Below are 72,089 nucleotides of genomic sequence, written 5' to 3'. Positions count from 1 at the left end.
GCTCGTGACCTTGGCACCATTTCGCTTAAACAAGAGGGCACCACTTCCCACACATTGCATCAATCAATGGATTTATTGAGAGAACATTAAGGTGAGCAGATAATTTCACGTTTTGGGCCGATCGATTGGCCACCAAGATCGTTTGCTATCAAACCGTTAGACTTCTTCCTGTGGAGATATGTATAGTCTAAAGTCTATGCGGACAATCCCGCTCCGATTTGGGCCTTGGAACGAAACAGCTTGAATGTCATTCGACAGTTACCAGTCGAAATGCTCAAACGAATCATCGAAAATTGTACTCAACGGATGGACAATCTGAAACGCTGACGCGGCCAACATTTGAAAGAGATAATCGTCAAAAAATAAATGCCAAAGAATGTTCTTTCTAATGATAATGAATTACAATTAAATTTGAAGTTTCAGTGTTTTTTTCTTTAAAAAAGATGGGAACCTCGAAATGGATCACCCCTTACAAGGAATAAAAAGAATTTTTTCTTTCAAGCCTTGTATGTATTAAATCGATCTATAAGATCTTTATAAAAAATAACTCCTTTCCAGCGAATTTTAGATTCCCTGAATTTGAAATGAGGATGTTCAGAATGCAGTGTTGCCATCTAGTTTATAAGAGCAGTTCACGAAACTACGGCGCTATGCTCACGTTCTAAGTATTTTAGCCCTCCCATACATATGTACCTTCTTCAAAACTTATTTTTCGAAACCTGCAGCCATTTTACTTAAAGTGAAATAATTTAATCAAGCACCGTTATTTAAGAAACAAAAACATTCAGTATCTCACAGAAATAGAAAAATTAAATTTCCAACGCCTGACTTCAAAGAAAGCAAAGCGGGCAGCCACTCGCAGCGTGGCAATCAGTAGAGGCAGCGCGAGAATCATTGATGCAAGTGAAGTGTCTTTTAATTGGATTCATTTATCAATGTGCAACTTAGAGGAAAAATTGATGGAAACAACAACAACAGCAGCAGCAACAGCAACTATAACGGTAAAAACGGTGAAAACATAAACAATGAGACGGGCAACAACAAGAACAATAAAATGTAATTTTTCTGCAGCAATCGAGAAAATGAGGGAAAAAAGCTTAGAAATTTGCTTGGATTTGTTGTTGTTGTTGCTTGTTGTACTTGTTGGCAGTTTTTTATTCCGATATTTGCTGTACACGCTGCCATGGACGCCACATATGAGCGCCGAAGCGCATATTCAAATATTCAATACACTTTAGTGCACCACAACAATAACAACAACAACAATAACAACAGCAAGAACAACTAGTATGAGCACGAAACTATAACTGACATGCAAATGAAAGCATAAAAATATGTGAAATTGCAAGCGCCTGTGTGGGTGTGAGAGTATTGGCGTATTGGTATGTGTGTGTGTGTGTGTTAATGCATGTCCTGCCTTCAGTGCACTCAACATCAGAAGCATGTCCTGTTTAATTACGATATTTTTTCCGAAGTGTTGTAAATGAGAGTAAAAGAAAAATATTTACAATAACAAATAAAACAACAAGAAAAATACGAAACTAAAAAAATAAAAAAAAAAACTAAAACATTGAAGGCAGCCATAAAACATTTTCTGCGCTTCACTTTGTACTTTCCAATTCAATTATTTTGCCGCAAAACATGCACATGCAAATAGGGAGTGGCGGGGGCGTGAGTGGACCTGGTGTGAGTTAGCTGTGCTAACAGGTGGGGGTAGTGCAGCGCGGTGCAGGCTGTTTGAAAATTAAAACAAACAAACAACAAGAAACATACTTTTAATAAAAAGTGAAAAATGGCAAACTTGAAAGTGAGCGAATCAAGCGCAGTGGACATCCCCTCCCCCCGCACACAGACCAGGTGCATTTGAGGTAGGTATATCTGTGTGTATACCTGGATAGTACAAGCATGAACCACTATATTTTACTACCACCCTCAAGTGTTCTTGCAACTGTTGTTGTTTGTTTAGAAAAATAATATAAAAACAGAAAAAAATTTGTTACATCGAAGTTTGACACCGATACCTTTTACTTTTCAACGCCAGAATATCTGATACAAAAAAAAAACTAAAGACACATTTGTAATCTTATTTTATCTGAAAATTTCGATAACATAAAGACCAAGTTGCATCATTAGACATCCATCGTGCCTACCCATTTATGGTACAGGGTGTTTTCATATACCACAAAATGGGCTGAAAATCCTTTCGTCTGACCTGAAAATTCACACTATCGAAACGGTAACGAAATGTATTCGGTCTAAGTAGTTCATATATGAACATTTTTCTCTCTCTTTTTCTCTGAACAATTTTCTCCACACAAGAGTTTCAGAGCTTTAACGGAACTAATTATTTTTCTTCGCCTTTATTGGTGTAGACATCGCTTACGCGGTTATAGCCGATTTTACAACAGCGCGCCAGTCGTTCTTTCTTTTCGCTGTTTGGCGCCAATTAAAAATTCCAAGTGTAGCCAGATCCTTCTCCACCTGGTCTTTCCAAAGGAATGGAGGTCTTCTTCTTGCTCTGCTCCCTGCGGTGGGTACTGCGTCGAATACTCTCAGAGCTGTAGTGTTTTCATCCATTCGGACGAAATGACCTAGCCAGCGTAGCTGTCTTTTCGTAATTCGCTGAACTATGTCAATGTCGTCGTATATCTCATACAGCTTATCCTTCCCTCGACTGCGGTACTCGCCGTTGCCAATACACAAAAGACCAAAACCTTCCGCAGAACCTTTCTCTCGAAAACTCATACTACCGACTCATCAAATGTTGTCATCGTCCTTGCCTCTGCACCATATTGCAGGACGGGGTTGATGAGTGAATTTTAGAGTTTGGTCATTGCTTGTCCACAGAGGACTTTACTTCTCAATTGCCTACTCAGTCCAAAGTAGCACCTGTTTGCAAGAGTTATTATGCGTTGAATTTATTGTTGGTGTTAACGCTTGTTTCGAGATAGGCGAAATTATGTTTGTTTGATGACAGGAGATATTTCGTCTTGCCCTCGCTCACCACCAGAACCATTTGTGCACTCTTGTAGAATATTGTACTTTCTTTAATCAGATCTGCAGCTCGAATTATTTTCTCTAGGAGAAGAAGTTGCATGATGGCTCAGAGAGGTCCCTCACCATGCTGATGGGGCTTTTGGTGTTGCTCAACGTCAGTTTACGCAGCCGTATTAGTTTTGCGGGAATACCAAATTCACACATAGCGGCATAAAAGTAGCTCCTTTTCGTGCTGTCAAAAGCAACTTTGAGATCAAGGAAGGGCTTATGTATGTCGATTCTATTTCCACGGGCCGTTTCCAAGGTTTGGTGCATAGTGAATATCTGGTCGGTTGTTGATTTTCCAGTCATAAATCAACACTGATAAGGTCCAATCGGTTTGTTGACGGTGGGCTTTAATCTTTCACATAATACGCTCGATGGAACCTTATATGCGATGTTGAGGGGGCTTATTCCACGGTAGTTAGCGCAGATTGTGGGGTCTACTTTTTTATGGATTGGGCATAGCACACTTAAATTCCAATCGTTGGGCATGCTTTCGTCCGACCATATTCTACAAAGAAGCTGATACATGTTCCTTATCAGTTCTTCCCCGCCGTATTTGAGTAACTCGGCCTCTAACTTATAATAAGCTCGTATGATATATGAAACTAGATGAGCTGAACTAGGTTTTCTGTTCGATGCACATATTATATTGTATAAGTACACTAATGCATTTATCCAGGCAGCAGAAAATCAATGTACGATCCGCATCGCTAGCCAAAGACCCCTTATGATAGTAGTCTTACTTTGATGAATTTCATGACATGTACATCAACGTCGAAGATAGTTGTGCTGCGGAGATCGCAAATTGACTAATAATAAACTTCAACGGGTTATCATAGTATTGATGAAACATCTAGCTATACATGTTATACTGTCTCACACGGAACAATCTTTTTCCGAAGTCGTGACCCTACAAAGCTTTTCAATCATTTTCATAAAAAGAAAATGTATTTTTAAAGATATTTAATGATTTAAGAATTTCACGACATTGTGAGTTTGCTGTATATTTGACCACCAGTTGTTACATCCTGAGTGGTCTCAGATTTTGAAAGTGGAGACCCTTATGTATTCCAAATTAAAAGAGACCGAGGAAGCTTTTCGCCTCCGGCAAGGTTAGACTTTTCTTAATTGTAATAGTTCACTAACCTATTGGTATCCAAAATTAAGAAAGCTTGCCGGTTGCCAGTTGTAAACGCGGCTTGGTTAGAAAATTTCCAAACATTCTTCTTGACTGAAACACATTTGTGAGATCAGGGCTAATACACCTCCGATGTTATACTTTTAGAAATCAGGCTAAACTGGCAAGTGTAGAAATAAAAGCAGACCTCTAAAGGGCTCAAGGCGGATTGTCGACATTTAAGATCTAAACACAGGACTCCTTTTTCTGGCTTCGCAAAGGTCTGTACTTATCAATTCTGTGCGATCCCCATCATTTTTGTGATCAGACGTGGAACCTAGTCTAAACTAATCTGAGCCAACCTCTCTGCAAATAATGTCATAACTACAATTATATTGAAAACAGTTAAGTTCTTTGTTGGTTGCACTACTATAATGGGCATAGAAGTAACTAATTATACCATAATAAGAACTATCAACAGTTTACGCTCTAACCCAAGGGTATCGAAATACCTTGTGGGCAGAGAGAATTGGTTTAGCCATAAATACAAATAAATCTTAGCTGGTTTTATTTACTAGAAATTAAAACATCCTGAGGTTACTCTCCCCTAGTTGAGAGGTTTTATTCTTCAACCGACAGACAGGGTCATGGAAGCCCATCAGTCGCCTTAATCGGTTGTAGAGGAGCCATTGGAAAGAGGTGGGTTCTCTAACCAAAAGTGGTGTTCCGACTCTATGAAACCGTGTTTAAGCCTAGAATGTTTTGTGGGATCTTTGTCTGGTGGAGGGCGTTCGAGAAAACCACACTTGCTAAGCAGCTCGAGCATGTTCAAAGAAAGGATCTCGTCGGTACCTATGTTGCACTAAGGACAATCGCAATAATGGCACTCACTGTCATTCTACATGTAGAATTTGAAGACATAGCTGAAAGGTGCTTGAACACGAAGGCTTCTATGAGACCTAGGAAGATTGGGCAAATGAGTGGCCTCGGACAGGGACGCACTGAAATTCTCCACTGCGTCGATTGCATTCCTGCATCGCAGAATCTACTCCTGGACGTTCCACCTTAGCTCAAACACCTGCTAGGGTCTTGTCAGTGGGGCGAAGCCGTTGGGAAGGGGTGCAGTGAATGTTTTCACTGAGGGAGACTATTCATCCATCAACTCTAGTTTCTGAATACCAAACCGCTGTAGTGTCTTTCAAGCCGTATGAGAAAATGTATTGCTCTCCGATAGCCGAGCGGATATACTGGCTTTAAACTTGCTGACTGTGCGCTCAAAACTAGTCAATGGGTGAATGACCTCATTAGCAATAGCTTCAAACTTCTTCCATATTAGACTGGTACAAGCGGACTGTCACAGCGGAACTGACGGAAACTACAAAGCCGATATGCTTGCTGAGAAGGGCGGCTTTCCCCAATTTCATCCCATTAGAAGCGAGTCGGTTTTCCAATGTCTTCTTGCATTCTTGCGTTAAAGCTTCGGACAGCCTGTGAACTCAGCAAGAAAATTCTGTGCGATTGCAAGATCCTTCTAGCGCAGAGTGAACCCCGAATTACTGACTCTTAACAAAGCTATTTTCTCTGTTATTACAAGTGTACTGACCCTCCTATAGGTGTAGGCGCCGTAGGACTAAATATTCTCTCGGACGCTGTTATCCAAAGCTGTATGGAGGAAGGCGCTTGTGCCTTCCTTCTCTATTGCACGACTTTTGCCAGACTGATATTGAAATATCTCGTTAGACACACCTTTGTTGGACCTAGTGAAGTGGCTTGGCTGATATTAACCGAATTAATAAATTGTGATAATTTCAAAACGCCTCGTCGATTTTTAAGTATCTTGTGGTTAACTTTTAAGAGTTTATAAGTAACATAAAGATGCTCAGAGCATTCTAAAATAATGGCGGGAACACTTCAGCCTGCTGAATGGCAGTGAAAGCTTAACAGAAAGTAGATGATGAACCCGATTCCACAACCGATGAGGATGGAACAGACGTTCCATTGCCCGACCAAGAAGAAGTTCGAATAGCAATTACCCGTCTGAAGAACAACAAAGCGGCGGAGGCCGATGGATTGTCTTCCGAGTTATTCAAATACATAGGATCCACACACACCACCACTTCGTCGATTTTAAAGCTGCTGTTAACAGCACGAAAAGGAGCAGCTTTAATGTCGCTACGTTTGAATTTGATATCCCCGCAAAACTAATACGGCTGTGTAAACTGACGGTGAGCAATACCGAAAGCTCCATCAGAATCGAGAAGAACCTCTCCGAGCCGTTCAGTATCAAACAAGGTTTCAGACAAGGCGAATATTGCATTCGATAGAAAGATGATCTGTGTGAGATATACGACGATATTGACATACATAGTTCACCTAAGAGTCAGCGGCTACGCTGGCTAGAACATGTCGTTCGAATAGACGAAAAGGCTCCAGCTCTGAAAGTATTTCGACGCGGTACCACGGATGAAGCAGAGGAAAAGGAAAACCTCCATGCCGTTGGAAAGACCACGTGGAGAAGGACCTGTCCTCGCTTGGAATGTCCAATTGGCAACACGTAGCGAAAAGAAATACGACTGTCCCGCTGTTGTTAACTCAGCTATAACCGCCGAAGCGGTGTGTACGTTAGTACAGAAGAAGAAGAGTACCATAAACTACCTATATTTGTCCAAGTGAGATCAATCGATTATTTAAGAATCGAAAAAAGCAAAGCTTGAAAATAAAATGATACTGCATATAGCATAAATATATTTAAGTATATAACACTTATTAATACATTATATAATTAAAAGTTTTCACACTTTAAGCCCACTGCTCTCGTGAGCTATTTTAAAGCCACTCGTATAAACTTTATTACCGAACACACTTCCGTAATTTTAATACTATTTTCTGCGCTTTATTTTTACTTCCTCGAGAAAAAACTGACGCCGCTTAGGATTTTACGAAAAAACAACGAAACAACTCGATGTGAAAGGACATGTTTCCATATGCAACATCGGTTATGGGTGCCTATAGTATGTTCGAAATGGAGTGTGGGTCAAAGTATGGGAAATGAAATGAAGATATTGGTAAATAAGCGCACTGAAAGCCGCTCAACCATTCCACATGTGGCAATCTTTGCCGTATACAGCACATGCCACATTTTTCGTTTGATGCTTGTGTTGTTGTACATAGTTTGTGTCTTTATACCCAGTTACACTCCGCCTCCAAAGATTTTATGGAAGTAATAAGATTTTTTCCCAATTTTTTCCATTTTTTCTGCAATTTTTTTATTTTTTCTGCAAATTTTTTTTCTATTTTTTTCGGCAATTTTTTTCCAGTTTTTTGCAAAATTGCTTTTTCCATTTTTTTCTGCAATTTTTTTATTTTTCCTGCAAATTTTTTATCTATTTTTTTCTGCAAAATTTTTCCATTTTTTATTTCAGTCATTTTTTAATTTCAACCGTTACTTGCTGTTGTTTTAATTTTTTTCCACATTCCTGATAGAGATTTCCGAATTGATGAACATTCGCTTGTATCGAATATTTAGTCAAAGCGCAGCAACTCTCTTGGCTGCGGTGAGGGCGCCCCAACGCAAGCTGCAGTGGTCAGTTGCCACAGCGACAACGACTGTGGATGCCACCGAAGAGGTGGCGAGTGTAGGGAGCAACGAAAAAACTCAAAGTGCAGCAGATAAAAAACAAGCTTGCGCCCACATTTTTTCCGACCAAACCGTGTGTTGCATACGCTGCTGTTGTTGCCTCTTTGCCGTTATCGGTTATTGGATATTGCTGCCGCTGCCGCCTCGTTGTGGACAAGCATAAAAAGCATGCAGCAAATGGCAAAAAAAAACGAAAGGAATAAAAATTAAGCGAAAAGGACGACCAGCAGCGCGCATATCCCTTTGTGTGGGCTACAGTAATTAACGTGCAACACCGCAGCAACGGCAGCACCAGCAGCGGGGGCAGCGCACACATGCCTCGGAAAACGCCCACATGCATGCACATGTGATTGATGAAAAATGTGGCGGGGAGCAGGCAGCGCGATGTGGCGGCGGAGCAGCGGCAGCAGTGCATGTCCTTGCCGCTTTGGCGCTACACTTGCCACATACAACAAAATATTGCTTCCGCCAAAGAAGTGTATGAGTGCAAGTGTGAGTATATATGTGTGTGTGTGCGTGTGCCTTGCACCCAACGCTGCTATTGGTTAGTGCGGCTTTTATCGATGAGCGTTTGGCAAACAACAACAACAATAAGAACAAGCAAAAAAATGCCAATGTTTTGCATATTAAACGAACGTGAGCAGCAACGAATTGGATGCAGGACGCTACGCACGCACACACATACATGCATGCAAACACACACATACATTCAAACACTCAAATACATATGCAAACACACACACATACACGAAAATATAAAAAACACAGCAAATGCAGTTAACGGTTAAAGACAAATGAGGGAACGAGCAAGCGAACGTCTCTGCCGCATACGAGATGAAGTGGTGCGGTGCGGCAGGCAGGAGGGGTCGGGTGCTTGCAATTCGAAAGCAGCGGAAATGAAACGGCCGCATGGCGCACAAGGTGTATTTGGTCAGTGTCGCAACAAAGTTAATACGAGCCAGCGAAAAAAAAGTATTATGCAACAACCAACATACGCGCAACATAACCTATCAGCATGCACACAGCCACTCACACACACACACGCCAACACATACAAATGCATATGCATAAGCTCTTGTATCGAAGCTTAAATGAATAAAAAGTTTGATGCGCTTAATGGCATGCCTCCCCCAAATGTATGCCGTGTTGCAGCAACCAACACACCACCACATACATATATACATACAAATATGCATGCACAGACGCCCATATATGCACGGCATGCAGGCATCTCGAGGATAGGCTGGTTATATGCGCCCACATCGTTAACATCCTGGTCGCCAAACTAACGAGCTTCGAGTGTTGCTGCGCTAGCCAGCCAACAACGGTACAATTCCACACATGCACACCCATGTATGTGAGTGTGGCTGCTGTACTTTCATTTGTAGTTATTTATTCATGCACCAATGTACCGTTGTATGTTGACTTTATGCGCATCATATCGCATTCGCTTCGTATTTGGTTGTGCAGCAGTGGAGGCAAGTGACTGGCCAGCCTGCATTATTTGTTTTCTAATGAGTTTGGTACCGAATACTGTCGAATAATTGGTGTTTTTAAGTTTTTTGCATGTTTGTTTTACTGATGGATTGTAGATCACGATTTGTATAAGGATATGAGGGATAAATATTGGCGAGATTTCATAATCTTTCCTTATTAATTCATCATAAGTATCATATTCTAGAAATAATATGGTTAGGATGCGCTGTAGTAATATAAGAAAATATTATAATTTTCGAGTAGGTGACAACCTACAAAACCTGTTTCGCTTGATATCTGCAAATTACTAATCTGTAATTTCAATTTAAAACTACACTGCAAGCCACCTACCAGTTAAATAACCGATTAATTACCTAATAGTGCTACCAAAGATTTCAGTTAAAGTTTCTATGAGTTTCTTGATGTCCAATTGACAATTCTAACAGAAACTCTTGTGTTCACTGTAAGCCACTTATCAGTTAAATAACCCGTTAACTACCTCATAGTGCTACCAAAGATTTCAGTAAAAGTTTCTATGAGTTTCTTGATGTCCAATTGACAATTCTAACAGAAACTCTTGTGTTCACTGTAAGCCACTTATCAGTTAAATAACCCGTTAACTACTTCATAGTGCTACCAGAAATTTCAGTTAAAGTTTCTTGATGTCGAGTAGACAATTCTAACAGAAACTCTTGCGTACGTGTAATCGTACTTCTTATTACTAAATATGCATATGTGTATAGGTATTCGAATGATGGTGAACAAATACAGTATTCATCACCGAGAAATTCTCTTCCAAATCGATTAGAAAACTGGTATAAATTGAGTCTCAGTTGCCTTTGAACCCGACTTTTGCGATATTTTATTCTAATGTATTGCCTTTTGACTTTTTATCTCATTTTTATCCTTTCTGACTCCCAAAAGTTACGTTTTCCTTCGAGATCCGTGGAGGACACGCCGTCTCAACAACCCTTCCCATCCTCGCTCAATTTGTATTCCCTTTGTATGATAATTTCTTTCTCGATTTCAAAAGACAGCCTCAAAAACGACCAAATGAAAAAAAAGAGTTAGTTGATTCCATTCAGACGCCGTATCGCAACCTCTTCTTCTTCTTTACTGGCTTAAAAACCACTTACGCGGTTATTATAGCCGAGTTAACAACAACGCGCCGCTCGTTTCTTTATTTTGAAATGTGGCGCCAATGGGAGATTCCAAAGGAAACCAGGTCCTTCTCCCCCTGGTCTTTACACCGGAATGGAGGTCTTCCTCTTCCACTGCTTCCCCCGTTCGTTTCCTCGAATGGGATATTCGCCGAGGCCAACGCGTAATGTCGACTCATCCGGTGTTGTCATCGTCCATACCTCTGCACCATTTAGCAGGACGAGAGTAATGAGTGACTTATAAAGTTTGGTTTCTGTTAGACGAGAGAGGACTATACTTCTCAATTTCTTACTAACTCCTAAGTAGTACTGTTGGCAAGAGTGCTTCTGCGTATTGGTATTAACACCAAGGTTCCAAGATGGAAGCAATTATCTACGACTGCAAAGATATGATGTGCGAGTCAAGTCGCGAATGCCATGACTGTTTGATGACAGGAGAAATTTTGTCTTGTCCTCGTTCACCACCAGACCCATTAGCTTCGCTTACTTATCCATTGTGGAGAAAGCAGAACTAACGGCGCGGTATCGCAACCAGTCGATTTTAATTCATAAATATAGATTGAAGTAAAGAAATAATTTTGTTTCTCTAACCAACTTGGAAAAGCCATATAATGTAGATTCCATTACATGATCAGCTAACTCGGCTCGTCTCATGGATTGGATGAGTCTAGTCTTCACCTCTAGATGATCAAAATATAATATAAAAGGGTTTTCATGGTAGTTCGGATATTCTATTGAATGAGTTATGAAGATATCCTCTCCTCCTAAATATCGAAAGGTGTATGGCCGTGAAAGTTGCTATCAGAGTTAGAGAGTGAATGATTCAAAGTTTGGAGGGAAGGTTGATGGCGGAGTATACCGCAAAGAACTGTCTATCGACAGCAACTATCCAGGCTTTCAAACTACTAGCCAAAGCTGTTGCCATGAAGGTAGCATTACATCTAATGCCTGTGAGTGGTGCTTCCTTCTGAGCAGTGACTATCCGCTCTGAATGTAGGGTGGAAATACTAGCGTTGATTGTGAGTTCTTAACCTCGCTATACACGGCATCGAGTCACTGCGTGATTAGACTAGTATGAGCGCCAGGCCACATCGTAATCGCAGGCAACTGCTAAGCTGACGAGCCGGTATGGAAACGGCACTTTAGCCTTGCCATCAATAGGAAGGGAACGGGTCGAAGCTCATTCCCTTCTTTCTTTCTACTATTGCTTTCTATAGCTGGAATTCGTGGGAGTATGGTCAGTGCTGAGTTACCATAAATTCTTGTGCTATCCCAAGATTCTTTTAGAACAAAGTGGATGGCTATAGATCTAGTAAGCTCTTCGCTTTCAGCAAGGTTTGCCTTTCCTTAATTGTAGGAGTTCTAACTAGTCATTGCCGAATTGGTGTTTACGGGGTAAGTTTGAGAATCTTATCGGATACCAGTTGTAGGAGTTGTGCTGAAGAAGCTGAGGTAGAAACATATCAACAATTCTTTCTGGGTTGAGCCGCTTTGGCGGGATTAAGATTTAAAAACTTAGGAATTCATAGTTTCAGACATCCTGGAGAGTTGGTGAGAAATAAAATGAAAGGCCGAAGCAGATTTTTATTTACTTCAATGCGTTGGCAAAGAATTCAAAGAATAAAGTCAGATTCCACATTTTTTCATAAACAACCAAATTCAAAGCCACAACCAAGCTTCTGTTTGACAATTCTGGAATGTCTGAACTTTAGTCTCTCCAACGCGCCGAAAAGACAAGCTTATACTTAACTTTACAGTAACTTTAAGAGCTTACTTTTGCAACCGATTACCCACTACCCATCTGGAAATCAGTTGACAACTCTAGGAATGCATAAAACATTGCGACATGCACCCTTGTGGCATCCACACACAAACGCGAACGTACATCCATACGTGCCACAGCAGATATGGTCGTATGCAAAAAAGGCGCAATAACGGCACCAATGAGTGCCAGCGACGGGCAATACGAGCCAAATAGAAATATGCCAATACAACGGTAATAAAAGCAACAACAACAACAACTGGAACTTTATAAATGGGCGAGAACTGCATTGAACGCATTGACTTGACGCAAAACCGTTAGAATGCGGCACACGAATGACCAACCAACCAACCAACCAAAGTCCACCTACGCTGCGAGAAATAAGAATAGGCAGAAGAAGTGCGCAACGATGGGAGGGGCTAAGAGGGCGGAGGTATGAAATGAATTTTTGCAATTAGTTGAAGGCGGGGGAGGCGGAAACGGTACAAATGCAGCGATTGGTAAGTGAAGTGGCGTGTAAGGCGGGATATGTATCACTAGTTATGTTTTTGTTGTTTTTTTGTTATGTGAATATATTGTATGTATGTATGTATGTACATACATACATATGTATGCAGAATATCAAAGAATCATTGAAATATAAAAACTGCAGTTGTATTTGTATGTGGCTGCTACTAAAAACTGTAAGCAACGCTGTGGATTATTTTCCAGATAGTTAACAAACTTGCAACACGCACTTGCAACATGTAGTTCTAATTATTTTACAAAATAAATACGAATTTAAAGTCAATAACGACTCTGAAATAACGCATTTTACATTAAATTAAAGCATGCAACGTTCTTGCAACATTTTGTGGCATTCAAATTTTTCAGTTTACTGGGAGTTTTCAGTCAATAACGACTCTAAAATAACACATTTTTCATAACTTTAAAGCATGCAACATACCTACGTTCATGCAACATTTTGTGGCATACAAGTATTTCGGTTTATTGGCCGAAAAAATTTAAAATATCGATTATATTGTTAACCTCTACGATTTACTTGTTTCACTTGTTGTTGTTATTGAATATGAATAAAAAACGGTACTCTAATGTCAGCCATGCCGACAGACTCACGTGACTGTGTGCAGAGTTGTGCTTGGCTAGCGCAGACAGCGACAGAGGTTGAGTAAATAGCAATTGTTGTTAAAATGATGGCCAGCAAATGCTTGAATAACTGTAAAAATAACAAAAACAACAAAGCATAATATAGCAATAAAAGGCAGACATAGAAAAAACGCGATGCCAAATTCAAAGGTACCGCCACTCCAGTGGAGGTAAAGTGAAATTTCGCCATCGATAGCGCTTAGGGGCTGAGGAGAGGGGTGGTGCCGTGCTTGCGGTGGCCGGGAAATGCTCGTAAAAACAGCAGCTTCCGTTATTGATATTCCAGTGATGTGTAGCTGCCACACCAATGCGGCAAACGGAAACAGGATGAAAAAAACGACAACAACTGCCAGTCAATGACAGTTCAACGTAACGAAAAACAACAAAAAATTATTTCAAATAATAAAAAAAATTAAAAAAAAAGTTGAAAAAACTTGTATTTAGCAAAGCAAGTGACAAGCGGCAGGTTGTGGCACAGCGCGGCGTGTTCGTGTGCGTCTGCCGCCGATGAGCAAAGGAATTTAATTTTGATAAAGGTAAAAATTCATTTTTTGGTAAAGGAAAAATATTGACGATACATCAGAGACCAACTGGCGACCGCAAAGCGAAAAAAAAGCGAAATGATTGCGATGTGTGCGCGCAGCCGAGCAGAATGAGCGACAACGATATAAAAAGCCAGCAGACTGCTCCCGCCGCCGTGGCAGGGAAGAGCTGTGGCTCACTGCCGAGATGTGTCGAAAAAACGGCAACCCAAATATTGGAATTTATAGATGAGGAACAAAACATAAGTATAGTTGAAGCGGCATCAAAAGCCTCAACCTATAGGTTAGGGTTGCCACCCCGCCAACATACGCTCAAGCAGACAGTTATTGTGCCGGCTTCTGAGTACAAAGAGACTTTTCAACGTTAACAAAATTTTTAAGTTTAACTCTCTTTTTGGCTTTTTTTGAGGAAAAATATTTTTTTTTTTCATTTTGCCTAGTGAAGACATAATCTCTTAATATAAGATTTAAACACGGTATGGGAGTTTGCTGTAAAATTCTGGCTGATCAACTTTTATAGATTATGAATTTTACTTATAACAGAATGAGAGCGAGAATCATGGTTCAAATTTTGTATTATTAAAGAAGAGAGTGTTTGAAAAATTAGATACGGAGGTGTAGCCGAAGTGTTTTGACGATGAAATGTAGTGATTTTTCTTGCAAACGAAGTCCTCCTACATGCCTACGATCCTGAGATAAATCAACTAAAAATACCTGCCTATAAAAACTGTCTCGCAAACTACTACTACTAAGTTCCCAAAGACACCGAACCATTAATCACCTACATCTGGATATTAGCTCCTTCAGAATAGAGGTGACAGATGGAGAAGACTGCAGGAATTGCAAAAAGCAAGGCCCTGGTCTTTGTACACTTGTCCTACATTTTAAGGCCCCAGGATATGATCGACAGTGAGATCACAGATTATATTGAAATTCCAAAGTTCTTCTCGATCAGGCCTTTTCAAAGGAGTGGAGGTCTTTTTCTTCCTTTGCTGCTACATCGAATACTGGAGCGTTTTCATCCATTCGGACGACATGATTTAGCCACCGTAGCTGCTGTCTCTTAATTTGCTGAACTATGTCAATGTCTTAATATATCTCGTACAGCTAATCGTCCCATCGGACCATAAATCTCCGCAGAACCTATCTCTAAAAAATTCGTAACGCAGACTTATCAGATATTGTCATCGTCTGCATTTTTCAATCTCTGTCTGGAAATTGTGAAGGAAATGACAATATCAAATTGTCTTCCTCCAATCATCTTTGTCCAAGCACATCCAACAGAATTGGACAAAATTCGGTCAGACAACTATAATTGTAGCGATTTGAATTTGCTAAGAGTTTGTAGTTCGGATGAGCTCTTACCTTTAATTTTGAGTCAGAATTATCTCGCAGTCGCAAAAGTTCGGGTCGTGGACTGCGCCTGCTGAGCTCACAAGAGGTTCAAAGGTCCAACGCCAGAACGCAAGCTCACAGCGAAGAGCCGACTCAACTCCAAACGGATGAAATTGGAGAAAGGTACCCCCCTAGTCAGTTTAACGGCTGTAACAGAGCACCAATACGAATCCAATATGAAAGAAGCTTGAAGCTTTTGCTAATGTGGTCGTCTGGGAAGCATTTGGTGAGGTCATGCACTTATTTCCTAGTTTTGAGCTCATATGAATCTGAATATTAAAGACCAACAGTTAAAAGGAAATCAGACAAGCAATGGAGATATATTAATTGACCTGTTTTCCGAATCCCGATCTAGTGTCAATAACCTATCAACCTTTCTATTGAACTCTTCTTTGCTGTTTTGGAAGCAAGGATCATTAAGCTGACTATATTTTCGGTTTCTCAGTCAACAAGGGGAAGAAATATTTGACTCTATAATGGAATATTTGAATAAACGGACCTGATAGTAGATGAAAAGCTGAGACAGACTTCGTGTTAAAAAACATGAAGAAATGTCTACTCCAAACAAGAAAGAAATCGCGTAAATTGTTTCGTTATCTCTCTTGGTGCCGCCATTTAGCCATCGCGAAGCTAAGTTTTGACTCCGTAATAAATTTAATAATAGAATAATATTATGATGTGATATGAGGACTCAGAGTTCAAAACGTATCCGAAGTCCGAAACCGAAGTCTTAGGAAACTTAGTTAACATAATGCAAAGCAGGGAAAGTCTAAACATTTTAGTTGAAATTCCAGAGAGATCTGTGAACCACGTTTGTGAGATCTACAAATGCCAGACCATAAATTGCTGGGTTAAGAAACATCGGCTTAGCCTCCTATACTATTAGCCTTAACATACGTAAACACTTTACTTCATGTTCTGAGGGACTTCGATGCGGTTTAATCAAGTCAACCAATTGATGAAATATTAAAAAGTTATAAGAAAGCTCAAAAAGATACACTAAGCCATTTATAACGAAAAATTTCCTAAAAAAATAAGGCAACAAGAAACACGAGTACCATTAGAACCATTAGAATTCCTGATGCTTAATAAAATGAAGCGGCACACAAGTAGCATGCAACATAACACATACATACATGCGTAAGCACCTGCTGGATCTAATGTTCATCTGTATATGGGTATGAGTTCATAAGTAAATGTCAGCCGACAACACGCTCCAGTGAGCGGCACTTTGAACGCAACAGAACTCTTCGTGCCCACTTCTCAATAACGGTACCAAATTTAAGTAAGGAAGGAAGTACCAAGCAGCAAGAGCTCTAACTTGCTGGTCAAGCCGACCTCTAGAGGGGTATGGTGCACTGATAGCAAGTTAGGCAGACCAAATCATATAGAAAAGCGCTGAGCCATGCCAATAACTAAACACACAAACACACCCACAAACTCACATGTGTGCAACTACATTTACCGCTACTCATGAGTAGAGTAGAATATGAATTATTTGAAACAATATCCTGTAGAAAATACAATTTCCACATTGTGTGGCAGGCTGGGCAGCAACGGCTGGCCACTACTAGGCTTTGGTTTAAGTTCAAAAAATCTGCAGACAGTCAACGAGAATGCCAAAAACAACAAGCACGAAGCCGAAAAATAAGTGAAAAAATTACATAGTAAAAATCAGCCAGACAGGTGTGCGCCTCAGCGCACTCAAAAGGCGGGCAGACCGCCTTGCAGCGCTTCACTTGGCTTGGCCTGTGCGCCGCCCCTGGGGAGTTTGGGCGAATTTCCGTTTCAGTTTTATCTCGCAATCGTATATTCGGTTTATTGTATTGTACATAGAATATTTTAGAATAACACACGGTCAGGAGGCATCCGGGGGGACCGCGTCGCCTATTCACATATGCAAAATGCTTTTCAGTCCAAAAAATTGCCAAACAAAGCGGGAATGGGTCACTCACACGCCAGCCAGAGCTGCTAACTGGGTTTTTAACGAGCTCTGGCTTTGGCAGTCAGTCAAGCCGTCGTCTGGCAGCAGTACGTTTTCCCCGCGGCCGTGTTTCTTTTTACTACTAATGTACCGTTATGTGTGCACGCTTGTGGGCAGGAAGTTGTGCCCATTTCGGTGTGCGTAAAGTGTCAATGAACGATCAACTGATACATTTCAAATTGTAATAGCCTTTCTCTGACTGCTACACCCCTTGAAACAACCTTGCCTAGCATCAAATATAAATGTTAAATTTACGACGCAGACATCGCATTCGTATTCCATCATGTGTCGGTAAATAAATATTTTGTTGCTGCTGTTGTAGGTTTCAGTGACACTTCCGCTTGATATTGTAATTTTGAATGCATTAAATTTGAACTGTTTTAATTTCGGGATTCACTTGACTTAAGGTTGATCTTCAATAGGCATTACAACTGTACCTGGTCGACCTCCTTTTGTTTGGGAAGGTATCGACTGATACTCTTACAGCAAAGTTATGAAGAAGTCTAGTCTGATTTCTCACCATTCAATCGGTCTGATTTTCCATATATCAGCGTAACGGTATGAAATGAGCGGTTTTTTGTGAAAATGAAACACTAATTTCTCCCAATTTCCGATTTCTGCGTAGAAATCGGAGCGCAAGGGAAGAGGCCAAGCCTGTGTAAATACGGCGGTTGGGGTAGCAGCTCCCATACAAGTACTTTGAATGCATCCAGAACAGATTTTGCTTTGTGGACAGGTGCACTGTCGTGTAACAATATTATTTTGCCGTGATTTCTGGCTCACTTTTTGTCTGTATTGGTAATCGATCGATGTTGATGGTTGTCCCCGATTAACCCATAAGTTCCTTCACTTAAGATTCTTAAAATAATTCCATTTTTCATCGCCAGTGACAGTTCGTTGCAAAACTGATATTCTTTCTTTCCTTTGACAGGTGTTTTCCCAGTTTTCTATTTGTGTTTCATTGAATTCGTGTGGCACTCATTTTCCAAAATTTTGTATCTTTCCGATAGCTTTCAAATGATCTGAAATTGTTGGTTGCGCAACATTTAACAAAGCTGTCATTTGCTTTTGACTCAAAGTATCATCTTCATCCAATCCCTTCCTTTGCTAGAAGTTCAAAGTCTTCATACTTTTTTGGTGGTCTTCTACTTTCTTCATTTCTGACATCAAAATTATTATCTTTGAACCTCGAAACCATCTTTTGCATATTGCTACTGATAGAGCACGATCACCATCTGCCTCGAATAGCATTTCGATGCAACTCTGTAGCACTTTTCTTTTCGGTACAAAATTTGTCAAAAAGATAACTTATAAATTGTATATAAATAGTCTATCAAACATATTAATTAACCTCGAACCCAATGAAAACACATGATGTTGTTTGTTCAATGACTTTAAGGTTAATGAATATGTTTGATATATGTCATGCCAACCGAACAGAAAGAAATTAAGGCTCATTTGTATATTAACGCTCACATCATACCCGTTCCTGTTTGTCGGTGGTACTATATATGGCATACATTGTTTAACATAGGACTATCCACTTTCTAGATCAAAAGAATAAGTGCATTGGGCAAAGTAGAAAGCTTGTGAGGCTGTTCTGAACAGAAAATATTATTTAAGACACATTTAGAAACATAGAACTATAATATATGTATAGGGAAAAGTTTAACTGGTTTAATGGTTACTTATAAGTTCCAATGAGATTCTGCAAAAGAAATCCTTTTGGAGCCAACTATTTAATTTTTTCTGGTCTAAATGCGTCAATAAATATCGAATGCGATGTGTAATAATATTACATTCTCTTGGAAAATCTGATAGATCAATAGACAAAATTTTGACAGGGTATTCAAGGGATAATGAGGTTGAGCACCCACAAAGTCTACATAACTGTGTACTAAATTTAGATTCCTTCAAAAGCCGATAGAAATAAATTCCGATTAATAAATATATTGGGTAGACGAAAAACTCTGGTATTTCTAATCAAACTTCAACTTATTTTTTTTATGAACTCAAATGGGCCAAATATGTATAATTTTAGTTGACCACTTTAGGCATTTTTCCGCTATTTTTCATAGGCTTCACTCGAAGCCAACTTTACTCCATTAAGAGAGTTCTGCATTGATCAAAACAAATGGTAGCCCGATGGTGCAAGGTCAGTGCTGTAAGGTGGATGCATCAAAACTTCCCAGCCAAGCTCTCCCAGTTTTTGCCGAGTCATCAAAGATGTGTGTAGTCTAACGTTGTCCCGATGGAAGACGAAGCCCTTTCTGTTGATCAGTTCTGCCTGTTTTTTTTCGATTGCTTGCTTAAATATCATCAGTTGTTGACAGCAGAATGTAGAATCAACCGTTTGACCACGCTGGATGATTCCTTTCCATTCCCACTAAACACTCAGCATAACCTTACGAGGTGTCAATTCTGTTATTGTTGTGCTACACGAACTGATAGAGCTTCATATCCATAAACTTCACAGATTTCATTGGTGGCTTGCGTGGCATTCTTCCCTTTTTTATATAAAAATTTCAAAATATAGCGAATTTCTTCATTATTTTCACTCATTTTTGAACAGCTGTAACTTTTTTTCAACTTCCCCGAATTTGATGTATGATACAATGAGCAACAAAATACAAAAAGACTTTTTCGACTACCCAATGTTTTCATCTCATCTAATATAAAGCCTCCACCACATAATGCAACTAAACGCAAATGTCTATAAACGCCACAGCAGCATTATTAACAGTCATGCTCAGCAACAACAACAATAACGCCAGTCAACATAATAAATAGCTGTAGTTTCTCGCATTATTTATTTGCAGCGATTCATTACTTTTATTGCTACATTGCAACACCTGATAACTTGCCACAAAAATTGTTTAGTATGCGTTATTTGGCATTTATACGCAGCATGTTGCAACGCCGCCAACGTGACACTAACTCAATTTCAAATTGCACGGCATGTGGCAAATGTTGCGTGTCATTAATGTGTGCGCCACAATTATGGTTGCAATGTGGCGGCTGTCAAAATACAGCCAGTCGGCGGAGAAATTACAAAAAATAGCGGCAACAACATTTGCTGCATGCAGCGTGCTGTTGCAACGCAATTGAAAGCTTCAATTTACCACCCATTGTGTGGGTCAGTGTGCAACACAAGCGGCATGTGCATGCGGTGCACGCGTATGTATGTGTGAATATGTGTGTTATGTGCAGGAATGCGTGCAATTCAGGAAATGCTGCATGCCACTTGCAACAGCTGTGCTGTTGTGATTACTGCTTAGCTTGTTTTGTGGCGAGATGAACTTCGGTTTATTATAAAAATATTTTAATATTGGCATGTTTTCATAGGTGGCAACTTCATTGAATATATTGATTGAAATAATTTTTCTCTAACCTGTAATAAATAGGCTTAAAAGTTAGTAGTGGTGAACTTTTAAAAATGTTTCTTAAGAAAATATGTGGCAACCACTATCAAAATATTTCTGATACTTCACTAAATTAATGGTTTTGTTCTATTTCACATGAGTGGCCTACCACAAATCTGGACCCAAAAAAAAAGAAAAATAGAGCTAGTGGCAAATTATTCGTTCAAAAATCTTTTTGTAAAGATCTAACCAAACGGTTTTTTCTCATCATCAAAATTTTGAAATATTAATTGAGAAATTACATGGCCACCCTGGTTTAGAAAATTTTGGTTTTGCCAAGCTATTTGTTTTAACAAGAATAATCATTTCAATCCCGTAAACAATTTTAATAATTTTCCAATATATGTGGCAACCATATGGCTTCAAGAGTTCTAGTGCAAAAACATTATTAATCTGCTTTACTTAAATTACTTAAAGGGTTACGTGGGTTTATGGGTTTAAAAAACTTTACTTATTAAATTCTACAATACCTCTAGAATATTGTCCTTAATTTTCAAGTTGACCCGAGTAATAATTTCGGAGTTACTGTCTTGAGAACTTGTTCGCTGGAGGCTAGCTAGGCTAAGTGCGTCATCTTTAAACGCGTTTTTCTCGAAACTGTGGTTTGAAGTCGATTGGCAAGATTTCTCGAGAACTACTCAACCGATCTTCATGAGATTACAGGTCTTTGAGATACAATTCCTAAAAACCTGGATGAGGGTATTTTTTTCGCATGCTTCTTTTTCACTTTAGATGATCCTGTAAGGAGTTATCCTACCAACGCGGGCGCATCTTTTTTCCGAGTGGTCACCGCAAATATGTTCGCAATGACCGAGTTTAAAATATTTTTTCCAAAAATATCAGAATTTCTTTGCTAATGGTGTACGTTTGTAACAATAAAATATTTAAATATTTTTTTATAAGAGAAAATTGTTGAGAGAAGGCTGTTTTTTACCCATGGAATCCCTTAAATAAGATATATTTCCTTCAATGTGAAAACGGTGGATTTAAGTCATACATTGAAAACTATAGAGGTATTGCAAAACTATCAGTTATACCTAAACTTTTTGTAGCTATTATTGCCGGCCATATAACTTTTTCGATATTTCTTCTTCTCAGGATGGATTTCGTAAAGGTAAATCCACGTTAACAAATTGACTTCAATTAGTAAATCATGTATCATTACGTTTTAGTGAACACAAACATACGAATTGTAATATACACCGACTTTAGCAATGCTTTCGATAAAAGCTCCTACTATGGTGCATAAATCTGTTCTTCTGTGCTGTCAAACAAGATTTTGGTTGCTTGGTGTACTCGTAATAGAAATGATTTGCCAATGATTCTCAAACAAGAAAAAACGTTAACTTCGGCACCACCGAAGCTGATACACCCTTCACAGGTGCATTTCTTTTAGTAACTATGTGTTCAGTTTGTATGGAAGCTATATGCTATAGAAATCCGATCTGAACAATTTTTTCGGAGATTACATATATTACTATAAGCAGTAATCCATGCCAAATTTCGTGAAGATACCAAGTCAAATGCAAAAGTTTTCCATACAAGAACTTTTTCCGATCGTTCAGTTTGTATGGCAGCTATATGTTATAGTGGTCCGATATCCGCAGTTCCGACAAATGAGCAGCTTCTTGAAGAGAAAATGACGTTTACAAAATTTCAAAACGATATCATAAAAACTGACGTACTAGTTCGTATATATACAGACGGACGGACGGGCGGACAGACGAACAGACGGACATGGCTAAATCGATTCAGTTCAACATACTGATCATTTATATATACACTTCATAGGGTCTCCGACGCTTCCTTCTTGGTGTTACAAACTTCGTGACAAACTTAATATACCCTGTTCAGGGTATAAATATAGATTATAAGGAGACTTTTTAGAAGTTAATTATTTAACACTAGGCATGCATTTAGGAAAATATATGTAAAATTATTAGAGATTTTCATAGACGTGGAATTAATGTCTTTCTTCAATTTTAATGAAATATGAGATGTACGTTACCACATAGCTTCAAATATAAATTTTGATGTATGCAGTGTTGCCACCATACATATACTCGTATATATAATTATTATAAGGACTAATTAGAAGTTCGCAATATAGTGTATGAATATTTATAAAAATATTTTTAAAATTTAGTTACCAAATAAAATAGAAATTAGATGGTTACCAGATTTCTACGGCGAAACTATAATTTATTAGTCGAAAATACTAAATATATATTTCTGTTTATAGAGTTCACCATGTATTTAGAAAAATATAGTTAAAATCTTTAGCGAAAAATTGTGAAGTTGCCAGATTTCAATAGTTTTGAAGTAAAAACTATTTTTGGCAAAACTTAAAAATTTCATTACAAATTTGATATATGAAAAATATTTAAGGTCAAAATATGTGATAGGTGTTGCCACAGTGTTCAATACACAAATTCTGCTTCCAATCAACAAAAAATAATAATGAAAGCTAAATTTTAAAGTCACTTGGCAATTTTTCAGTGATTTTCATTAGCAGATTTTTTATGACTGAAAATTCTCGTACTGGTGTCTGAGGCTAACGGTACATGCAAAATTTACATAAACACAAAGCACTCGAATTGGCAATATGAAGCATTAGAAATTTTCAATTTTGGATGCTTCAATAATTTTTTACTTCAATCAATGGTGGATATGTAAATGCATGGATATATGTACTTGAACATACATACATATGTATAATTTATATGAGTGAAACTTCTTCTACCTGCTGAACATATTCACATTCATAATTTTAGTAAAAAAAAAATGAATTTTTTCAGACACAACCACAGTCACATCCATTTGCTTTGGCAATGAGTGCTCACCTCACCGAAAATTGCAGGCGGAAAAGAGAGAAGTAATCGCAAAGCAATCGCCTGCCGTGGTGAGGGGGTGTGGCGAAAAATCATCAGTGGCGCACAGTCAATATTTTGCATTTGATAAATGGAAATAATCAACGCGGTTGTGCGTAGGTGTGATTACATGTGTGTGTGTGTGTGTGCGTGTCGCTGTGTTCCTGAATATGCATGAGGGATACACACATGCCGCAGCTGGTTGTGGATGTGGCATATTTGTTATTAGATATGCAGATAGCGAACAAACTGTTGACAAAACGATATTTTTTGTGCCACGAACGTTTGCTGTTGTTGCTTTTTATGCTTTTTGTAAGCAAACTTATCGCTGAAAGTCACGTATAGGTAAGGAGAGATGATTGCACACGCCTGTGTGGATGTACATATGTTTGCTAAAAAATAGTCAATAATTCTACTTACCCACACACACTCACACATGCATTTTAGCTGCGAATACATTTGATTAGCAATTCCAATTCTTGCAATTTACCATTTGCCATGTAATATTTGCGTTTTGTGGACACCACCCAGTTTTTGCAGCTTCAGCGAATTTTCCCGTTATTTTTGGTTTTTTTTTTGTTGTAATATATATGAGTATATTAAAATATCCACATATACATATGCACTATATATTTATATACAAGAAATGATACCGTAAAGTATATTTTATTGGCATGTGGCATGATAGTAATATATAGTAGAGCAGGGTCCCATAATATATACGTGTAAATACTTATGAGAAGTCGACATAACTCTGCTACAAAACAGGTTCTTAAAAACTCTTTCTCTGCCTAAGCTCTAGAGAGTGGTCATTTGCTCAATTTCAGACCTTTCATTATACTTATCTGTTGAGCTGATGAAGAAGAGCTCTCACAATCTTAACCGTATCATTACACCAAAGCTCGTTCAACTGTCTCAACAGTTCAGAAGAACTCGACTCCACTGGTATTTTAAATGTATGGTATATAGTTCAACTCTATATAAGCGGTTATCCATTTCGAGGTTCCCTACTTAAACAAAAAAACAGAGAAACTTCAAATTTATTTTTCCATGACTATCTCTTTCAAATGTTGGCCGCGGCTACGTCTTAGATAAGTCAAAGTTTCGATGACTCATTCGAACATTTCGATTGGTAACTGGCGAGTGGCCTCAATCGAAGTAGGATTGTCCGCTTAGACTTTAGAATTTACATATCCCTACAGGAAAAAGTCTAACGGCATGATATCACACGATCTTGGTGGTCAATCGACCGACCCAAAACGTGAAATTATCTGCTCACTGAAGTGTTCTCTCAAGAAAACTATTGTTTTGTTGAAACCAAATGTCGCCGAAGTCATGAGCTTCAATTTCAGGCATCGATGATTCTACCGGCTTACAAACCACACCAAACCGTTGTTTTTCTGGATGAAATGGCAGCTCTTGAATCTTTTCAGGCTGCTCTTCGTCCCAAATGCAGAAATTTTGTTTGTTAACATACCCATTGAGCCAGAAATGGGCCTCATCGCTTAGCTCGAAAACTTCGGATCTTCTTATATCCACTATATATCCGATATATCTTCTCCTTGTATGCCGTTATTTATTTTAACTTTGTCTATGTTTCTGAAAGACATTGTATATGAAAGAGAAACATGACAGGTTCGAACTCTACAACACAGAAACTCTAAGTAGTAACAAGTGTCTAAGAATAATCTGTAGAATATTCTACACGAAACTATAAAGAATCAGGCGCTATGGACTTTTCGAAAGATGAATTCAGAAAGTGTTACTGAAAAGGCTATACTTTGAAGAAGATTCCAAACAACATCACCAAGAACCATGGAAAAAGTCGGTATTGTATGAATCAATCAATGCAAAAATCAAGTGGGACGGCAAGGACTCACAACAGAGACCACAGACTTCAGTCATGTAAGATGTTGTAATTTTGTAGAAGTCTTGGGCTCCTGAGGGGAATATCAAAATAAAACAATTTATAGAACGAGATATCGACATCTAAAGTATGAAATACTCGAGCTGGCAGACAACTAATATTACCTTTACTAGGAACGCGCTTCAGTGGCAACTACACCGAAAGTATACGTATGAAGTCCTTGGCAACAAACTTTTCATATCTTATTAATTCTTGGATCTTGCTATAAGCTCAGTGATCCGTAAAGCAAAAAGCACCTCAGATTTTTTTTTTAGAACCGCCGAGTTTCCAAAATTTGTATAGTCTCGGTTGATCTTGTTACTTCAAAGGCAACGTAGGTAAGATACACGAGCTTTTTTGAAAATTTGTGGTCCATCCGCCAAATTTGAAGTTCGGTTCTCTTTGAAGATTTTTTTTTGTAAAGTCTGATAAGAAGCTAATGAATAGTTCCGATATGTTTGAGATCATATTGGCAGACGATGCCTTCTTCACAAACTGACCTGAATAAACTTAAATATATATAGGTTTGACTAGATGGAAGGCGATTTGTGCAAATATTCACTCTGGTTTTCACAACTTAGCTGGAACTCTTTATGTGGAAGATAAGGAAGAATGCTGCCAAGCCGTAGGCGTCCGCATTAAATTCGCCGAGTGTGTCTGAGGCGGAACGCAAATTAGTCGACATCGTTCCATTTCTTTAATGATATAGGACTACTCTGGATATATCTTATATAATATTTCAGTAAAGCCTACTTAAGGAGCAGGCGTTTGCTTGGATCCTATTTGATCATTTGAATCGATTTATATTTTTCTTGTCAATTCCTAAGTTATTATTACATTGCAATGGCAGAAATCGAGTCTTACATTAATTGTGTTTGTTTCTGGGTTCGTGGTGGCAAAGCTTTCCTTAAAAATTTGAGAAAAAAATTTTGTCTCATGATGACGCGCCACATTCACTTTGGCTTTATGAGTTAAAGGGCCGCATTGAATCGATATTACTTCATAACCGCAAAACACAGGTTTGATATGATCATACATTCGATCTGAAGTAGGTCGAAATTGATCCAGATCATATTCCGTGTTTTCTTGGAAATAACTCTTTCTCATATATAACTCGTGTTAACCTGTTATCGAGATCCGGTCTCCAATAACGATTGAAGAAGAAGAAGAGTTCCTCTACCCGTAATCATTTTTCGTACTCGAAAATTTTGCTAGTTAACATCGTCGCCGTGAGGAAATATGCTGCGTCAGAGCACCTATGTAGACCATCATATCTGTAAAATGTACCAGTTAATGCGCCTACAAGCTCACTAAGAAAAAAGTCCAGTCGTATATAACATCACTATGCTCTTAGCTGTCAGAAGCAGTTTCCTCCTCCACACCTCACACACTACTAGTACATACACTTTGCCTTAAAATAAAAACATTTGCGATCCTTGTGTGCGCGCCTGTAGGTATGCAAAAGAAATTAATTGCACATAGTTGAACATCATTTCTTCCATTTTTTCACATTTTCCTCTGCTTGTGATTTTTTATGTAGCTGCTATTTATGCATTTCCTTGACGGCTGTGTCCAACGACCATCTTTTTTTCTGCTTTTGCCGCTTCGCAAGTCACGCCTGTGGCATCTTCCACCATGCCACATGCATGTCAACGTGTGTGTGCGCTTCCGCAGTGCACCTCCATGTGGGGGCCGGGCCACACATGTAGAAAGAAAGGCGAATGCTGCGCCTTTGCATTCTTTGCTTTATATTTTTAGAAAATTGTGTGTTGGTGTGTACATGTGTGTGTGTGAGTTTGAGTGATTCGAATGCTTGACCGGCCGGCTGTGTAGCGGCAATAATTCGATTAATTTGCCAGCCTTGCTTTTATGCTACATTTTCTTCTAATGCATTTATCTACTCATACAAGTACATTTGTATATATAATATATGTGTGTAACTGTAAATGTAGACATACAATTAAAATCCTTTACCGGCTCGGTTTTTCCACGAAGGCATTTTTTTCGAGTTCCATTTCAGTATTTTCTTGTTTTCATGCAAGAAAAAAAGTAAGCACAGCGGGGTGCATTGTGGGACTGAAATCTTTATTTGGACTATAAACTAGTATTCGTTAAAGAAGGGAAATATCCTTGCCAAGATCTGACGATTATCTTTGTTTTACCGAGAAACGGTCTCCTCGGCCGAAATTCTTCACAAAAAATAAGCTGGGGCAAAAAGATTTCGATGCTGACGTTTTTGAGATAGTCTGATGTGCGACAAAATCACCAGACGATGATGACGCCCGCAGTATGCAAAGAACGGGTCCCAGCATCCGCAGAGTTGCGTAGGACAACACGGCGTAATAACCTTAAACCAACATTTAGGTGGAGCGCAGTAATAGCCACGCTCAGAAAACTCTGTCACTCAGCCAAACGTCGTCTACAGCGTAACCAGAGTAGCGCAAACGAAATTGAGCTCAGGGAAACGTTAGAAGGCCACTTGAGATTACTTCACACCCGCAACTGAAGTTTTTGGAAGTAATATTGGACTCCAAGTTAAAACTTAAGGAACACTTGGCGCATTTAATGCTCTATCGAGAATGATGGCCCTTAGAAAATACGTGCATTCCAGCCGGCAATTTTTAATAGCAAAAGCAATGAGTTGCAAGATATTGTATGCAGAACCAATATGAATATAGACACTGTACATAAAATCCTATGAAAGACCAATAAATGCAGTGCATAGGTTTTCTGCGTTCCCAGTAATAAGTGATTTCCGAATAATATCAAGCGATGCTGCTGAAGTACTAGCCAGCATGCCGCCTATTGACATCCAGGGAGACGAATTCACGCGACTATAACGGCTATCAGAGCCTTACAATGCGACAGCAGCTGTGGCAAACCTCATGCAAAAGAGAATGGACCCATAGACTATCCCAAACATTCATTCATGTAGGACAGACGACATGGGGGCCTGAATTTCCATCTAACCCAAATACTGAGTGACCATGGATGCTTCAGAAAGTATTTGTTCCAAATTAATCATGACGTTAGTCCGTATTGTTCAACGATTAGGGAGTGCATAGAGAACTCGCAACACATATTTTTTCATAATTTGACAATACATATGTATGTATGTATCAGTTTTCTGATAAAAATGGAAAACTATCAGCCAAGCGTCAGCTCTGATTATGACAAAACTACAACAGATTTGGAGTCAGTCAGTTCGTATTATAGAAGAGACTTAAAAGTCTTTATCTCTCCAATGAACTAATATCTAATCCGGTGTTTGGAGAGACATGAGTTGTGAGTGGGTTAGGTTTACCGGATTAAAGTTCCACACTCTGGCTTTTAATTCTTCCCCCTACTATAAAAAAACTAGTCCATCGGAAAATCTATAGTAGTTATTAGGAACAGCTGAGCTAACCTCTAAGTCCTCTACACCAATAAAGTTGTAATTTACTTTTAGTGGATTTCTAGCAATTTCTCAGGTTGATTTAATCCATTCACAAAATTGTTATACTACATATTTTATTGATGTATTTAACTGATATACATATATTAGACGTAGTCTTGGTCATTGTTCCCTAAAGATAGTTATTCAGTTTAGTTAGAAGAAAATGTTGGAGTACACGAGCTAGTTTCACAATTCTTGAGAAATGGATCTAAAATTGCACACGTTCTTCTCTCCACTGCTGCTTATTTGTCCGAGCCGCCGATATAACGGATTACACGAGATATATTAACTATAATTCAATGTAGGAGCACGACGACAATGGATATAGATAGATGAGGCTTTAAGATCGCTCACTGACCGCACTCGTCTGGGTGCATGATCAAAGCGGAATCGCTGGAAACTGCAAAGCTGATGAGCTCGTAAGAAAGGGCACCCTTTACCTGATCATAACGGATCATACGGAGGACTGCGATATTTCCTTGGTCTAATGTAAAACGCAGGAGATCCATGGAACTATGTTACTTGTTCGCAGTAAGGCTGATCGAGCGAATTGTGCGATAAGGCTAAAAAATTTTCAGATGCAGAAGACGAGCTGGAAACAGTTCATCACTGTTCCCTCGCAAGTTCACATTTCGATTGGACAAAGCTCTCAGGCCTTTCCTGCCTTTCAGCTTTCATATCGGCGGCACTCAAAGAAATTGTTGGCAATACTTTTAATCTCGCCATACAAATTCCTCCCTCCTCCTGCTGAAATGACTACATTTTTTATCGCAGCAGAAAACTGTTCCAGTAAACAAGCCTCGTACACGCCTACTATCCACCATTTTCAGTTTTATTGGAAGAATCGATTTTTTTTTTCAAAATGTCCAAAGCATTCGTGCCACATCGCTTCCTCTCATGCAGCATCATCCTTCTGCGTATTTTTTCACCAAGTAACGGTACATATTTGCTTTGTTGTTGAGTTATCAATGCTGCAAATGCACATACACACACATTCACACATTTATGTTGCACGGCTGTTGTTTTAGCTTTTGGGCGAGCATGCTTCCACACACACATGCATGTCCATGCAACACACACGCATACCCACAACTGGTTAAGCATTGTATTTGTAGGCGTATATGCATCCGTGCCAATTATTGGCTGTGCATGGTGGAACCGTTATGTTTTCTTATTTTCTTTGCAGTTGCTTTATCACTTCTGTTCTATGCAAAGTGTTGCACCCTTCAACGTGGTGTCTCCCCCAACCTCCACCTGCTTTGCAACCACTTGCACCATTGCAAAAAACTCGCATAACTACCGATTTTTCTCGATTCCAATTTTTTCTGCACTTCCTCACTTCGCTTCCTCCTCCTCCACATTTGCTATCGCTCTTTGGTGGCTGCTTGGCGTTTTGGTGCAACGCTGGTGACCAGCATGGTGGTCATCATTCATCAAAGTGAAATGTTGATTTAGTGCCTTGTCATTTGTTGTGTGACAGTTGTTGTTGTTGCTTTTATGTTTTTCGTATTTTGCAGTGCCTCCAATGTTGCTCTAGCGCTCGTGTGCCGTGTTCATGCAGCAAAGAGTGGACTAAATTTTTGTTGTTGCTTTGGAATAGCTTTCATTTGTTCTTGCAGCTGATGCAAATTTCATACATGCCCCAATATCAGCACTGCTCTGCAAACATACAGTACCCCTCACGCCCATTAGCCTATTTGTTATTTGGCTGAGATGAAGATTGGGCACTGCGTACTATTGACCAGTTGCTGGGACCAGGCGAAAAGTACCTACAGAAATTACGTGATTTCATAATTGTTTATACCCAAGACTATGGCAAGATCGCATATAGGGTTACTATCAAAAGATTAACTGCAAATCAAAAGTAGATGCTACAATATTTGATCAGCCTTCTTTCAGCATGACTTCTTTGGAGTAAAGTGTTTAAGACAAATTAACAGAGAATCGAGAGTTAATAGTTCAATGTTGGATCAGCCTTCCGTATTACATCTAGCTGAAAAAATTCCTCGTTGATTTTGGAAGACAAGTAAAATAATTTGAGCATACATACTTTAATTGGTGTTAAATTTTCAGGAAACATCTCCTGAATCTTACTTGTTCCAGCTTGTATCAGAGTTATAATAAACTTGTGAAGTCAACCGTATGCTTCTTTTGTAACTAAAACTTCGTACAATTTCAGAAGCTAGGAAGAAGGACTCGGTATAAAAATGCATTTAATCTAAGTGAACTAAAAAATTTAGTTAAGAGAAGTGATATGGAGTCCAAACGTCGTAATGGATCTTAATTGACTAAACTCTATTCTTTTTAAATTAATTGCAACTGAATAACTTCACAAAATTGGATGGTTTCCCGCTTTGTAAAATTTTTCGATCAAATCTTCTTCTTCTTCATTGGAGTAGACATTGCTTACGCGGTTATCGCCGACTTTACAACAGCGCGCCAGTTTTTCTACCTTTTTGCTGTTTGGTGCCAATTGAAAATGTAGCCAGGTCCTTCTGGTCCTTCCTGGTCTTTCAATTGAAGTGGAGCTCTTTCTCTTTCTCTGGTTCCCTCTGCGGGCACTGCGTTGGATTATTTTCATCCATTTGCCAAAGTAGTCGCTGTCTCTTAATCCGCTGAACTATGTCAATGCCGTCAAATATCTCTTACAGCTCATCATTCCATCGACTGCGGTATTCACCGTTGCCAATGCGCAAAGGATCATAAATCGTCCGCAGAACCTTTCTATCAAAAAATCAGATTTTTACATATTGAAGATTTGGACTGACAACTGGCTTTTTTGAATTCCGAAGAGATCAGGCTAAAAAACTCCTATTTTTGTGTGAACAAAGTTTCTAAACATTTTGTAATAGAGTATGCTTGATAGCTCAACCAAGGTCTCTAATTATTTTGTGGATAGAAAAAAGCCAGCTAGTAAGCGAATGTTACTCTAAAATATAATACAATACTATACCTATAGAAGTATACCAGAAATCCGTTCAGTTTACGGTATGAAAGTTCTGTACAATATTCTTCAAAGATGAGTTGGTTTGAACGCCGTCTAATTTGTTTTAGAATTGTTCCTTGTTTGGGTTACTCGCTGAAAAGACTATCAGTTCGCAATAAAATGCACCTGTTCTGATTGCCAGGTCCCAAAGGCCGGTAATAAGCTGGCTGACGAGCTTGCCCGTTTTGACGTTGCTTTCAGGATGGTAGGATTGCAGCATGGCAGCATTGTAATTAGTACCCATACCACAAAATAGCTACTCTGCAAGGAGGAGAGAGGGGTTAGAGAAGAGTATCAGCAACAATTCACAGGCAAGCGCCAGTCAAAGTTGATAATGGATAGCTGCAACCTCACTAGGTTTAAAAGCATAATCAACCTCTCGCGAGCCAAATTCGAGCAGTTTGTGGTATTTTACTAGGTACTTTAGGCTCAAGAAGCAGCTTTTCAATATGAGAATAGCCTCTGTGAGAAAAAAACAGTTTTGCGACACAAAGCCGGAAACTCCCGACCACCTGATTCTAGACCACATGAAAGTTTGTAGACGGTGGATGAAGATCCTGGGACTTATGTATCCGAATAGGGATTACATCGCCTCAATGGAACTCAGCTAGATATTGGTATTTGTCAGTATGCTGGGACTGTGCGAATTGTTGTGGCAGAGCAGAGGGCACAATAGTTCTTAGAACACCTCAGTTTATTTCTATATTCTAAGGTTGCCACATTTTACGAATTGAAATCGAAAAATAAGTTAGCTAAAAGCATAGAAACTGAGTGGAATATTATGTTATAGCAATGAAAATGAATAAAAATAGTAACATTTCTGTGAAAAAGGTTGCCAACTATCTTAAAAAGAAAAATTAATTCTTAAATAAATTAATAATGTTGAAATGGAAACAATTAAATATTAACAGGGTTGCCACACAAATTCCATTGGAAACATTAAATATTTTATGTAAATTGAAATAAAAGGCCAAGATATCGTTTTGAAATTTTGCAAACGTCATTTTCTCTTCAAGAAGCTGTTCATTTGTCGGAACTGCCGATATCGAACCACTGTAACATATAGCTGCCATACAAACTGAACGATAGGAATCAAGTTCTTGTATGGAAAACTTTCACATTTGACAATGTATCTTCACGAAATTTGGTATAGATCATTTTCTAAGGCAAAAAGGTAATCTCCACAAAAAAATTGTTCAGAACGGATTACTATAGCATATAGCTTCCATATAAACTGAAAACATAGTTACTATCAGAAATGCACCTGTGAAGGGTATTTAGCTTCAGTGCAACCGAAGTTAACGTTTTTTCTTGTTTTTTTACATACTATGGGAGAACTGTAACTACAGCTTCAGAGAAGTTTTCAAAGATTCAAAATTTTTATCAGTCGTAGGGTTGCTTCCACGCAAGTAAGTTCGAATAAAATTTTACAGCAGTTAAGTAAAGAATTCTGAAGAAAAAACTTTAGTTGGGTACAAAAGTATTTCACTGGTTCTAAAATTTGTTTACTCACCTTGCATATTGTGATCTTCTCCCCACTTTATGACACAGTTCTTAATGGTCACCTGACCACCACACTTTCCAGCAGTCAGCAGCTTTCTAATGCCTTGGCTCGTCGTTCGGCTTTTCTTTGCTGCACACTTTTTCCACTTTTATTACTTTGCATTCTCGCCAGTTTTTGTTGCTTTTTTTTGGTTTTGTTGTTTTTGGCCGGCCTTTCATTTGCACTTTTTGATGAATCGACGAGCGCTCCGTCGGTTGCTGGCCGTTTGCATTTTTTCCTACACTTTTGGCTTACACACACAGGAGGGCGCTTACATATATCGACTTCGACCCCCCACATACGAGATTCACCCGATCATCGGCAGCCAAGTGTTTGTTGCACATTTGTTGGTTGCTGCGAATTCGCTCCATTTGTTTGCTTATCCTTTGTGCGCTGTAAATTTTGTGTTCACTGCTGTTGTTGTCGTTTTGTTTTTTGTTTTTATTATTGTATTGGGTGTTGCACAAACATTTTTTTCCAAGCGCATTCGACGTATTTCGTTTGTTGCCTCGGCCAATGTGTGTGTCTCCCTTCTATCACATTTTTCGCACGTTTTTTGTTGTTGCAAGCGCTGCACCTCCCTCATAACTGTTCTTTTGATTAGTCAACATTTAAAAATCTGCTTCGCTGCGCTTTGTTTTTGTTGCAACAAAATTTTTTCATCCGCGTTGAGCGACCAATAAAAACGCTTTGCGTGGCCCCTCAGCGCCACACCGCTGCCCGGCGCCCCAGCTGGAGGTGTGGCATGCCGATTGCATCCAATTCGCTGTGCAATTCGTTCCAATTATCTCTGAAATTAGTATGATTTTTGATTGTTGTATTGTCATCATTGATTGACTGATTTTGTTTTGCGATTTTACGTTGCACAGTTCCAGCTCCTCTGCTCGTGTTGTCAAGCGGGTTGGGGCATATGTGATGGTGGCAAAGTTGCTTATACCTCCTAGATGCGCTTTGAGTCCAACTTGATGGAGTGTACTTGAATATAGCAGAGTTGTATTTGCATATATGTGTTGATGTGTGTGTGTTCGTGTGCGCTACCATTTCAGTTGTCCATCTACGCTCCTCCACTAAGACTCTTAATTGCATAGAAACCAATCAGCTTCATTTTCTCGAAATACTTCAATCCATATTGCTCTGTATGCTGATTTGATTTTTCGTTCACCAAAAGAAGCGCTCATATTCTTGTAAGTATGTGTATGTGTGAATGTATGCGTGTGTGTAAAAGCTCATAGAATGATGCTTCAAGCCCTGGGGCTCTTGTCATTGCACGATTTTTTAATTAAACCGAATTGCCTCGCAGCAACTACACCAACAACTACCTTAATGATAAATGAAAGCAGCGAAGAAGCTTGTCTAATTTCTGAATGGAAGCTTCAGAATTTAAAATTTAAGGTAATCATATTTCTTAGAGCTAATTAGTGGCCGTCAGTTGAATATGACAACTGATTAGACGTCATAGACGTTCAAAGTATTAAATTTAAAAGTTTTTGTTGGAAAATTATTTTAGAAATTTGGTAATCGGGCTAAAACGGGTCAAAAGTACGATTTTTGTATTATAATTTCTCCCTTGTTTAAAAATAGGTCTGAGTTTCGACGACCGCCTATTCATTCGAAAAAATTTCTTCTCAGTGAGCTTTCTTTTAAGATCTGAGGACAGGTAATAGTCGCTGGGGACCAGATCTGGAGAATAAGGTTGATGCGGAAGCAATTCAAAATCCGATTAATGGATTTTTGTCATCGTTTTCACTTTGTCTTGTTAAAACAGTATCTTTTCTTTTTGCGATTTCGTCCTCCAAACGGTCCAATAAGGTTATGTAATAGTCGTTGTTGATGGTTCTTCCTTTTTTAAGGGAGTCAATAAGAATTATTTCATGCGCATTCCAATCCTTGCCAGCCGATTGTTGCGTTTTTCCATGCATTGGAACGTGTTCATCGTGTGCAGTCCACTCGAATGACTATCGATTGGACTTGGAGTCATATTTCATCCATTGTCACATGTCAGGCTTATAACGCTTGAACTTCTCCAACTCATCAACTCGTCATTGGTTTTTGTCAAAAGTGAGCTCTCCAAATACTCGCGAACGATATGATGTGAGCATTCAGTTGATATCTTTAGAGTGCCTGCTATCTCAAACAATTTCACTTTGTGTCATTCAAAATTATTTTGTGGACTTCTTTAATGTTTTCGTAGGTAACAACTTCTTTTGGCATCCACTGCGTTCACCGTCTTCAGTGCTCATTTCACCACGTCTCAATCTAGCATACCAATCCCAGATGGTTGATTTTCTTTAGGCAGTGTCCGGAAACTCATTATCAAGCCAAGCAATTTAGGTCCACTGAGCTCGGCGCCACTCCAAGTTGTAGCTGCTTGCCGAGGGAAGATTATACCACTTCTATCTCTGCTGCTTAGTCGGTGATTGGGCTTCGCTCGATCTCTCCTTCACGTCAGCATCCTATTGATCCACTAAAATGTGACAGCATGCTGCTCAGACTGCTTGACGCAGCTTAGCGTTCTAAAACCTTTGACTGCCAACCAACTGTCTGAATTCAGCTTTTTAGCTGCCATTACATGCTGGTGTTCCCGTATTTCTATGAGCCTAACCGGAAATCTTCTATTTGTAATTCGCTAACTACCTTTAATATTCCAGCCATACCTATCTAACGGCAGGCTCTTTAGCTCCACTGAGCTTGGCGCGCCTTCAACGCGTAGGTTTTTACTGAGGGAAGATTGCAGTATTTCTATCTCTGCTGCCTAATTGATGATTTGGGCCTCGCTCGATCCCGCTTTTACGTCTGCATCGCATTCGTCCACTCAAGTATGCCAATATGCTACTCAGTCTGCTTGTCCCCGTAGCGCTCCAAAACCTTTGACTGCCAACCGACTGTCTGAATTTAGCTTTTTAGCTGCCATCACATGCTGGAGTCTCCGTACCTCTATGAGCCTACTTGGAAATTCTTTATTTTCACTGGGGATTCGGGCGTACTTCAGCCCTACCTATCTATTGGCAGGCTCCTTACTAACTTATCGACCCATGCGGGGGTAAGCCATATCCTCCTGACTTTTAAAACGGCACTCAGTCGCTATAAATAATGGAGACGCACCTGGTACACCATCCAAGTTCACGGAATTTGGATTCATGTCTTCAAGGAATCTGTGGGTAAGCCATACCCTCCTGCCGTTATTCAACACCAAGAAGGTGTGGTCCTAAGATTATCTCTGTGAGGAGGCCATTATATGGATTTCCGCACTCTCTTATGCTGAAATGTGTTCAGAGCCGATTATCGCAAGGAAGAAGTAAATTGAATATATCTGTCCACACTACATCAGCTTAATGATGACGAGACAGGAATGTACACCGAAGCCTGCTAGGTATTTAAGGAGGCGGAGGAAGCCAGCCTTGGTTTTACGCCATCAACCATATGTGCAAAGCGTTAACAATTTTACTCAGGTGTCAGAATACTTCGACTATCAGTCCACGACTCAACCAAAGCCATCAAAGGGTCCTATGCAAGATTCGTGTCAAACAAAACATCGGAAGTCCGTGGGAGTCTAAGCCATAGATGTCGGATGCAGCGTTGCGGAGGCGAACTTGATCTACATCATAACAACCTGCTGCAGCGCCCTCTACAAAAAAATCATAGATTTCGATAGGGCATTCGACTTAAACACCTGTAAAATAACAAGCACGGTTATACAATATGGTATACTTAAATAGTATTATATAAATTATTACATTTTGCCACATGCCACAGTCAGCATTCGAAAGGCCGTTAGACGGTACAACAGCGCGGCGGTACAGCCGAATAACTTGTTTGCATTCGGCAAATTAATAAGACGGCGGGAGATGTCACGACACACGTTGTCAAATGACATGCACATGCAATGCAACAAAAGCAACAAGAACAAAAACAACTGCAATAACAACAATCGAGGCGCACATGTATGTCGTGTTGTGCGCGTACGAGCGGCGCATGCGCAATCGTATGAAATTGTAGCAACATTTTAGAAGATCAGTGACAAGCTCTACAAAAACAACAATAACAACAACAACAACTGAAAAGCAGTAAAGGCCATACTGGCTGTTAACAAATAAAGCGTGGCAACAAAACGACATTACAACAACAACATGCAGTTATGACAAAACCTAACCAAGCGAAAGCAACAACAAAAACAAAAAAGTGGGGTTAACTGATGTTTCCCTCAGCACACCACAAATGTCAGCAACATTTGCGTTTGTTGCACCAACGCAGCGGCAACATTGCAACGGCATGTGTCTGCCATTTGTGTGATTGTTTTTGTAATTTTATGCTTTTTGTTTTTTTTTTTGTATTTGCTTTTGTGATGCTGACGACCATGAAAAACGTGACATTTTCATGTTGCATCGCTAAATCTTTCAAAAATCAGTAATACGAGTCGCGAAATGTAGCAAGCCTCGGCCGCCAAACTTCAGTCATCGCGACAGCGGCAATGTCAGCAGACCCACTCCCACCGCTCACCGCAATGCGGCGTTGCAACGTGTTTGTGTGTGTGATCTTCGCTAAGCGCATGCCACATGCGTCGTTCACCTTAAAATGTTGCACAAAATGCGATCACTTGATGCCAGCGGGTTGCGCGTGCGCCTTATTTCGACGCGCTGACATTTCGTTTTAGACATGTTTTGCACCCATTTGTTGTTATTTTGGTTTTTTTTTCACGTTTAGCGTAGCAGCTGTTTGTGCCACAAGCGGTGGAATAAATAATGCCACACTGCACTTCTTTTTGATTGCCGCTTTAAATGTATTAGACCAGCCTACACTTTGTTCGTTTCTGTGACAACTCGAAACCAAATCCAAGTTTAGCCAAGTTTCTTACCACATGTGTTTTTCCTATTTGAATGTTTGGTATATGGTTTATGTTGCTCATCAAATCTCGGAACATATCCCCATTACTTCGAATCAACCGATTGGAAAGTTTCATTTACTCAAAATCCAGTTAAGGGATCTCTTCACTATTATCTCTTGTTTGGCAAAACTTTACCTGTTTTACTTTATTCTGCAGATAATTGGAAGTAGTATAGTTTAATCATGGTTACTATGAAATCTGTAGTCAAGTGGCAGATCTCGTTGACTATTGATTGGATCTATAACTATATTCGTGCGTTTTTTTCTTTCAAAAATGTGAACGTTTCTTTAAGAAACCGTCAGAGTATTGCCCATCCGAAGGTAATATTTCCATCCATACGACTATCTGTGTGTTCTGTCTCAAAAAGACTGCGCAGGATGGGTTCCAATGAGGGCAGTTTCCACTGCTGTTTTCCAATCAGTTTTTAACTGGTCTTGCAACATGGGATCGAGTGTCATAATGGATAATTATTGGCTCAAGTCTAGTCGCAAACTAATGACATTTTTGGGCAAAAGTTTACTTCAATTTGTTGAGTTGTTTTGGGTAGCGTTCCCTATGAATGGATACACACGGTTTTGGTAGTTCATAATAGAGCACGCCCTTCCAATCCCACCAAATAGAGATCAGTACCAGGCGTTGGTGGACTTTGCCGTTTATTTGGCTGGGTTTCACGTATGATTTTTAAGTTTCGGTTTCGGTCGTAAACGGTCACTATTCAATACAAAAACGAATTCGTTTTGCAGCGTTCAAGCAGCTTTTGTGAAATGAAAAATCGTCTTCCAACGACTATTGGATTATATTCCGGCTGCTTTAAAAGATTTTGAAACGATGTCTTGAGGGACTCCCAAAGTTTATCAAACTCAAACTTTTTGGTCGTCCAAATGGTTCTTCGTCTTCCAAGCCAAAATTACCACTATTAAATCGCAAGACTCACGACAAACTTCCACAAAAATACTAAGACTTTTGGCTGAGGTTTTCTTCATAGATATTAAGGTATTGAAGAAGAACTCCTTGCAAAAACACAACACACTGGCGCAAAGGTCGACATATTTGAATGAAAAATAATGGTCCGGACAACAAGTTACGCCATCTCTTGATAAACCGCACAATTAAATTTATATACCCAATATTTAGTTATATAACATTAAATCTGAAAAGTATATGATAGCTCATAAAACCGTGATCTCAAAATCTTTTGTTTCACATTGGTTCCTCTAGTGATCATAACGAATCGTGAGAAGCCAGTTAACAACTTCAAACTAGAATTAGATCCAATCTAATCTTACCTCAACTTGCGACACAGTTTAACTCATTTTAATGATTATTAGCTATCACTTATTAATAAAAACCGATTTGCTAGTCGTTCAATTACCGATCGTGTCGTTTAAAGCGGAAAGTAAAATTTCATCACCAACGACAAGTACTTAGCCACACTTGGACAGCAACAACAAGCAATTTCAATGCATATTTTTCGTGCAACATGCGTTGAGTGGCTAGCAACAACTTAAAGTGTTGTTTATGCATACAGTTTAGGGTGGCACTTAATTCGGGAAATTTTTAAAATTTTTAAAAAGTTTATATTATTATTTTTGTTGTTTATTGTAGTTATTATACGGTATTTATGTGTGCACTTTAGGGGAGCACTTAATTCGGGGAATATAAAAAAAAATGAAAAAATTTTAATTTCCTATTTTTGTGATTTATGTATGCTCTTTAGGGTGGCACTTAATAGTGAGAAATTTTTTAAAATTTCTAAAATGTTTATGATCATATTTTTGTTGTTTTTGGTTGTCATTCTGATAAATTTATTTGAATTTTATTCAGTTTTTTTTTGCTCAAGATCGAAAAGTTTATTATAAAAATTCAATAATACAAAAATGGGCAACCCTCATGCTGAAAAAGTATGTCAACTTCTATTTATTTCTTTCTAGCACAATTTATTATTAGGGCGGTACTTAATTCCATTACATTTTTTTCAAAATATTTTAAGAAGATAATTGCACATTGTGTTGTTGTTATTTCTAGTAAATGCTATTGACGTTTTGTGGAATTTTCTAGAAAATGTTTCCCAAATGGGCAACCCTCATTCAGAAATTTGTGCCAATTTTGCTTTTATTTTTTCTAGTTTAACTCACTCTTAGGGTGGTACATAGTTTTGTGAGATTTTTCTTATTCTTAAAGATTTGAAATTTTGTAATTCACTTATTTTCAAAATCAAGTTTAATTTGTTATGTTCAATTTCGCAAATATCATTTGAAATATTTTATTAAAAGAAGTGGACCACCCTCATACTGCAAATTTTGTATTTTAAAAATTTGTAAAACTAATTTTTAATTTATTTTTTATATAATTGAAGTCAGTCTTAGGGTGACTCTTAATTTTTTGAGATTTTTTTTTGCTCTAAAAAATTTTAAATTTTATTATTTACTTTCTTGTTAAGTTCAAAACTGTTTATTTTTCGAAATTAGAACTAAAGTTTTGTTATCTTATAAAAAATAAAATACCTTCATAATTAACTTTTTGTATTTTTGATTTTATTTTTTGTAGTTTAACTTCACTTAATTTGGTGCTTAATTTTTTTTTAAATTTTTTAATTTAATTTTCACTATCATAATTGTTAATGTCTTCATGTTCAAGACCGAAAATATTATTTTAAATATCTTACAAAAAAATGGGCAACCCTAATACTGAAGGTTTTTTTAATACACCCTAATACTGAAAGATTTGTCGTTTTTTATTTATTTTTTAAAATATACAGAAGCGTACTACTGCAGAGGATAGGGTGGTCCTTATTGGTATCAAATTTGTCATTATTAAATTTTTTTTTGCTGACGAAAAATACAGTTAATCGCATTATTTCTGGAATTTTACATTCGTAAGTTATTTATGAAAATTTCAACACACAGAAACTGTACCACCCTAATACTAATATTTTTTCTGAAATCAAAATCTTAATAGAGATGATGACGAGCCTGTTTGTTGGTGACGCTGATGGCCTAACAACACGGCGTAATCACTGCGTTGTTGTTGCTATTATTGACCGATCGGCTGGTTGGTTGGCTTAATTGGTCGACTGGCATTAAATGTGTTCGCACTTCGTAATTAAATTTTGTTTTACCTTTTGCACATTTTGAATTAAACCAAACAACGGTCGGCGTAAGTGTCCATAAGCAATTATATGCGCCACTTGGGGCAGCACGTAGGCAAATATGTGCATGTAAAGCAATTTGCGCACACATGCAACGTCCAGCGGCAGCTGTGGCAACTGCGAACGTCGCGCTGTGGAGGCTTGTCAAGTTTTATGAACTAAAAAAATCGCATTTTGATTTTCATTACAATTACTAAAATTACATTAGTTGTGCGTAATTGCGTGAAATGCCTTGCCACATACACACATACACCTCAAATACGAATATGCATATATAGTATGTGTAAGAAAGACAGTGATAAATACATATGTGCGCAATTACGGTATATAAACGAAGCTTAATGCACATGGCCGCTCGTTCAATTAACACTTTTACATTACGCTCGGCCGTAGTTGGCGTTGTTGTTGCCATTTGCTGCACCATTGCAGTCCGTGCAACGCGTTGCAACAACGATGATAGATATTAAAAATTTACAAGTTGCTAATTGTATTAATTTCGTATGAAATCGCGGCTGCAACGCGAGCTGCTGCATGCTGCTGCGTTTGGTGTTGTTGTTGTTCATTTGTTGCAAGGTAGTCTGCATGCGCCTTTGGCTGCTGCTGCTGCTGCTGTGTTTGGTTATTCATTAGTTCTGTGGAAAAACGTGTTTAATTTGTGACAAACCAGACGCAAGTTCAAGTTTCAAGTTGCAACAGCGGCAATGCCACTGGCAATGGGTTACACAGTTAAGGACAAGCTTTGTTCTTGTTGGGGTTGTTGTTGTTGTTATTTTCAATCCGGTGCTGGCTAGTTATCAATTTGGCATCTTCGACGAACGCATCACGACTTTGATGGAAGCAATGCGAGGCGCAGCGAGGTTAAACGAAAACCTAATAAATAATAAAAGAAATAAAAAAAACAAAAAGATTTAACTTTATACCCTTTACAGGTGCATTTCTGATAGCATAAGAGGGCGGACTATGTAGTCCGAGTTATACAAATACGGTGGCGACGAATTGATAAAGAGCATGCATCAGCCTCTTTGTGGAATATGGTTGGATGAAAACATGCTCGACGATTGGAAATTAAGTGTGCTCTGCTCAATCCACAAAAAGGTCCCATTATCTGCGACAACTACCGTGGGATAAGCCTCCTTTATATCGCGTATATGGTTCTATAGAGCGTATTGTATAAAAGATTAAAGTCCATCGTCAACGAACTGATTGGACCTTATCAATATGTCTTTAGACCTGAAAAATCTACAATGTACCAAACAGACCCGTGAAAGGAAGATCGACACACACACCACCTCTTCGTCGATTTTAAAGCCGCAGAATCTTTCTTGCTAACGAGTACTACTTTGGACTAAGTAGGCAATTGAGGAGTAAAGTCCTCTTTCGACGAACAAAGACCGAACTCTACAAGTCTTGTATATGGTGCGGAGGCATGGACAAAGAGTGCGGAGGCATCGAAAGAAAGGTTTTGCGGAATTTTTATGGTACTTTGTTCATTGGCAACAGCGTCTCCCGCAGTCGATGGAACGATGAGCTGTACAAGATATACGCAAATTCACCGAATCAAGAAACAGCGGCTGCACTGGCCAGCTCATAATGTCGGGAGAGAAGAAAAATCCCCAGCTTTGAGGATTTTCGATTTAGTAGCCGCCAGTGGAAGCAGAGCAAGAGGAAAACGTCTACTCCATTGGGGAGATCAGGTGGAGAGGTATGTGGATGCTCTTGGTATCTCGAATATACGCCAAATAACGTAAAGAAGAAACGACTGGTTGTTAACTTGGCTATAACCGCGTAAGCGATATTTACGCCAGTAAAGAAGATAACATAATCTTTATAGACGAATTTTAAAAATTTGATGCAAAATGGTCGGTTGCCAAACCAGGATTGATGATTTGCTATATGTTTGACTCGGATCTGTACTGTCAGCAATTGAACCGTCTGTAAGAACTACTTGCCCAGAAGCGGCCAATTTAGCCAGTTTACGAGTAGAAGAGAATTTTGTTCCAAAAAGACGATGCCACCCACACATAGAAAATGACTCGTCAAAACACCGGGAGCTTGGTTGAAAGGTTCTTACACGTCCACGTTATAGTTCAGACCTACCACCAACTACCTGTTCCTGTCAGTCGCAAATATATTTCCTGGTGAAAAAAGTGGCTCAAGAAAAGCTTGTGAAAATCGGCTCTTCTACCTTTTGTGAATAGAGACGTGAATTTTTTATAAGAGTGGCAACATGAAAATACTCTTAAAATGGCAGCAAATCATCGAACAAAGCGTTGTATATTTGATCCTAAAACGAACCATTGTCACTAAATAAATATAAATAAAAAAATTTTAATTCAATGTAAAAATAATGGAGATCCTTTTACTAGACTTACTAGTACAATAATTATAAATCGAGTATTTTATGAAGTCCCAGCTCTTATTAAGGGTTTGGATATTATCAAGAAAAAATTCTCTTTCCTTCAAATAGATCATCTATTTAATACCAAGCGAAGAAATGTACCGATCATAAAGGACTGTTTCTTTGAACGCTATAAAAAGCAATGCTTCATAACTTAAGGACTTATCACAGCCAGTATTTGAACCTTTGATCAATTGAATAACATGCGATTATAATCCGAACAAATCAAGCTAACGGAAATGCCAGTTGCTACTAGAACAATCTATTGAAGAATAATACTTTTTACCTCACTTCTTCATAATGCACCTTTTTCTAACATTTAGCAAAGACGCACACCACCATTTGTGCTAGCAACTCGGCACAAACCCTTCAACATTGCATTATTATTATTTAAATCTATTATAATATCTTTATACACCTAACTAGTGTGAAATTAATATGTTTACGTGGATTACAATGTAATATATTTTCCAGTCAATTTGACTTAAGCCCTAACTTTTTCAACACCCCATGAAATTGCATTGTGAAATTGTGCCCCAAATGCAATGTAATAAGTCCACGAAAAAGCACTCGAGTAGAAAATCATGTTGAGTCCCTAAAGCGACGGCTCCCCGGCAGATAATCGACATGTTAATCCAGCAATTTGTGTCATGTTTTCATATTAATTACAAATGAGAATATAAAGTGTCGGTAAGAATGGATGATGAAGTGTGAGTAATGAGCAAAAAGTAATAAGCGAATTGCAACAAACATACAACAAACACTATAATATATATGTATTATGTATGTATATGTGTATATAAATAACCTGTATGTGTGTATGTAGTGATGAAATGCATATATTAAAATTAATCACATGTAGGCAGTTGCAATTACATAATATCTATAGGTATAGTGGATTATAGAGCTACATATATATTTACTTGTGAACTCTTGTTGCATAGCTGTACTGTGTATTATGTAAATATATTATATACATAACTACATATGAGTTATTGCATGTAAAAGAAGGCTGACAGCCTGCAATTAGGAACAGTTCAATGATCAAATTATAGAGACCAGTTAATCGTTACACATACCTACTTATATATGATCATGTCCGTTTTATATGTATATATACATATATGTAAGTATATACATAACCATCGCAAATGCTTAGCTTCAGTTACTTTTACAATTACTTATTAATTACGGATATTATTGTTTTTAATTGCATTATAAATAGGACGTGCAACATGTGGCAGCTAGAATATACATAACAAGAATATTCATGTGAATGAAAGCTTGCTCGATTTCATACAAGAAGGACAGGCTTCACTAATAAAAGCTATTTATAATTACCACCTTTTCAAATAAGGTTATGAGCCGAGCCGTACGATACCAAACGAGGTTTCAGACAAGGAGACTCCCCATCGTGCGACTCATTCAATATTCTCCTAGAGAAAATAATCCGGAAATAACCGATCTGAATAGAGAAGGTACAATCTTCAACAAGTGTGTACAGCTGCTGGCGTACGCCGATGACATCGATATAATTTGGCCATAACAACCGCGCAGTTAGTTTTGCTTTCTCCAGAAGCAAACGGGTCTGACCGTGAACGAGGGCTAGACGTAATATCTCTTGTTATCAAACAAACAGTCGTCGGACATTGGATCCCAGTCACTATTGAGTCATAACTTCGAAATCGTACGAAATTCAACGCAGAATAACTTTTGCCAACAGGTGCCACTTCGAATGAGTAGGCAATTCAGAAGTAAAGTCCCACCCTGTTATATGGTGCTGAGACATGAACGATGATACTCCAGCAAATCAAGTGAAGTTTAAATTAACAGCAGTCCAAAACTCGTCCGACCATTAATTTATTAAGGAGATACGTCTTCTTGAAGAGGTTACGACCAAAAACCTCTGACACAATTTCTATAATTCCACAATAGTTTCGAAGAATCAAGTATGAATCAATCTCTATTATTTTGAGATTGCTGTACAAATCCACCGGTCTTAAGTTGAGATGAACTAAACGCTAAACTATGAAGAGACTTGCTAACCAAATACAGTCATCGCAGATCCCACAAAACCTACTCTAAATATTCTAATTTCATAATTGGACCCAAAAATTCCGGATTCATTCATAAAACATTAAGGTTGAATACAAATTTGTATGAAGACATGCTGCTGATGTCAACTGAAACATTTTACTCAGTACCCAAAGATTAATATTCAAAACATTGAGTTTGAAGTCCTAACTTGAACCAAGCGGGGTAAGAGCCCTTTTCCTATATTGTCTAAAAGATTTAAAGAGAATCTGAAGAAAGCTAATCAGGTGACGAAAAGGTTTCAGAAAAATATGTAATGTCAAAAGTCCATATATTGGTAGCATTTGCTAAAGTGACGTCAGCAGCAAGACCGACAGTTTTAAAACCACTTAGAGACAATCCATTCATTCCACAATTTATCTGAGGTTTCACAAGTTTAATAAAGAGGCGAAAAGGCTCGTTGCAGAAATTTGCTCCGAGGCTAAACACATTATTTATATGTTCACTTCTCTGTTGATATCGCGTTTCTTGCCCTGCTACAGTCCTTGAGAGAATACCCACTACTTACTCCTATAAATAGTTAACTCATTCGGAAGTTTAAGCAATCTAAAATGTGTTTGGTACACTTTAAGACTTGGTCAGGCATCTAGAAAGCTGAATCTGAATAACTTGTAGTAACAGAGAGTAGTTTTCTTTCACGAAATTGTAAATACTTTTGGGCTTACTATTTTTCCTTGGGAGAAATTCCAAATTTCATGGTTGTCTAATGATGCTCAAAATAGCTGTGACCAATTGACATATTTAGCAAATACTTTTGAGCATTTAGTCGCACGGAAGATATTTGAAAGCGACGGATATAAATATAAGAACTGCAATTAATCCAGACAAGTTTGTACGCAGAGCTTATGCAGATCCTTAAGGTTAAGTTTATTGGTTACAGCTGGCTCTCCAAGCGACCTACTGAACCTGAATTTGGTCATTAATCTAGTAATTTTTTGGAACGCTACTGAGAACACAGTCCGTCGCTGGCTAGAAGTTTGCGTCGGTCCGGTTATCTAAAGTTCAATGTCGTGGAAACGGGTCTGAGCAATAATTTGTTAGTAGTAATCCTTTTATTCCCAGCAGATCGCTTTCCTACTGGGTTGGTACTGGACAACTCACTGATATGCGGTATTTGAGGTTAGGCACTGGGTAATGCCTGTGAGTTGGTAAACAGTTCAGTGGATTAGAATGGATTAGTTATGCTTGCCTTGGCATATTTTAAAAGCACCGTGTTTGTTGCACAACCTTAACGTGTGAGGACAAGGTTGAGGCGTTCATTGCATATGAATTAAAAAATGTTGCAAGTTTGAAAGAAAAAAAAGTAATAATACAGCGAATTGCGCAATTTAATTATCTGAACATGCGGTAATTGTGGCAATTATTGCACACCGCACAGCAAATAGGCCAGGCCGCGGTGGCAGCAGCGATGACCATGCAACGCGCAGTACCTAGATGAAATTCCAACGCGCCTCAGACGTAAAAGCAAATAGCTACAATGTATGTGCTACAAAGCTGTCGATGAATGGATGGTGTGCAGTGCATTGAGGTGGGCGTGGCCGGTCGCATGCTTCATACTATAATGTCAGTCGTCGCGCGCATTGCGCATACAAAAGTCAATTCGCCAGCGCGATTAACTGAACGAAGAGGAAGTGGCCGAGGCGTCGCACGTAGCGTTCGCATAATTGCATATATGTGCGCACTCACACCAGAAAAACTCAATTAAAACACGCTGCCGCTGCGCAATGTGAACAAAATGCGTTCAAGCGGCGTAACTAATAATGCCGCACATGCAACGCGGCGCAAGTGCAAGCGACTTGCAACAAAAACTAAGCTGTTTTATGAGCCTCTAAACTACCACTAAGTCGCACACTAGGCCTTCTAATTTGTTGAGCGCAGTCTTTAGGCCTGAGGCAAAGCTGGCTGGCTCACCTTGCCGCAGGATGGCGCCACAATGCGTTCGCAGCTATTACGGCACTTGCAACAAATTTGCATACATATTTTTTTGTTTTGCTGAAATTCGCATCAATTTTTTCACCTTCTCTCCAGACAACGGCAATCAAGTTACAATTTACCGACGTCGACTCAGGCCTACAAACTCTTATAAAAAATACTACAAAAAAATTTGTAGAAAATTGGTGAATAAACTTAATGCTCTGAATAAAGCTGCAAAAGCAATTATATATTATAATAGATTATAATATACGTTACCGTGTAAGAGAAAGGCATCGTAATGCTAATTCTCTCGCATAGCATAGAGAGAGCTCTTGAGAACGTATTGAACGAAAATGACGGCAACCGTTCCCACCACAGTCGGGTCTACGTAAACGGAAGAGACCCATATTTCAAATACTGTCGTCTCGGCAGAATTCTGCCGCTACAACAACAACAACGTTACGGGAGAGCACTGTTTTAGAGTGCGTTGTGAGAGATAGTGGTGAGAAGATATCTTAAAATATTTTCCAAACCTTTTTCAAGATTCTAATTCAATTCTTGGCATTTCGACCATCGAAGTAAATCTGAGGTGCTTTGTGAGAAGTTTTTCACGGAATAAAGTACTCGAGGTTTTGCTTTCTCGGCAACAGAAGCTGCAATTAACAATATACTTTATTGTGGAGTCGAAAATGAGCCCTGCAAAAATCATTATGGCGCTGAAATCTGGAAAGAGCCTCTACGGTTCCAGACTGACTCACACTTCCGTAAAATTTCCGCTATAAAACTTTTGCCGGTCAAGCTCTCGACGGATTAGCAAAAGAAAACAATTTTTGCGATGAATTCTTCTTCTTCTTCCGAGTTAATAACCAGGTCCTTCTCTACCTGATCTCTATAACGGGTGGAGGTCGTCTTTTAGTCTGTTTCTCACAGTGGGTACTGCGTCAAATACTTTCAGAGCTGGAGTGTTTTCATCCATTCGGACGACATGACGTAGACAGCAAAGTTGCTGTCTCTTAATTCACTGAATTATGCCATTCGCCATTTATCTCATACAGCTCATCGTTCCATCGAAAGCGGTATTCGCCGTGGCCAATGCTCAAAGGACCATAAATCTCCCGCAGAACCTTTCTCTTGAAAACTCGTAACGCCGACTTATCAGATGTTGTTATCGTCCATGCCTCTGCACCATTAAGCAGGGCGGGTATAATGAGTGAGTTATAGAGTTTGGTCTTTGTTCGTCGAGAGAGGACTTTATATCTCAATTGCCTACTCAGTCCGAAGTAGCACATGTTGCCAAGAGCTATTCTCCCTTGGATTTTGAGGCTGACGTTTTTGTTGTTGATGTTAATGCTGGCACCAGCATAGACGAAATTATCTACAACTTGGAAGTTATGACTGTCAACGGTGACGCGGGGACCAAGTTTCAAATATAAATACTCTTTGTTTAACGACAGACATATTTCGTCTTATCCTCGTTCGCAGCCAGACTCATACGTTTCGCTTCCTTATCCAGACTGGATAAAACTGGATAGAAGCAGAACTAAGGACGTGGTTGATGAGTCCAATAATATCAATATCATCGGGGTACGCCAGCAGCTATAAGTTCTTAAGATGTACCATTTCGATTTAGCTCTGCAGCTGGAATTATATTCTCGAGAAGTAGATTGAAGAAGTCGCACAATAGGGAGCCGCCTTGTCTGAAACCGCGTTGGTATCAAACGGCTCGAAGAGATTCTTCTGGATCCTGACGGAGCTTTTGGTATTGTTCAAGGATGGAGTCATTTGTAGAGAGAATGCACTCATGTGTAGGTAGGATGAAATTATATGTAAATGTTCACACAGGTGAAGAAAGTTCTCTGAGCTCCATTCGCTTGGGGGTGGCCGGACACTATTCTTTTACATATGGCTCAAGCAGTTCACGACTTTCGGTCAGCCAAAAATTATCCGTCTGAAGGGAGGCCAAAGTGAGGAGGTTAAACATTCCCTCCCCACAGTTGTGCGCTGACAGCTGAGAGACCCCATTTTTATGCAAACGTGTTAAGGATTATGATTTAAGGGCACGCACCTGAAAGTTCCTGTCCCTTAGTTGGGAAGGTGCCGCTGGCCAGCTGGTTGATGTCCTTGTTCTGTAACGTGACTTTAGCGAAATATACAGTGTTTTTATCAGGCGAACTTCGAATTGTTTCAGATTCTGTTTTAAGAAGCTCTAGAAGGTGTTTTTTATCTTTGATAGAGTGCCGTATTGAAAAAACTTCGATACTTAAGCAGATAAAATATAATACTTAACCTTGAGAACCTTCTCGCTAATAGCTGCGCTCCAAAAAAAAAAACAAAAAAAACTTTAATTAATTCAAAGTAAATTAACTAATTACCTCACTTGAACCATTAGATATGCTAGCAGCTTCACTTTAAGATTTTCCAAATTTCTAAGAATCACAAAGAGCTCAAGCCCTTCTAAACCTCCACCAAGTCTCCTACAAACGCAGCTACAGCAATCAACCAACGCGCCTACATCGCATTCTAGTCTTCAGTCTCGCATTTTAACCTTGATCTGGTTAGAAGGGGAACATTTGATGACATAACGAGTTGGCGGCAGGTCGCCAGCGTGTTGCATCATAGGCCACTGAAAGCGCAGTTGATCGTTGTCATCAGTAAATGTGGCATCGCTGTGATTGCCTGGCTTTTGTTCTTGCAATGCAACATCGTGTACTCGCAGCGAATTGCATTTGCGTTGCCTCACGGCTGATACCGCTACAACGCTTGTCCACGGCGACAGCGCGCTGCGCGACAGACGCATGACTGAAGCTGCGGAATGATCGCTTTTTGAGCGGCAAGTGTCGCTTGAAATTGAATTTGGTCGTTACACGTTTGCCGAAGCGCTGTTACCATCTCGATACTTGTTCTTGCTGGTTTTGTTGTTCAGGTGTATGCTGCGTTTGTGTGCGCTCAGCATGCACCACTGCCGGCGCCCGCACCCAACTCGAACCGCAGGCAGTTGTGGAACCATTTGGTGGCAGCGCAATGGACGTCGGTGCTGCCGGGGTGTAGAGGCGACTGTGTACGATCGTGCGCTCACGCAGAATAGTCGTGCACGATTTAGTTCGTGATTTTGGGGGTAACCAAAACTAAAGTTGCCACTAAACAGCCAAAGGAATCGCAACAACAATGAAAGTAGTAACACAACAAAAACAACAACAACAGCAACGAAAATGTGAAATAGAACAAAATTACTTGGGTGACAACAACAAGAATAAGTTGCAAGTGCAACAACAGCAAGCGGCGCTGACTTAAGATATTGATGCAACAACGCGGGCGCGCGCACTCTGCACTGGCATATTTTGTGGCACAATTGGCCTGATCGAAAATTTACACAGGCGCATGCGCACTTACGTCCAAAGCGCTACACACAATCACTCATTTACTCACTCAGCGTCGTTCGCCAGTATTTGTTACACGCGCAGTTGCATTTGCCACAGATAATGCTTGTGTTGTTGCGCGCTGTTTGTATGCACACATTGTTGCTATTATTGTTTACTTTGTCGCCCAAAAACGTCGCACCAAGAAAAGGAAATCCATCTTGCCTCATCACTTGGCGGCAATGGTGGCGGCGTTCAGCGCACGTTTGCGCACGCCCAACGCGCTCCGCCGCGCATGCGCACCAACACTATACGCAGCGCAAAGCATGTGCTTTTGGCCTCAACGCCAACAAGTGTCTCTGTGCGCACGCGCAGTCGCATTGTGAGAATTTTCACATTTTCTATCGATTTATTTTGCTGTTGTTTTCGGCTTTTTTTGCTTCTTTTCCTTAGTCAGTTGGCTTTGTCTTACCTTGAAAATCTGAGCGCGTGAGTAGTCGCCGAATCAGTGAACCGTACAATTGCACTGGCTCCTGTGTTGCCGTGCGCGTTCGCGGACGTTGCATGGTGTTCAATTGTGTTTGCCTCGCAGTTATTTGCTCTCGTTGTTCAGCGCTGGCGCGCAGCCATCTATTCCTGCCTTAATTCAAATATTTTGCTTTTTTTTTGCTATTTTGTTGGGGAGTTTATTTCTTTTCAGTGCAGCTGCACCTTTCGCGTTGATCGCATTTGAAGTTGTTGTACGTGCTGCTGGCGCGCATGCGCGATTGTTAAGCAAACTCCACCCAACCAATGCGGCTTGGTCCACTGTTGGGTATTCTCTCGGCGACGCATTCGTGTGTCCTGTGTCTTTCAAATGTTTTGTCTCTTTTGATTTATGAGTTTTATTATGGACCCATTTTTTCAACCCATAACCATTGTTTGCTCGACTTTCTTGTGTTGACAACGCGTGCAGCAAGTGGTAAGCTGACGTGTGGACAAAAATTTGAATTTTTCGATAAATATTTTGAATATTTTGGACTACAAAAATTTTTAGTAAATTTTAGTAAATACTCAATCTTCTGTAGGTGGTTAAACAAAAGTATGCAACTAATTTTTATTCTCAAAAACCCTTAAAGGATAACTCCATGCTTGTGACTGTAATACACATAAAGAAACGATTTCCAGTCCAGATAAGAATCACTCTATTCACCAATGATCTTAATTGAAAAATTGAATTGGGAAATAATAATGTTGGTCCGAATTTTTCAGAATCCACTTACGCCAACTTAAGGCACGTTATCCGGAAGCATGAAATATGTGCTTTTGAGATGTACGAGAAGTTTAAGTGTACTGGATTCAGCTTAGACTCCACTACTATGTCCAGAGCAGATTTCTCTTCTTATTATACCAGTTCAGCTGCAGCATGCTGTTAAGATGTCATGCAGCCCTTAGCACCTATCTATGCGAACTGCATTAGGCTAGGTTACATCTCGGAGGCTGGAGATGAGTAAGAGTTACGTTCATTCGGAAGGCGGGTAGGAACTCCCACGTTAAAGCCAAAGACTTTGAGCCCATCAATCTCTCCTCCTTCTTACAAAAAACTGTGGAGAGACAAACGGACTGGTACATAAGGAGTCGCATTCCGAGGGACTAAAATTTTTTGAAGCACTATGTCAGGAGATCTTGAGAATCAATAAATTATACTGATATATAATTCGGGAAACATCTCGGAAATTTTTTTGGTTGATTCGAAAGTATTGAGACAGAGCTGTGCAGAAACATTTAAAGTTCACATCATAGATATCTATGCTTTCGAAGTAAAGCTGTATCTGACCAATAAATATTCAGACAGCGAACTGATATTAGACTTTGGAGAGGATTATGTTTTTGCTGCTAATTTACGCTCTGATGACTTTCGCTGCTATTGCTAGCGATTCCACTATGTAGGATGATCCTACTCACTTCACTTGGCGGCGCATTGTTGCCGATTCTCCCGACTATTCGCTCCTAGAGGGGTCTAGAATTATCAAAGATAGATTATTTGTCGATCCCTTTGATACCGTCTGTGGATAACAGTTCTGTCGTTATTGGTGTATCATTCCTATCTGGCGCCGGAGTAGGTATCGACCACCTTTCACCAGTTGTGGAATACTTTGTACGAAAAAAATGTCCTGAGGGGTTCCAGAGGGACCTAGAACTACCAAAGATAGATTCCTTGTCGGGCCCTTTGATACTGTTTGTGGATAACGGTTCCGTGGTTCTAGATGTATCACTCCTACCCGACACCGTAGTACATATCGACCGGCTTTCACCACTCGTGAACTGTAATCTGACCTTCGGCATCTATCTTTGAGCTTTTTTTTAATAAAGATCACTACAATAACCTCTTTATATTTTCGCTGATTTACTTTCTGATAAAAAACAAGTAATTTGAACAACCGTTAAGCTGAAGGTCGCCTTGTATACCTCGCGTACACATTGCTTGGAATTTCTTTGGTCACGGAAATGTTAATTCGTGTTGACAACATCGACAAAGTCCCAACAGCGATGTGGCACACTGACTTTCGGTTACAACTACAACACAAGACACATAAGACGGCCAAAGCACAGCCGCAATCATGTCAGACGTCAGCCGTCAAAGCAACGCGCAACAAACGACGCAATGCAAAACAACAAAATGCCAACGAAGCGGACATTAATTTCGCCGAAAATCAGCCGAGTCTCCTAAACATTTCAAATTGTTAGCTAACGGCACGTAAAGTCACCAAATTGTTGGGCTGCAATAAATCTTGTGCCGAAAACTTTGCCTGGCTGACATTTTACGACGGACGGACGCGCGGCCGGAGTGAGCTATTGGAGTAAACGGTCAATCAGCAATAACAACAACAAGATCTCCAAACAATGCTTGACCCCAACTGTGCCAAATGAATTACAAACATTTGTTTTGGGCACCATGTGTAAGGGGCGCGCATGCGTCTTAAATGCCACAATGAACAAAATACAACGCCGTCTACCATCACCATCACCCCATCGCCCTCCTTCATTTTGGCTGTTCAAACACATAAGCTTGAATTCGTTTGGGTTTTTGCTTTTTTGGTTGTGCGCATGCGCAGCTTGCGTTTGTCCGATACCGATCTGAAACGCGCGAACACGACGAATGCCTGCGCCACATCTGGCTGCCTGCCACACCCCGTACTGCCTTCGGCCGGAATTAAGCCGTTGACACATAACATCATGTCGCACTTGTCCCAGCCGACGCGGAGATAGATTACTGTTGCTCGGCTAGTCGCAGCAGCTGCACTGCGCATAGATCAATCCGTTTAGGCAAGAAATTGAAAGTAAAGGAAATAAATAAACATGGTAAGCGAGTAACATAAAGAAGTCAAGCGAAAAGTGTAACAAATCACTCGTTTTGTTAGTGTTTTGTAAGCTCACAATTCGGTAGTTTCAATTTTGGCTGCTTTTGAATGCTTTAAGGATTTGTTGTGTATGAACAAGCTCTGACGTTGATTCACATTGAATTCACAGCCACAATTAAAGTATCTGGGAGAAAAAATAGACTCAAAGCTAAATGTGAGCATCACCTTTTCTAACACTGGAGGTAAAGCGAATAAAATCTCAAACGCCTTATCAGAAATGATGACAAATAAAGGTTACATGCGTTCCAGCCGGCGATTTTCACAATATGGATCCAGGCGTTAGGCATTAAAGCAGAAGCCAGGCAAATAAGCACTGTCACAGGCTTTCGACACTAAGAGTCATCAGTGCTTTCCGAACAATATCAAGTGACGCTGCTGAAGTAATAACCAGTATGATGTCCATTCGACGAATACGAACAGGTATACAAGTCATCAGAGCCGTCTATAGAAGCCAAAAGAAGGGAGAGTCAAAAGCTTAACAATATGGCAGCAGCGGTAGCAAGCTTCACTCAAAGGACGATGGACCCACAGACTGGTACCGGGGATCCATTCGTGGATCGACAGATGACAAACGACCTCGACTTCTACCTAACCAAAATACTAAGTGGACATGAGTGCTTTAGAAGCTACCTATACAGTTTCCAAAACGACATTAGTCCGAATTGTCCGACTTATTCAGAGTACTTTGAAGACTCTGAGCATGTATTAAGACTAGAAACTACAGTCGTTGTTTTTTTACGGTGGAAAATGGTCACTCACGTCTCAGTCCCCTGAAAACTGAAAAGCTGTCAGCGCAGCGGCAGCCTCAATCATGACAAAACAATAAAACAAAACAAACAGTCCATGCCAAAGAGGATACTAAATCTTTCTTATCACTCCCGCGAAGTAACACTTAATCAGGTGGTTCCGTGGAAAAGTCTGGAGTTCCGCACTTCGGCTTATGATGCTTACCTCTACTTTACAAAAAATAACATTTGAATTTACGTGACGCTTGATGGATATTTGATAGAATAACATAAAAGTTCAGACACAGTTGAAAATTCATCAGTAAATCCACTAGTCTTCCCATGTGGTTTTCTTTCCTAGTTTGAATAATTTATTATTTCGGTCTTAGTAGACATTACTACGAACAAACCAGACGTGAGTTTGCTTATCTGATAGCTTTTGAATATGTAATAATATTTAATACGATACGTTCAAGAGCCTAGCTCTTCATTCCTTGCTTTTTTAATGTTACCAGCTTAACTATCTCGACTGTTTCTAATTTTCAGTCTGACATTCCATAGTATTTGAACTTATCATTTCGAATGGTCTCAATCTGGCTTTGATTCCTTATTTATCAATACAACTCACCTTCTTGTTTATTCTTTACCCTGAACAGGGCCTCTTAAGGTTACCACAATGTTTGTAAGTAAACCTCGGAGACTCTATTCAATGTATCTATCGACGAGCTGAGTCGATTTAGCCATAACCGTATGTTTGTCCATCTATATACTATATACATCAACTAGTTTTTTAGATTTAAGATATCGTATTGAAAACTCGAACACGTCCGTCTCTTCCCAAGATACAGCTGTTTTGTCTCGACCGCCGATTTCGAACCACTATAACATATAGCTATACAAACTGAACGATGAAAACAAAGACTTTATATGGAGGCCTCTTTTATTTGACAAGATACTTTCTTGAAATTTTGCATGATCTATTATCCTAGACAACGGTACAATCTCCGAAGAAATTATTTAGATCGGACCGCTATACTATATAGCTGCCATACAATTTGACCGATCAAATTAAAGTTCATGTTTGTAAACTTTTTTATTTGTGTAGGGTGTTCTAGCTTCAATACGACCAAAGTTAAAGTTTTTCTTGCTTATGTTTCAGTGATCACAGATAAAAAGAAGGAGGGTTTATAGTAGTATAGAGCAAATAATGATTGCCATGTACATAACCTGATCCGAACACCGGCTAGCGGCGCACTTAATAACGGGTGATCCAACTAGAGTTACGTTTTTTAATAGCCTTTTTTGACAGATCACGCGCGAGTTGTGTCAAGCTGTCATGTTAATATTTTTTTTTCAGTATCAGCGGCCGTAGCTGAGAGATTCGGCGCCGTTCGTAGTAACTCGGACTGATGTATGGAACGAAAACGTACAAAATACAGCTTGTGCAAGAACTGAAACTGCTCGACCTTCCCAAGTGACATCTCTTCGCTTTATGAGATCTTGAAAAGTTCCAAAAGATCCGACGTTTTCGAGCGAAATTTTGTTCAACGATGAGACCTATTTCTATCTCAATGGATATATAAGCAACCAAAATTACCGCATTTGAAATGAAGAGCAACCTGAAGAAATTCTTCAAAAATGATGCCGTTGAGAACGCAACCGTCAATGCCGGCTGTTATCGCGCCATGATAACCGACTATTTGATGCCTGAAATTGAAGCTCGAGATCTCAGCGAGATTTGATTCAACAATACGGCACAACTTCTCACAAAGCGCACCAATTAATAAATTTCTTGAGAGTACATTTCGGTGAGCAGAAAGTTTCTCGTTTTGGGCCGGTAGATTGGCCACTAAGATCGTGTGATTATTAAACCGTTAAACTTTTCTACATAGTGTAAATATGTAAGGTTTAAAGTCTCTGCGGACAATTCTGCTTCGATTAAGAACTTGGAACAAAACATCAGGCGTGTCATTCGCCAGTTACCAGTCGAAATGCTCGAACGAGTCATCGAAAATTGGACTCAACGGATGGACCATCTGAGACGTAGCCGCGGCTAACATTTGAAAGAGATAATCTTCAAAAAATAAATGCCAGAGCATGTTCTTTCGAATGAAAATAGACATTCCCCATTAAATTTAGAGTTTCTGTGCTTTTTCTTTAAAAAATTAGGGAACCCGGTTTAAACGATATCTGCTCTTAAGAAGAGGTTTGCGTTTTGATCTTACAGTCACATCTCAATCCGCAAAACAAAAATTAGCTATACTCTACGCTTCCTGACAAAAAACCGGTTCATGCAATCACGCAATTACACACACACCCACACAATCCCCCCACACTCATTTCACATTTCATTTTCGTTGTTATTATTTATTTAGTTCTCAATATTTCCAACGCTTGTGAGCCGTAAATGTTATGGAGCCCTTACTGCCACTCTTGTTGTTGCTGTGGCATTAAATATATTGCATGCCACGAAAACTGTTGTTGCCACACACACATTTCCTGCTGCTGCTGCCTGTATTGCATTCTAACAAATTTATCCTTCAAATGTCCTTGCGTACGGCAACAAGAGCCGCATTTCTGCCCCAGCCAACAACAGCAAATACATCTGCATCTATTTGTAGCTAAGACATCGTTGGTTCGTTGGCGTTGTCATCTTTCTTGAAAGCGTGTGTATGGGGGTGCGCCACCGCTGGGAGCAAGCTGCATTTGCGGAGCTTCCCTGTTAGCTGTTGCTCTTGTTGCAGGCTCGTTGGGCGCTACGCAGCCCCAGCTCCCTGCCCCTCGGACGCACAACACACACACTTTGGCTCGTTCGTTGCTCCAACTGCTACAGTTTGGCGCTGGAGCTTTTGATGCTTACTTCGTTCGTGTTCAGTGCTTTTTGTTGTTGCACCAAAAATGCAAAAATGCCCAACATGCATTCACGCCAGTTGTGCCAGCTTTTATTGCTACTGTGTGCTGCTTGTGCAAATGTTATGCGCAATTCCCAGCTTCGTCGCCCGGCAAGTGCCAGCTAACGGTATAGTGTTTTCGGTCGTCGTCGTCCGTCGCAGCTCGCTGCCCTGTGCCAGCTCTGCAGCTCGACATTCTTTAATGCTGTGCTGACATTTGCCTCGGACCCATTGTAGTCTTGTGCCTTTGTCTGTTGGGGGCCACACATACATATATAGTGAAATGTTGCTGTGTGCGTGTCTGTTGTTCGGTATTGTACTTTTCGTCGGACGACCGAGTATGTCCAGAGGTCGTTTAAAGGACCCTCGCCTCGGCCAAGATAGATGACGTGCCAGTTGGAATTGATGACCTCATGCAATGCCGTTGGTCGCTGTGTTGCGTCTTTTTCAACGCCCCAGCAGCTGCGTCCCCTGCTTTTTAGCGTCGCAATTCTCGCAGCACCGTTGTCCTTTTGCCGATTGAGTTTCAAATGTTTTTAGTTTTTAGTAGCACAGCCAACTCCTACTCGGCGGCGGCCGTTCGCTTACATCTTTCAACGGCATTTCGCACATTGCTTCGCAGGCGGCAACCGCCGAACTGCCGCCCTCACTGCCTTTACATGCTGCTGCGCGTACCCGCTCCACTCTCGGTTGTTCCGTTGCTTAGCTTCGCTTGGCGCGCTAGGCGTTCATTTCATTTTCGCTCAACATGTGGGAGTTTGGGATTTCGTGTGTTGGCATTTTGTTAACGGTTTTTCCTAAAATTACACTTTCTGCCGGAATGTTTACCAGGGGATCACCGAGGTACGCCATCGCGCACTGCTTTGCTTTGTGTAGTTTCTGTACTTGTGTGTCGCAGTTTGAGGCGCAAAATGCCAATGCAGTTTACTCGATTAGCGCCAAAATTAGTTTTTCGTTCATTTGCTTTTTTAGTTTTCTACTTTTTCGGTTTAAATTTTTTATTTTTAATTCATGACGGCTTCACTTTGGTATTACATCGCTTGGCCAACGCTTGCCCGCATACAATTTTAATATGTTTTTGCAGCAATGCATTGACAATTTTCTGAAGAGTAATGCTTTAGCCAATCAGTGGGGAAGTGCTCGCCGTGAGCTAATAGAATTGTTCCAAAGAAGTGTGCACGTGGCAATAATTTAAGATATATGTAAATTCGTTAAAACGGATAGAGCTTCGGCTCTAAGGCAATACGTAGTTTTCAGGCTAAGAAGTTCACCAACTCAGTCTCTCATTGGATGAATGCAGAAGTAGCCGAAGTTGCTGCGATTTTCATTCAAAACACACAGCTATGTTGAAGGTACGAGTGATCTTTGATTCGGGTGGCTTAATTTGCGTTTGGTAGTTTCCAAGAAGTCGATGCTGGTCATGGTAGAGGAATGACGCACTTAATGATTAATAACGGATCTTCCAAAAAATAGTCCAACGGAGTCAAATCATATAATCTAGGCGGGTAGCTATCGGACCGTATCTTAGAATCATCTGATGCAAAAATTCGTTGCAACAGAGTGGTGGCTTCCCGAGTTGTGAGGCATTAATTAAGGTAATTATAAAGACATTTAATATTGTAATAAGGAATCTACAAGTTATGTTACACATAGCGGATCGTTTACTTATAACTCTCATTGCAACGCTGCCTTCTTCTGCGGATCTGCAATAATTTCGGCTTGCAATATATACCCGGCAGTTCTGGGTATATGAGATCGTGGAGTGATATACAGAATTCAGGAGTATCCCCTAGCTGGACTACACATGAACCAAGAGTCTGCGAAATTCAGTTCCAAATCACTGGTCTAGAAAATACTGCATACTTCTTCTTTTTCTCTTCAACTTCAACTCTTCAGGATAGAAGTTAAAGTAAATGCCACAGAGATCTACTCGTCTGAGTCCTGGTCTCGTTCTTCGCACTTCTTGGAAAGCGGTGATGTCAGGCTTTACTATATTAACCAACCAAGCGGCACTTTCTCTGTCTCTCAATCAAGGCTCTTGTTTCCTTTTCATTCGAAGAGGGATGGTTCGCCTTCTCATTTAAGCTCGCCTTCAAACGGCTGTTCTTTGGGTACCCAGAGGATACTTGACCGAAAGTCGTGAACTGTTTGAGCCATATGTAAAAGCATCACTTGTGTGAACTTCTATACTCGTACATGATTCCATCCTCCATTGCAGTTAGAACCCCTACAAATAAATACCTACACCTCATATCATTTACGCTGGTCCAGAAGGATGTTGTGACTTCAAAGCTACTGGTAGTTGACCAAAGCTTGCTGAGCTGGTCTGAGGTCCAACAAATAAAACCTACAATAAGCCAACGGAGCTGCTACCTGTTCTCATTCCGCCATTATTGAGACTGAAGCACCTCTTCTAGCAAGCTCATGAGCCTCAAAACTTCTTGCGGATGGTTACGCTAATGCACTTATGACACCAGTCTAGCGAAATCAGTCTTGGTCAAATCACAGTAAAGCGGCGAAACGATGGCCAGGCCGAGATTAGAAAGATGGTGTTATGTGTTTAGTGGAATTGGCAGGGAACCATTTACTACGGACTGCCTCTATGGTCCAACTGTATTGGAACCTGTATTGTCAACAATTGGATCGTCTGAAGGAAGCAATCGCTTAGAAGTGACCAGAAAATGAATTGTGTGAATAAGGACAACGCCAGATCATACTTATCGATATGATGGGCCAGAAGCTCCGGGATCTTGGTTGTGAGGTACTTGCGCTTGTGAAAATCAACAGCTCCAGTTTTTTACTATCAATAGTCTCAGGATACTGTTTATTGGGAGACTTCCCTCAATTCCTCTTTCTATATACACTATTTTTTATTTCAAAGAATTTAACAGGTCCTTCATACCAAGCATCAACATAACCTCACTGCTGTCTTTTAAAGTCTTATCAGCCTACTAAATAATCCAAGTAAGAGATTCCAGACAAACAACCAATAGGCAGGCCGTCAGAGAGTCGCACCGTCACTGAGCCGCGCCGTCAAGCCGTCAATTTGCCAAAGGAAAATCATAACTAAAATTCGTTCTTCAACAACAATTTAACTATGGCATTTCCTCTGTTTTCGTTATGGTTGTTATTGTTGCCACATGCAACATGCAATAAAACGAGAATTTCCTTTACTGCGCACAACAACATCCAGCGCTACACATTATGATGTCTACAACAAGAAAATCACACGTGGACGCGATTGCGCGGCGCTGCGTGCAACTTTAACGGCATAACATAGCTGTCCCAACAACAAAAACAATAACTGTAGCGTAAGTGAAGTTTTTGTTGGCACTTTTGGCAGTGCAGTTGTCATAAATGCAAATGCATCGCAATAAACGAGCGGCACGGGAAATTTGCCAGGACATGAATGTTTCCGTTAGCCGAGTTGCCTGCAACAAGGGAGGAGGCGAAATAAAAATACACACATATTTGATGTTATGCGCCTTTGCTGATGCAACGTGGGAAGTGCGGGCGGCATGGCGTTGCAAATAGCGCCTAAACGCCTCCACCACCCACCTTACGTCGCTGGCTGGCTTGCAATGCCATGAAAAATGCAAAAGTTTGCCTAGCGCGCCACGAGCCCCACGTGACATGCCACAATGCACTGCCTTGAAATATTCATGCATTCTCCTCCACATATGTGTGTCTGTGTTGTTGTTGTTGTGTGTAATCCATGATACCAGCAAAACAGCCGAAAATTTTCGAATGGCAAACTTTCAGCACGTATTTGCCGTCTTTATTATCCTGTTTGTCTGTTTGCGCCTCCTACGTCCGCGCACCTCGTCTGCTCTGCTCGCGTCATCAGTTTCTTTGTTTTGCGCCGCAAGTCGCTGCCTTGGCGGCATTCCCTTTCAGACACTTAATTTTTATGCGCAGCCGACGCGGCCGCTCCACGTCGTGGGACAGGTCAAGTAACAGCGTTCCCCCCTGCCTCCGCATTCTCCTCCTTCAACTGCCTGCTTCGTCATAGCTGTCGATCGGCAAACAAAATGAGACGCTCCTGCAGTTTACTACCCACTAACTGCCTTCTCCAAAGCCGAAGTGACAGCAGATCTCAGCCAATTCCACCAGTTATTGTTGTTGTTGTTGTGTCACTGCAAGTATCTGCAACGGGTTAGCGTCGTATGAGGCGTTACGAGTAAATTGATTGTTTCACTGTCACAAGTGGCGAGGCTCATAAACATACTTGCCTCATACTTCCTTTCGCTTTTTTATTTAAACTTTTTTCCATCGACATTTTTTACTTTTCATTTGAGCGTTCTTTGTTGTAATTGTTTTTTTTGTTGCCTCTCAGCAAAGATTTGCTTGCCCGTATGCGCTCTAACGGCTGGCGAAAAATGCCTAATTGGTTGGGCGAGTGCAAGATTAGTCACGCTGTTGACAAGCAGTTAACGCTCGAATGCGCTTTTCGACAGTTTTTGAAGAATGTGTGGGAAAATATTGAGTCAAGTGATTACAATGACAATGCCTGCAACAAAGTTTGGGATGTATCAATATGGCTGTAAAATTAAATAAATTTGCACAAGCGAGTAAATAGCCAGTTGATTTGAAATGGAAATTTGAAAATAATAAAAAAGCGGAGTTACAAACTATTATACGTTAAGGAAACGTAGTGCCAAACATACGAGGGTGAAGTCATTAACATTTTTGTATAATTGTTGGAAACAGTTTCGAAAGTTTTCACTGCAGGTCTATTAGACCGTTTGTTGAACTAAGGGTTAAACTCAAAGTATCAAAGGTTAGGTTAGGTTATTTTAAGAGATCGATCTTAATAGGGATCTCACTTGGACTAAAACTAAAACCTAAAACTAAATTATAAGACCCTTACAACTCGGAAAAGCGCTTTGAACCTATCGCAAATTTGTTGAGATGACTACTGTCAGATTCATCTAAGACTCCTGATTCGTCAAAAGTAACACTTAAGTGCATCAAGATGGTAAACCTTACCACATGATTGCCTGTAGGACAATGTCCAATAAGAACTTGCCGTAAGATGAATTTTGATACGGATTAGCTTAAAATCAAAAGGCTCTTGTAGTCGTCGACCAGCGCCTGCTGAATGCACGCTTGATCTATTGGTTGAATCTCCATTCGCAACTTGCGTTCCTTCATTGGACCAATGGATGTCCAACTCGGTCCCATTCCGGAGTGAGAGAGGCAAGTGTGGCCCCTCTGGCTACCACAAATTTCAAATGAATTTTATAAAATTATTAAACTGCTCTGCTATGAACCCCGACGTTCCTCAAAATAATACTTAATCAGTGTAACTAAAATTTCCTGTCCTGGAGAAAATATACCATACTCCACTCCAACTCTGACTAATTTTAAGCTTCTATATATGGTAGTTCACTCAGTCATCTTCCATATAGTATTTTCAATCTGAACTTTCCGTCTATTATAGTGCTTGACGACTAACACCCACACTTTTACCGATGTCAGTTACCAATTCAAAGTGTTCAGATTTTATAATAGTTTAAGGTTCTCTCTCAGCTCCAGCTATAAGGACGAACTAAAAAGCAATAAATTAACCAACTTTCCGTGCAGAAGCATTCCATTGCCGATGGCTCCTAGTCGATGGAGCTACGTGTACACCGTTAATTCGATATCAAGCAGCCTTGTTTGTTTTGAGTAGAAGTTATATTTTACTTTCGTGAGTAGATCAACGATCCGAGCAAAGATATCTCTTCATAAAAAAGGTGGATATTTAGAGACGTCCTTCTAATCATAGCTCTCAAGAAGGTTATTTTAGATTGTACTAATCGGCTGGCTTACCATAGGTAGACCAACTGCTCCTTAGTAATAGAGGCTCAATTTAATTTAAGTTGAAGTACTCATCATACACGGCTTCAACGCTTTTTGCGAACTTTAAGATATCTAATTTTCATGCTTCATCTTGTCACTTGCACTGCGCAAAGCTCCTAGATATCTAAGCGGGGTCCAACAATCAACTTGCTGTTCTTTCAAGATCGTGTGGGTAAAGGGTATGCGTGTTTTCCGTCGGGATTCTTGCACTCGATCTTGGCGATACTGCATTTCCTTGATGCATTCCATCTTACTCTCATCCATCTGTCAGCCTTTTCGGAAATTTCATCATGTATATTTTTTAGGAACTTCCGTATTTTTGATAATGGTTCGGTAACCAGATGCATAGCACTTTTGACATCTCATCTTTTCGTTCCTTTGTGGCCTGGTTTACCGCAATCTTACTGTGAGACTACTAAGTTTGAGAGTCAGAGTCTTATCCGGTATCCTTTCTAGTTTAAGAAAGATGCTGCATTCCGCATATTCAGATCCGGTCTTATAACAGTAAAATTCAAATCGATTTGCGGAAATAGAAAGTTGTATGAAGACCCTGCGGACGTACTTTATAATCCCATCATCATTATTCCATCAAATTTTGAGGTTATGTTGAATTTAAGTTCAAATTTAGAATATTTTGAAATGAAAAGGAGCTAATATTTCGCATGATAGTTGACGTTTTTTTACTTTTCAAATATCTACAAAACCCAATAAGCTAGTACTTGCAACAACATATCGAAGCTAGTGTTGGCCAACGGTAAGAGTTGTGTGAACACAAAAGGCTACTTTCCACTTGAGGAAGTTTTACTTTGAACATTCAAAACGAATATGACAAAGTGAAGGAGGAAGTTCGCTGAAATTACCAGTTTTTTCAAATTATTTTTATTGTATTTGAATCTTTGGAGTTGAGGTAGAAACAACACCTGCCACATGATGACCAGATAGGTATTGTCACATTAGCTGCTTACTCAACCCATTGCGATGCTCAACACTCAAATTTTTTTCGACACATCAATTCTTTGAACAATTTTACAAAAGGGCGTCATTGCAAAAGAAAACAAAAGGAGATTGTTGCAAGAAAAATAGAAGAAACAGTGTAAAGCTCATGATGACCCCGCTGACCGGCGTGTGAGGCGAGCGCGAGTAGCAAAATTAGACAATGTCAACATGTTGGACGCTGGTATTTGCTGCTAATGGCGCAATGCCACAAGCTGGTGGCTCCTCCTACCCAGCAACTTGCCACATCTGAATGTGTGGACGGCTAGTGTTAAGGTGTTTGTGTGTGTGTATGTGCCGCTACAGCGCTTGTGACACGTCTTCCTCGGCTTGACAAACATTTAAGCTTAAGAGTTGACAACAATTAGACAGGACAATAAAAGTTGCAGCAGCAGCAACAACAACGCAGGCAGAGAACACAGTAGCTTATGGAGGAAAAGTACAGCTTGAAGCTGGTGAACGACACAACAAAGCGCTGTAATCACACAAATAGTACATTGTTGTAATAGTAGTAGTTGCAGCGTATTGTGGCAGGTTGTACTTTGCGCGCGGCATGAACTTTTTGACACGAACGCTTTACGCCTTGGCTGCAGTTACACTAAATTACTTGCGCGCGCTTTTTTTGTAGGCAACGAAGCGCACATAAAAGCTGATCGGCTGGCCGACAGTCGGACGGACGATGGTGGTCGGAAAAAAGGAACATATATGGCTGATTCCCGTATATAGGGACTAGGATTAAGCGCAGTATGTCGCCACAGCAGCTGTGGTAGCCATACCTTTCGTGCGCTCACTTGTCCACTACTAACTTGCCGCACTTCAGAGTTGTTGCTACCATAGGTGTGGTGGCGCGCTGCTTTCAGCTTGGTCCGCGCGCAACATGTTAACAATGCTGTTGATGATACAGCGCCACCGACCACCGTCCAGCAGCCACCATTCGTTCGAATCTTCGAATTGTACGCCGTCAAGTCGCGCCGCGTCTCGTCGCATTGCATCGCGTCGCGTCGCGTCGCCTGTTGCATGTTCATTCGAGCGTGTTAACCATGAATTGGTGCCTGTTATCACATAATTTTATTTCGCAGGTAGGGCTCCACAAAGAAGCTAAAGAGGTCAGCTGCGCACAAGGGCGCTGAACCAAACAGCTCGCGTCATGCCGCACCGCACTGCGCCGCAAACAAATACAGCCGCTCACAATTTGGTTTGAGTAGCGTGGAATATGGTTGGCGGTGGCCATGCAACGTCGTCACCACCACCATCAACAGCAGCAGCACCACCAAGAGCCACCACTGCCGTTTCGTTCGTTTGCTGACCAGTTGGCAGTTGGCATGAAATGGATTTGTTACTTCTTCGCGCGACAAGCGCATCAAGTGCTTGCCACAGACAAGTGAGTTGGCTGTCAGGCGCGGGTATGGGGCGCGTTGCGCCTCAACACGACTATCGGCTAATGAAAATGCTTACAGCTTGCAGGTGACAAGTGTCTGCGCTGGGCGGTGTGCGATTGGAATTCCACTTAGGTGTCATCGACGCGCCACACTCCATGCTCGTCACATGTCGCAAGTGCAATGCTTGTGTGCTGTAGGTGCATTTAACAAAGCGGAAAGTGGCAATAACTTTTGTGAGCGTCTGAGCAACAAATTTCCCATGTACCTACTTACTACTGCCTATAATGGTGACACTACGAAGGGTCTAAGTAGCATGGGAAGTGGAAACAATTGGCAACAAAGTTCGCGAATAAGTGCATGACTTTTTATATTTTAAAGAAAGAAGGTATACTAATTGCAAGATTTCGGCATGAGCTTGTGTGATGCTGGGGTGGATGCACTTTGCAGTTGACAGGTGAATATAGAGATATACAGAAAGGTTACCCTGTGTTTATGGTGTTAGCGGATATCTGCACCTTGCTTATGGGTGTGTGTCTTAGCTGTTTTTTTCTAATGAGATATTTTAAGGTTAGGTCCCGAGGATGACATATTTTGACAAGCTTGGATTAAAGGGCACCCAGAAAAGTGTTGAGTATATTTGAATTCTAATTAAAGTTTAGAGAAGTAGAAGCTTGACCTGTTCTAATGTTCTAAAGAAAAGTTGGGTTTGAACTTAGGATTATCCAAGGGAATATAACAAACGGTTTCCCACTAAAAGTTGGTCCAATATATATTCGAAACCTGACACCAAATGTTAATATCGATTAATGAATAGTAGGTTAAAGGAGTAGAACATATATTAATGTAGAAGATATTAAATTTAGAACAGTCTTATCTTGTTTAACTTTGTGTCTGAAAAAGTGCTTTTGCAGGCATTTTCTTCATTACTTTAATATGAAATCATGATAATGTGTGAAAGTTTATAGTGAACATGCTCTAAATGAGCCAACGTGCAAAAGCGGCTATTTAGGTAAGGTTAGTCTGGTAAGCCAATGAGCCATGTATAGACTAGTTTTGGTTCTTTGCGATACCAAGTTACTAGGTCAATGAAAACTAGATATCATTTAGGATGCCTGCACTTAACACGAATTTCAACAGACTCTGTGGCCTCACTACCGATACCTCTTCTAGTGTGTCAAACTATGGGAGACCCTGATGCTTACGGCGTAGTCTTGCCAATGCAGGACAAGTACACAAGAGATGCTCCGTTGTTTCCCTGGTGCCTTGCTCTAGACATTTTTGCAATCTTCTCGATCTATCAGTCCCATTCTGCGGAGCTGTGACCAGTCAGTATTCCGATCATGCTGCTACAGTTTTTTTTTTATCGAAAGTCAATAGGACTCCTTCCATCGGATTTTGATTTTCTTTATCATACTTTTGTCTAGATCATCGTGTAGACAATGCATGGGTTTCCCAATATTGACCACGTTTTCGGGTGCATTTCTTGGCAATTTCGTCCACTATTTCATTATCCTCGAAGACTTTATGGCCTGGCATCAAGTAGAATTGAAGTTGATGGCTTCTAGAAACACTTTGCACTGCTGTTCTGCTTCCCAAGACACTTCTGGCCGATATGCGATACGATGTTTACTCCGAAATTGCCTGCAGGCGCCTTAGAGGACAGCTCCGCGGTTTCGTAATAGCAAAGGTCTCAGCTTGAAATATATCAGCAGCGGTTCGGCAACTTAAAAGGTTGCCTTATGCCTAACTCTGGACAGTAGTTCCCCGCACCAACTTCATTTTCGAGCCATCAGTATAGGTGTTTAGAGTGTTGGGCACGGCTAACAAATCTTTACTCCAACCATCTTTTTCTTCGAACTTTCTTGAGATGACAGAGAGAGGGAGTGGCAGTTTAAAAGTAGTGATATTGGCTTGGAAGAGGTAGAACATCCTGTACGACCCAAAACGCTTAAAGATGGGGGATTACTTTGGGGACAATGACAAAGATTTCAAATAATAAATTAAGAATTTTACAATTATGAACAAAATCTTACTATTGTTTGGCCATAGTGAAATATTAATTCTTTCATTTATATCTAAAACGAAAAAAAAAATTACAATTAATGGAAAAATTAATTATTAGCAACAAAATTAAAACAACAGCAACAACAACAACTGTGATAGCAGTGAAACCCGAAATTGCTGCCAAAAATGGCATGAATGCCGTGTAGTTGCATGCATCGTGCATGCGGCATTTAAAACTAAATTACTTTTTCGTGCAACATGGTGGCACATGCGTTGAGAGGGCGGTAAGGTGTCTTTGTATGTCAGCCCTCGGTGTGAGCAAGTGAGTGCTACGTGAAGTTGTAGCAAATGCAGTACTACGAATGCGTGTCGTATGTTGCACAAATGAGCACCACTATTAGCGCATGTTGCATTAAGCCAACACACACTCACACTGCTTTACGCATTAGAATGCTGCAGCTTCAGCAATTATTGTTAGCATTCCGGTTCTCACAGTGCCATTGCACCAGCCAATTGCCAGTTGTTGTTGTTCGCCTATTTGGTGTGTGACATAATACAAAACGGACACCTTCATGTTGCAGCACACACATTGTGGCACTGTGGCAATGTGCGTTGCATTTAATGTTGACACTTGATTGCTCACGTTGCATGCTTTAGTTGCTGCTGCTCGTTGCTATTGTTATTTGTGCAACATCACATTTGTACACGCTTTAAATACATTTAATTTGAATGTGGCATGTGGCAACAAGTACTTGTTGCACTTGTTATTCGGATCATTGTAGTTAATGTTGTAATGCATTAAAAACGATTACCTTTTCGTAACTGCATACGTTGTTTATGCATGCTTTAAGCGCCAAGAAGTCAGCTGTTCGAGTGCTGAATGTGCGCTTTTATGAGGTTTCCACAAGGTAACGGAATGTATTGAACTGCTAACATGGAAGTTTCAGTTCACTAAACCTTGAAGGTGTGCTTAAGGCCTTTTAGGAATTTTAGACTTTGCAGACATCTCCTTTGGTTCGAAAGGAAGAGATGCGGATTTTGGAGCTTGTGGAGATGGGGGTCTTTACTGCCATTCGTTGCCTTCAAATCCTTGTTATGCTCGTATGTCTGAATTAAACCTCGTCAAACAGAATTTTTTACTTCGCTTTGTAGTAACTTTCGAACCAAATACAGCCCGACTTAGATTTGGGAGAATAACATGTTTTCGTAGCTCAGGATAATGCGATAGATTTAGTAGTTATTGCACTAATACATTATTAGAAGCAAATATATGGACATAGTTCTGCTTATTTCGGAGAGGGCCATCCCATAATCACATAGCCAAAGAACCTCATACAAACTAAAGTCATGTGTAGAAGTTCACGAAGTGAGAAAAGTTTTCAATGGCGCTCAAATGCAATTGGGAGGGGCCAAAAACGATTCCTTTAAATATGGCTCAAGCAGCTCACGCCTTCCGGTCTTAGACCAAGTATCCTCTGGGTAGCTAAAGAAAATCCGTTTGAAGGCGAGCTAAAGTAAGAAGACGCACCATCCCTCCCCAGGGATGTGCGTAGGATTTAGGACCCGCCACGCAAAAAACGCCTCCAATTAAAATGATACAACAGCCTTGGATGAAAGACCCTCCTTTTGATGACGACCACGCAAACTCATTAAGGATTATGATTTAAGGGAATGCACCTGAAATGTCTGGTCGCTTAATTGAGCCCAGCTAATTGATGTAATCGTTAGAGTAAAAGCTGACATCACCGCCGTCCAAGAAATGCGATGGGATAAGGACTGAAACAAGTAGGTCCTTGTGGCATTTACTACAGTGGCCATATAATGGAGTGCAAATTCAGTATGGAATACCAGGTGGAGAAGAACCAGGCTATACTTGGAATCTCCAATTAGTGCCAAACTACGCTAAAGAAGAAGAAGAATTATCGATACCTTGTTCTGATGTGACCCGTATTCCAGTGAGGGCATCGACTGGAACAAGTGGTAGTGAGAATAAGCTAGGTGTGAACTATAAGGAGTATAAGCATACATTTAAGAATAAAAAGCGCCCTTCTAGTTCATACAAAGCATTATATAGGGGTCATGGATTTTCGGCTTCACCTTTACCAAGTTTCACATATGATTTTTGTTAATGTGTAAGTCACAATCTGATATAAGATCCATTTCTTTTTGTGGCATTCGAGCTTCATTTCTGACATAGAATAACGTCTCTGGACTTCAATTCATATGATACCTAATTTTCTTACTTTGTAATGTGTCTCTCGGTATAAGGATAGTGACCACACACAGCAATTGTTCTTTGAGAGCCTCTAGAGAGTCACAAAAGTTTCCTTGTTCTCCTCTTTCAAATACTTGTATGTACTCAATCTCTGAGAAGAAGAAATTGTAGTGAGGCATCTTTCAAGGCATGTAAAATTGCCAGTAGGTAGACAAAGGAATTTCGACATTTAACTCACCGAAAATATTTTAAGTAGCTTCCAATTACCTACTTTTATTCTTAATATCTATTTGTCAGAAACGATATCTTAAATCCGTGTAGGCTGTCTTCAAACATCACAACTTTATTTTGCCTTGTCGTCTGCTTTGTCACAACTTCGCAAGGCTTCACTCATCTAAACAGAAATCTTTCCCATCTAAGTTGCAACATTAGCCGCCTAACTATAACTGCCTACAATTAAACGTGATTACTACGAGCAGCACTTTCCATCTTACCACCTCTCCGTACAAGCCGCTCCGCAACGCTCCAGCCTTACCTCAACCGCTACCGTCTTCAGGCGAAGAAAGAGCGTCTGGGTCTGACAAACTTGAATGCGTTGATAATTTTGACATGCAACTCAAGTGTAAAGTTGCGGTTACACGCTTCTAGGTTGCTAAGCCGCACATGCGGATATGTGTATTATGCTGGAATTTATTTACTCCGTAAGTATTTAATGTGATTACGTCGTAAATGAAAAATTGAGAGGTGTAAAGCGTGTGGCGTCGCAGAACCGGCATGTCTGCAACACAAAGACACGAGCGCTCAGCACAAGCGTTTGTGTGTGGTGGCATGTTCTTAAGCAGCCTGTATGTTGCACTAATTCTCATGTGCATCAGTAAGGTGCAACAAATTATGTAGCGTCTAATTTGTGTTGGCATTTGGAGGCATATTATGCTGTGGCGCCTGAATTTACGCGCCTTTGAAGTTGATAAGCGAATTTTGTGGTAGAAACACTTTGAACATTACTGATAGGACTGGGCGCATTCATAGCAGTGATGTCTTTGTTCTGAGGGCTTATGGCTTTAATATGAGTTTGATTACAAAAATTAATTAATTAATACAACTAAGCATTGTTGTACTCACAATTGTCTTAGTTAATATGCTCTGTAGAACGGTCTATCTCAGTCGACTGCAATCTATTATCTTATCAACCTTGACTCAGACTGATAAAAAACAAGACTTTCTCGTATTTTAACACAAATCTTCATTAACATCTTCAAAATGGACTACTGAGTCAATATAAGCATATCAACGCTTAACCCAATTTTCCATTCACACAGTCTCGCCTGGAATGATCATCAGCGATTTGGTTGTTTGGTTTCAGCTCATTCTTGGAGCGTCACTTGCTGGATTGTTGGAGAGTTTCAACATCATATTCATTA

Source organism: Bactrocera tryoni, chromosome 4 (genome assembly GCF_016617805.1).
Source record: "Bactrocera tryoni isolate S06 chromosome 4, CSIRO_BtryS06_freeze2, whole genome shotgun sequence".
NCBI lineage: Eukaryota > Metazoa > Arthropoda > Insecta > Diptera > Tephritidae > Bactrocera > Bactrocera tryoni.
Note: the sequence above shows the minus strand (reverse complement) of the source record.